The 51,750-nt window shown below is 32.3% G+C and overlaps 1 protein-coding gene and 1 long non-coding RNA gene across 3 annotated transcripts; one reads left to right on the forward strand and one right to left on the reverse strand.

Annotated features, from left to right (window-relative positions):
- Positions 1-493: 493 nt before the first annotated feature.
- LOC139979995 (uncharacterized) lies at positions 494-20,886 on the reverse strand. The gene is made up of 5 exons (XM_071991321.1): positions 19,555-20,886; positions 14,195-14,236; positions 5,083-5,306; positions 3,621-4,032; positions 494-3,081 (listed from the first exon to the last, which is right to left on the reverse strand). The coding sequence occupies exons 1-5, from the start codon at positions 19,820-19,822 to the stop codon at positions 2,840-2,842; spliced, it is 1,188 nt and encodes a 395-aa protein (XP_071847422.1). The 5' UTR covers positions 19,823-20,886; the 3' UTR covers positions 494-2,839.
- LOC139979996 (uncharacterized) lies at positions 11,382-48,574 on the forward strand. 2 transcript variants are annotated; one of them, XR_011797423.1, is made up of 3 exons: positions 11,382-11,606; positions 32,510-32,646; positions 47,300-48,574. It is a non-coding gene; the product is annotated as an uncharacterized lncRNA (long non-coding RNA). The 2 variants fall into 2 exon arrangements; XR_011797424.1 differs by lacking the exon at positions 11,382-11,606 and adding an exon at positions 27,591-27,772.
- Positions 48,575-51,750: the final 3,176 nt, after the last annotated feature.

The raw sequence follows: 51,750 nt of genomic DNA on the forward strand, positions 1-51,750 counted from the left end.
ATTGATGTATTCCTGTGGCACTCTCTTTTGTGGATGATTAATTGTTTATTGGGATATATACTCTATATTGTGACATAAACAAGATAAAAATTCGTCCTTGCAGTTCATCATTTTGCTTTGATCCAATGCTGGCACTGTAAATTGTTGAACCTGATGGTCTGTTTTTGGTTGGTAGGAGGATGGGGAGGAAGGGTGAATTGTATTTGAAACTGTTGTCTAGTAACATAGTTATAAGTAAGTATCCGAACTTGAATATTGAAATGGCTACTTAGCCCGGACGAAATAATGCATGTTTAAGAAGGATAGTATGACCAAATCGACGAAACCCCTCCCCTCCCCTCACCTCCCCCCACTGATCACCCCCGCCCGCCTCTGCCCTCGGCAGCCGCTCATATAAGTTACGGTTCTGTTTCAAGTTAAGTCTATCTAAAAAACGAAAAGTATGGACTTAAAACAAAACAAAAGAGAGACAAAAACTCCATATAAATTCTTTTAAATCTTTGGCGTTCTGTTTCTATCCAATGAACAATCACATGCCTATTAAACACAACCAAAGAAGTAGAAATGAATACAAATTATAAATCATGAAATTCAACAAAAATGTTCAGAAATTTGTGAACAAATTCACTTTACTGCAACCCAAAAACAAACTCAAGATTGTTTCTATGGAGATGACCGCGAAATAGATACTGCAAAACAATTGACCACGATTATCTATGACCTGCTGTCTGAATCGATCCAGCTTACTGACTATAGCATGTAACCGAACACTGCAGAAATCAAGGCAAGTTAATTTGTTTTCAATTTCAGATATTTATCACTGCTTTGTTATAGGTACAGCCATTAATCTACAGTACTGCTGTAATTATAAACACATTTCAAGTCAGGTAATAAAATTTGTCTGTAAATGTGAGCATAAAAATGTAAACTTACAGCCTATTCCTAATTTAGCGTGAAACCTTCTTCCTGTAGACGAATCCAAAATAGCAATGTAAATATTGATATTAATTTAACATTAAATGACCAAGCACTTAAGGAATATTCAATTCAAATAATTCTTAGAGAAGGAATAAGAAACACAATTCCCATTCCTGTTATTTTGATGCCCTTTTGATCTTCAGTACACAATGTTATTTTTCACACATTGAAGCTGTTACGTAATTGGTACAAACCTGCAAATTATATTAGGCGTATTTGTTTCTGACTTGTTCTATTGTATAACAATTAAGTTTACCCGATTTACTTCTTAGCATCTGTAAACTATAACAAAGAGAGTCCCGCTATTTCGTTCATGATACAAGTATAAATTGGCCGATATTTGAATTGATCAAAATTGTCGAAAAATGTCACAAACAGTCGCGCTTGTTACAATTCACATTGCGTGACATAAGAAAAATCCTGATGATTAATTTCAAATAACGGAAACCGTTGATGTTTTCTCACAACAGTGAGGGAAATCCAGTTCACACATTGAATTGGCAATTACCTTGTTATGATATATCTTAATGCATTTACACGTTAAAAAATATCTTATCGATATAGTTAAACGAGGAATTTTGATAGATAATTCTTTCATAGGTTTGATTGCAGCATATTTCGAAAGCGTTCCAAACCAATCTTAATGAAATCCAATTTTGCAGTTTACAAATATCCAAATAATATTTTGATCCTGAAATACCAAAATAAATGTACAAGAAAAAGAAAATGACCGTGCTTAATATTCACAAGTAACTTGCTGATAGATACATCAAACATGATCCTAAAACTGTACATATTTTAAATATACACCCTTGACTTTAATTCATAGCTTACAGTTAATATTATTATAAATACGATGATTATTAGTGTAATGTTTGTTAGCGGTTCACAAGGCATGACACACATAGAAAAAGAAAATCCTCTCAATCATTCGGCATTTATGAACGACAATGGATATTGATACTTAAAAAGGGCCTAGTGGAAATTAAATTTGTTGGTTAATGCAGCTAAGTAAGCAAGGTCCATTGACTAAATGAGTTCAAATTTTAGTCAGTGTTTGAGGGAACGATGTCCAAGGGGAGTGCCTTAAACTTGCTCGAATCCCGAAAATGCTATCACAAGGTGACACTTCAGAGGTTCTATTCAATTCAAACCCATCTTTATTACCGACACGATATCTTTATTCACGAAAGTGTACTTTTCTCTATTCAAGTTGTATTTTGAGAAACATCCTCATCCCCTACCCCTCCTCCTCACATCATATGATTGTTTTCTCCAATGGGTTATATATATTTCCTCATTTTATTTCCTTGAATAAGTATAAGAAGTGACAACGACTATTCCCAACCTTACTGAATTCTAATTTGTTTAAAGTTGCGTTCAGATAAAAAAAACGTATGAATTTACAACGCAAGAAAAGTGTTAAAGCATATCTAACAATTTATGCACCTCATATAATGAAATCTATATTTTCTTTGGTTCAGAAATGAATCATGTAGGTTCTTCTTCACCTAATTCATCAGTGTATTAGGCTCTTCGGTTATCCACTGCCAGTATATTTGAGATTCTTTGGTCACTTGCTCTCTGGGTATATTCAAGATTCGTTGGGGCAGAAGTTGGTGATCCAATGACACAACGGCTTCCTCGTAACTTTTTAGTCAACCTATCTCGCCGGCGGAAAAGCGAAGTTTTGACATACGCATGTATTCTTCCACGAAATATCATACGTCATGCGGACAGGGTTTCGAACGAGCTAATTTTGTTCGGGTCCTGAACTAAAGTGAACTTCACCTCACGGGGGTTGGGGGGGGGGTGTCATTCTTTGTCAGTGTGTCGAGTGCCATCATCGATCGTTATACATTCAGTAATTCAGGGGGAACATACTCGAGTGCGAACCGGATTTCATATGAGATGTTTTAATAGAGTGCATCACAGACGTAGGCGATGGGCTAGCATGTGGATGAGCAAGATGAGAGGCCCCGTGAAAGAGGGAGGAGTATGGGTTGTGATGAAGCGATTGCGAGGCCGAAGCGGTATTGATAGTTGACCAGGAGGGACTCATACTGTTTGCAGTGGTCAAAGGTGAGGAGACGTTTGCCGTCACTGTGGATAACAGGAAGAAAATATGACATTATCAAATGATGAAACATTCTGATACTTGCCGCTTATTTGAGGGATAAGGATCGTATGCTTAGAGACAGATCTTGTCAAACTATACTTGTATATTGTATGAAATACATAAAAGCCGAAAAAAGTAGCGTCGTCGTCGTCATCTTCTTCGTTGTCGGTGACGTCATCGTCATCGACACAATTGTCATTGTCATCGTCACAGTCAACTCTTCGACCTCGTCCTCGTCACCATTATCGTCACCGTCTTCGTCATCGTCATAGTCGTCGTCACTGTCGTCGTTATCATCTCTTCATCGACGTCATGACATTGTCGCCGTCGTCGTCAGCGTCATCAACGTCGTCGTCATCATCATCATCATTATTGACATTATCGTCATTATTACAATTATCATCATCATTATTAACATCATCGTCATCATCTATTATCAATTGTTAAACGGCATTTTCCTTTATTTCACTGAATGAACGTATATACTTATGGCTATCTTTAATAATTGAATAAAAAGACTCACTTCCTGTTAAGCCACTAGCGCTCCCTCCTGTAGCAGCGTGGATACCTGCATTATCTTCCACTTTTTTCTTTTTGCTGACTGTGTTAGTAACTGCTGTTGAATTTGACTCACTGCTGCTACCAGATGATGAATTCCCACCGCTGTTACCAGTCGTGTTTCCTTTTGGTGGTGGATGTGTACTACTTTGGTTAGGATTAGAGGGCGCAGTGCTTGAATTGTTTTGAGTGCTGCTATTGTTATTATTAGTCTCTGCTGCAGGCGTTGTGTCTTCCGTAACTCCGCTATCGTTAACAGATTTCTCGGCGCAGTTGGCCTTGCTGTCTCCTTCGTTATTATTGCTTGCTGTCGAATTGGCAAGAGCATTTGCTCGTTCTGTTTTACGGAATTTAGCACGACGGTTTTGAAACCATACCTGATGGAATAAAAGATGGCGTTATTAGTTAGTGTTTAAGAACGATCCCTCTCTTAAAAGGTATAGAGACTAGTAAGCAGCTTGTATAAAATAAAGAACGAACCAACAAATAACAAACAACAGCAGAAAAGCCAACTTAAAAAGAACTTTAAAGAAATTGTTTTGTAGATGGTTACGTCATGAAGTGTTCACTTTTCGAAACATTTATTATGAAATATGCAAATAATCATAGCGACAAGAAACATGGAACGCCGAATCGAAAGCTTAGACAATCCACAAAATTTAGCTGACATGGGAATACTGTTTGCGATATTAAACATCCACTCTTAAGTCATATTTACAAGCTTATAAACTTAAATTTATTGAGCTATTTTTAAAGTTGCAACTCATACACGAACATCTTTTCATTTCCACTTTTACCTTGGGTTTTAACTTTGCCCCATCTCGAACCAAAAACATAACCGGATAGTAACCCTCAATCAAACTAAGGAATCTCGGTATAGTCTAAGATGTTTGACCGCTTTTAATATTTCCGTTTTATAATCTAACACGGAATATTTGTATCTCAGAAAGTTTTGATTATGTTATTCGCAAATTTATGTTAAACTTGAATGTTGTTTGCTGTGGTTTTGGTGGAATAAAGCAATTACAGTTGATGTTCTAGCTTCCTATTTTTATTTATTTATTTTTTTTTTTTTTGATAAGTGTCAAGTTTGCTTTCGTGCACCAGACGGTAAACTTAGGGAAAAACAAAGATCGAGATGAGGAAACACTTAGTTCATTAAATGCAGATTAAAAAACTTCAGTGTTGTTTGCTGTGGTTTTGGTGGAATAAAGCAATTACAGTTGATGTTCTAACTTCCTATTTTTATTTTATTTTTTTTTCTATTTTTTTTTTTTTTGATAACTGTCAAGTTTGCTTTCGTGCACCAGACGGTAAACTTAGGGAAAAACAAAGATCGAGATGAGGAAACACTTAGTTCATTAAATGCAGATTAAAACAAAACAAACTTCAGATAAAGTACATTATTATAATTCTGTAATGCTTACCTGCACCCTTGCTTCAGTGAGGTCCGTTTTTAGGGCCAATTCCTCTCTCTTATAAATGTCAGGGTAATGTGTTTCTTGGAATGCCTTTTCTAATTCCTTCAGTTGTGCACTTGTGAAAGTAGTTCGTATTCTTCTCTGCTTCCTTTTTTCGTGTAGTCCGTTCGTCGTTGTTGACCCTTCGTGAAGTATGCGGTGCATGTAAGGGACGCCAGCCGTTGCAGATACTAGAGCGAAACAAAGAGAAGAAAAGGAGGAAAATAATAATGAGTTTTCAATTATCAAAGCCACTCTCCGCTCACTTGAACATATAAAATTAATAGAATTATGAAAATATGTTTATATATATATATATATATATCTATATATATATATATATATATATTTCTCGTTTCAATAATCATATTTCATAATGCACGTCTCGTTGAAACTCTACTTATAGGTTCACAGTATATAAGTCCGTGATCCAAGTCCCAATTCTCTTTAAATCGAATCAGAGTCACTAGACTATATTTTATCAGGCCTGAAGTCACGTTCACACCAGTTGGAACAAAGTATTAAGATCTACGATTATGAAATAAATTTAACATATCATTTTTTGTTTAATTCCATAAAATGATGACAAGCGGAGCTATAATAAATAATTCACAAAGATTAATATTCTTCAATAATAATTACATATGCTACGTTCATGTTATTAACTATTATAGCGAGAGAGGTTTTCACCAGTGGTTTTAACAATGAAAACCTTATATCCTAGAAAAAGCACGTACTATATTACTCAAAATTAAGAAAAATGAAATGCAATCAACAGGAACTATATGGACTGTATTAGAATAGTAAAGATTTCCCCCGCGAGGATCTAACGAAGATATTACCTTTCCATGTGTGGGGATATTTTATTATTATTACTATTATTGTCAATATTGTTATTATTCATGTTATTCTTTCTACATAATTTTATATTGGTTTTCTTCATGTCACGTCTTCGGTATAATATTTATACTTTAATATTCGATAGCACAAATAAATATTAGACATAAATTGCGCGGATACTGTATCATATAGTTAACGAATCTTTAATATAATTCTTTTCCCATAACTCTTTTGCCACCAACCGCGACAGATGGGGAACCGCCGTCCGTACCCGCAGCTTGACGAGCTATTTCTTCCCATTGATTTTCTGCCGAATTATTCTTTTCTCTATCTCCCTGTCTCTCTATCTCATTTCGTGGTTTCGCCACCTTTCCCCTATTCTCTCGTTGTCTGTGAGTCATTGACGCGAATAATTTTTACCGTACACCCATCGTCCATATCACTCCTTGTTTAAAAACTCGTATAACGCGAACTAGTTAACCGGAAACCAATTTAAGTAAGTGATTTTATAGTCAAGGAAAACTCACATGTTTAAAAGCCATGGTAACAAAAAAACAAAAAAAAATATGTAAAGAAAGAAACGTTTTAATATTTAAGTTTTTTTTCCCTCTATCTCTCTCTCTTCAAATAGACATATTTTCGTATGTCACACAGTTCCATTGATTCTACTTTAGTAGGATTGTAAAAAAGCGACCAGTTGTTGTTTTAAAGTAATTAGCTAATTGCTTTAAAACGGGGTGTCCTACTCAAAATGGAGTTTCATTACGAACTATTGTCAAGTTGCATTGTATTATAATTATTATTTAGTACTATTATTAATGTACAACGATATGTGTGGAAAACCCAACAGAGTCAGGGTTTGCATATATTAATACCACATTTAAAGATTAATGTCAAACCCAGTGCGTCCCTTCCTATTCGTAATATTGGTAATATGATCGTTATTGTTGACTGATAATCATTGTTTAATTATCATTATTATTATTATTATTAAACACAAAAGGGTTTTCATTTTTAAACTTGCATATTGTCTGCACGGTCATTATTTTGGGTTTGTTTTACTAATAAAAGGATGGTTTATAATGTTTGCTGTTTGTGATTATGTGGTTGTATAGGAATACTATTTGTACTCGTTGAAACAATTTAGTCCGACTGGGTGCAGTCATCAGGTACTGGTTTGCGGTCGTATTATGTAGAAATATAACTGGGTTTTAGACTATCGACAATAGTAAGTTTTTTAATTCATTACAAAACTGTGGTTTAAGGAAAATAATAACCAGTCGACACGCACTTCTTCCAAGTGCAGATAGATACGGTAAAAGTTTGGGGTTAAGAAAACTATTTAATACCAAAAAAATCAGATCACCAACACTATCATGTAATTAACAATGCAAACATATCACGTTAATTTCAAGAATTTCAACAACAAAAAGAAATTCTCCTTTTCTCTCTCGTTTCATATTTATTTAAAAGCTTCAATTAATTTTTTTATGGGTGATATGAGGTATATCTTTTTACCGTTGAATGACGTAATGAATCATATTGTTCAATCTAGCATTGCAAGTTTGCTTAACTGGTGACATCTAGTTATGTTATGTTATTGTACAACAACACGACTTGTAAATGTAAGGCTATTGTTTAGGCCTCAACCAAATGACCTCTTTTCCCCCTTTATATATACTTTTGCTGTAGCTTTGCAATTCACAGTTATAATGCCCTCAAAGTAATTAGTTTTGAAAAATATCATCTCCGCTATATATATCACTTTGTTTCAACGTTAGGATACTATGGAGTATTTTGCATCTAGTGAAAACTTAGGCCTATAAACCTACATGTAATTTTTGTACGAAGTGTGAGATGATGAGAAGTGTGAGATGTTTCCATAGTAACAAGGGAGTGAGGGTGCCGATCTACCTAGGGGAAGGAAACGGCATGAACTTAACTTGATCCTTAGATTTAATGGGACTAAAACCAAATCGCTGCAATAATATTAATTGTAAAACAATACACACATATATATATATATATATATATGCGTGTATATATATAAATATATAAATGTATTTATATATATATGTATATTTACGTATATGGTTATCCTCAACTTTGCTTCATTCTCGTAAAGTTCAAATGGGTATTTTCTATAAACAGGTGAGCCTTAGGTTAAGGATCGCCTGCACACCTCACATGTTATTTTCATTTTCCTCTCACAAGTTCTCCGCCAAGTGTAAAACTATGAAGAAAGTAGAAAGCCGCCATTCGCAAAGACAAACGTATCCAGCTCCGATTAATTTCTATCTGTCTTTTGGTTTGCTCCAAGCGACTAATTAGCGAGAGAGCCTTCTATGCTCGATCACCGGCCGCAACGTATCAAGTCAGCGTTTTCATCTTTCATGTCATACACATACCAAGCTTTTCCAATTCTACATTTTCTAGTTTTTCTTTTTCTTTTTTCTTTTTCCCTTTCTTGACTTTCAAGAATTGCTGCCAGCCCCCGAGGAGGTAAATTTAATCTTACCGTTCAAACACTTGTCCTATTTGCCGGTGCATCTCCCCTTAGCCTAACCACCAAAGAGCCCTAAAACTCACAACTTGGAAAATCCTTCTCAGTCATGTGAATGCAGTCACTTCGGGGTTAATTTTTGATCAAATCTACGAAGAAGGGAATCTTCTCTCTTTTTTTTATCTCGTCCAACTGATTCTGCTATATATTTCTTTCTCCGTGGAAGGTACATCAGTCGATGGGACTAACGATAGGCCGACACATGTCGCAACGGGGACACAGAGAAAATTTCCCGCGTAAATTTCCCGCGCAAATTGAAAGTGGAAAGTTTTTTCGAGCCTTTAAACCGCTACAGGGCCCGTATATTCTATGGAATCGTAAATTTGATTTATTCCAGCCAGCCTCAATGTATTTTATTTAATTTCAGTTCGTGAAGAATATAGACAGGGTGTCGGGGTGTCTCGGCAAAAGATAACAAATCGAATTTTAACGAGAGGAAGAGTTTTTATTTGCTGGTGAAACAGCAGGTATAAGAATAATAATACAGTTTGATACGTTCTAGAAACGTCGATTGGAATGATACGACCAACTTCAGTCCTGCCGACAAATAAAATCAGTTGTGTGCCCGTTGGGTGCGAATGTTATGATTAGGTTATGTCTTGAAAAATAGTGAACACTACGCAAGAAATAAACATAGCGAGCGAATGTCCTGCATAATTGAAAGGGTGACGCGAAAGCTGTTAAAACATTCGCTCAACTCGTTTGCATGCTAAACTATACACGCCCCCTCGGGATGATTCCCATCAGCCACCGCGCCAAACTCTCCCGCAAAAAGCAACATTATTCTCTCCCTTTTCAGGTCATTACGCTACTTGTTATAGATAACCATTTCCTTCCGCCGTGAATCATTTATAGAAACAAAAATTACGCACGAGAAAAAAAAAATCGAAGTCACGAGACCAAACATACAAATATTTGTTCATATGTCTGGCAATGATTTTTGTGTTTTTCTCGACATTCTTTCATTCATTCATCCATCCATTCATTCATGCATTCGTTCATTCATTCATGCATTCATCCATCCATTCATGCATTCATTCGTTTATTTATTAATATATATATATATATATATATATATATATATATATATATATATATATATATCATGAAACGTGGAGAAGTCTCCAATTATTATAACAGTCCTAAATGTATAGCTTTTAGTAGATTGGTTAGCAATGTTTTCCAACTTAACTAATATCTCTCAAATTAAAGTTGCATTTAATCTAACTGGGACAATCTCGTATGTATTATTTTCAATCACTGAAACTTAAAAGGCTAGTAATAAATTAATTTAATTTCAATCCTAAACATTTCTTCGATACCCGGACACCTTCACACAGCAGAAATAACAGATGTTATTTTACTTGGAAGAAGTGAAAAAAACAAATTCCACTTTTAATTAACTATTTGAATCTAACTCAACATGCTAACATTGGTATGGAGTTTTGCTTTCGCTGAGCATCAGAAAAGTTATCAAAATGAAGTTTTAAACAAGAAGCTAAATGAAAAATATATCTGTTTTAAGACATAGTTTACAGCATACTACAGATATTAACTCTAAAAGAATATTTCTAAAAATCTTGAATTGAAAGATTGGCAGCATATTGAAAAATAAATAATATATATAAAAAAGTGGAGACGCTTAAATCCGGTAACAGGTCAACAAGTGTCAGATTCGCTTTGCAAAAGATTTGGTAACCGCCTAAAAGAGGAGCAAATAATTAATAAAAATTATATCGCTTGCTTGTTATTTTCTAATTTAGGTTCGTCTTATTCTTTGTATTTTTAATTATTTAAATTGAAATTAGCAGAAATTGATGCATATTCGGTGTATCTTGTGGCTTGCATGTAATACTTTCTACGATTGGAATTCGTTTATCAAACAAGAGTAAAGGAACGTAAATACTCCGCAACTGCAGGCTTAAGCCGGGGAAAATCTTCCGCAATCGCACATCTTCAAAATAATAAAATTAATAATACTAATAATAATTAACTTACTTATTAACAATTGTTTTGTTAAATTTCTATCATTGCTGTAAATGAAAACACAGGCAGAACTTGAAAGCGGATACAACGAAAGACGACAACCGGATACGAAAATATTTGTTAATGTTTTCTATAAGAACAAAAAGGCATCAATTGTTTGAAGATGTTGTAAACATTTTACGGTCGGTGTATCGAAACATTAATGTTACCATATATGCAGGCCGACTGCAGCATTCACCTACAATATTGTTAAGTATGTTGCTATACATTTTTCACTTGGCGGCAATGCGATTGATAAACAAGAAGTTCTCGTTTATTCCCCGGTGGTCGCGATGCGACAGAAACACGCCATCAAACGGATCAATGAAAACTCGACACTTAAAATTGAAAATCAGTTTAGCTGTGGGCCCAGTTCTAGACTCCCAACAAATAAAAATGTTAAATAAATTTGCTTTTTTACTTCCTCTTTATCTCTCTCTCTCTCTCTCTTCGTTTTACTTGAAATTTATCCCCAATAACCCTCGTGTAGAGAGACTTGACGGTGAAGGAGTAAAGAAAGATAAAAAAAAAAAATGTTAAGTTGGTCGAGTTATACACCCGTCGATGGCGAAATGATATTATCCCCACCTTCCATAACCACATTACGAGAGAAATTCACGCGGTAAAATCAAATAAGGGGTAACGACAAATCACATAATGAACGATCATAGAGTACAGTTAAAGTACTCGAAAAACAAAACCAGTCTTGGTGATCAAATTAAGGGGCTCCACCGAACGACGAAGATTCCACTGATATGATTTGGAAAAGAGATAACTTTGTTTGGGAAGGTTTGTGCACGTTGAAGGTAAATATATAATTCCATAAGGATAGGCTAGAATGAAGTTAAGAAAGAAAAAAATGTATATATATATAAAGAGTTGAAGTCTTGCCCGATGAAACATTTAGCGAGATGTTCTTATCACTGCATACCGATTCAATTGGGATATTATAACGTTGGAAATATCTTGGTTATACTTATACTGGAGTCAATCATTTGCTTTATCAAATACTGGAGAAAATATATACATATTTCGTAAACCTGGAATGACAGCTACAAACCCGGTATAATATAACTTTTTTTCTTTTTGTCTTTTCTTGTTGTTATTATTATTATTATTATTATTGTTGTTGTTGATCCTCCTCTTCTTTCCTAATATCTAGAAAAAAAGTTACCTTGGCTTGCTGTAATTCTTTATATTTTTGTTTGGAATTAAAGTTGAATATTGTAATCAGTATAATTTGTTAGCTAGTAACACTCAGTTAACTTATTCATAGACAGAAATCTCTCTTGTGAAAAAGTGTCGTGATTTTTTTACTTTTTTTTTTTGCATTGTGCGTAACACGCGAGTCACTTGTCATAGACCACGCCCACCTTCGCGCTCGCAGACATGTCAATCAATTTAGTCAAGCTCTTCTACAGAGGCGCGTTGGAGTTGAAATGTTAAACTTTAGCTATTCTTCGGCCATTTTAACGATGACAATAATGTTAACTGTTTCCTCCTTTTTTTTGGGGGGGGGGGGGGTGAATGGCCAATTGTTCTAGTTTTTTGTTGTTGATATTAGTCTATCTGCAAGACAAAGTTTATAAAGATATATTGTATTGTATTTTACTGTATTGTTTTGTTTTCTATTGTATTGAAAAATTCACGCACGTAGTTCTAGGAATAATTAATAACTATGTATGTTATCGCCTTTTACACTTAGCCTACGTGTTCTGTTATTAATTTTTCCGATTTATTATACAACTTAAGAATTATGAAGCCATTGTTTTTTCTCTCAAAGATTTACCTTCCTCACTTCGTGCAATGAAAAGGAGCAGCAAAAGTTAAGGTATTTTTGCAACTTTTTGCGAGTTTGTTTTGCGATTTTTCTTGAAATTTTGCAGAGCCTTTCAAACAATGCTCAGCATAGAATTACAAAACATTTAAATTAAGACACCGATCAATACCATGTCTCAATAATACAATGTTAATTGCAGGTAATGAATCCAATTCAATATTTTATTTTTTTCACCCAGAAACTATTAATCAGATACAAGAACGGAAACCAGATATGTTCAAGTATTCTTGGCTATATTCAAAATAGCCTATGCTTGGTGGGTTGGTGGAACAGTATCATACCCAAAATGAACGCTAAAATGTAGAATAACTATATAACTATATATATATATATATATATATATATATATATATATATATATATATATATATATATATATATATATATATATATATATATATATATATAAATATTATATATATTAAATATATTAAATATATATATTAAAGGTTGTAGAGCAAAGATACATTCTTTGGGAAACCTTGGGAATGATGACGTCTTAATTCAGGTTCCAAATATAACAATAAAATAATAATTCGTTTAAAAGTCAAAAGGATCACAGATGAAAAATAATTTTTCATCATCTTGCAAGGCCCTCCTTGACCAGAAAACTGAAATATTTCTGAAAATTTGATAGTTCAATTCTTACCCACCCAAAAATCAGACGACAATCCAATTTTATAATTTTTAGCTTCCTTTTCTTCGAAACAAGGATTGCATTTATCGAATATAGAAAAATATCGCTTCAATTCATCAGTCAATTAATGAATTTACACTTCTCAGAACTCAGAACTACCTTTGTGTTCTAAACATGCATCATGGACTCTATGCATGTCTAACATATTTATATATATATATATATATATATATATATATATATATATATATATATATATATATATATATATATATATATATATATATATATATATATATATATATATGTATATGTATATATATATATATATATATATATATATATATATATATATATATATATATATATATATATATATATATATTATAGGCGTGTAAGCGTTGTATGCTTGTGTATGTCTAAGCGCGTTTCTAAGTTGCATAAAGGTATCAATGTGTTTTCAAATCACTAGCGATTAGAGTTAGACAATCTGTTCTCGTTTCGTTTGGGCAATAATTATAATCAGTACATTCGAAATTGTCACTTATGTTCCTTTATTGTTGTCTCGAGACCCCGCCTCTGTTGAAGATCCCGCCCATCTTAAAGACTCCGCCCATTAAATAGTTAAGATTGTTTTTATTCCAACAAACACAAACATTATAGGGATCATTCTCTTATTCTATTATGCTTATTTACATTCTACTTAGCATATTTCAGTAAGTGCCCAAACCGCACTAGAATTGACTTCTATATAGTTACCGCAGTGCATTGAAGCATACTGCAGTGACATATATACTTGTATTTTATTTATTTATTTTGTTACAGAAAAGTTTTTTAGTTTTATTTTAACTTGAACCGATGAAAGGTCAAACAATCAAAATATACTCTATAAAATTGTTATACTTATATGTGATTTCTCTTAAGCTTTTGGAAACTTACGATCGTCAACAATTTTGTTAAAAATACTGTTCCTTAGTTGAATTTGTTCTTAACGAACAAAATTGCTTCTTAAGTTCAATAAATGCGAATAATACACCCCTCAAAGAGAGAAAACAATATTTATATCTGTTGCTGCCCCTCAAATTTTTTTTTTGGGGGGGGGGGAATTCTATGGTTGACAAATATATATATTTGAATGATGTATTTGATTTTAAGAAAAGAGAGAGAAACTTACCATTGCGATGCCACACGTAATCTGTCTTTAGTTGAGAAATATCTGATGAGATAAAAAAGTAATGAATTAGTAAACTAAACGTTCAGGTTTGAAAATTGATAACCGAAGCTTCCATTACTGTATTATTTAAGTTTTTATTTTGCAAATGTATCATTTCTTGAGTCACATCAATCCCTTTTGTATGGATATAAAGTGTATAATTACAATTTAATCTTTGTGTTCTTTATTTCCGTTCGTTGCAAAAGAGAAGACAGAAACTTGTTGAAATATATAGCAAACATTTAGAAGAAAATAAGAATAAACTATACCAACAACAAATATCCACAAATAAGAAATAAATATAGTGATTAGGTACACGAACGCGATACCTTATAAGAGGGCGAAACATAAGTATACTTATTTGTTGTGCCATTTAATATTCGGTACAATGTGGGATGTATTAATGCATCTTGGTGTATATAAGTGCATCTTGGTGTATATTAATGCATTTTGGTGTATATTAGTGCATCTTGGTGTACCGTATATTGGGATATCGTGGTGTATATTGGGATAGAGTGGTGTATTATTGGTGTATCGTGGTGTAAATTAGTGCATCTTGGTCTATGCTAGTATATAAGCTGGAATAGTTTTGATTGATAATTGCGTGCATGTTAATCATAAAATCACAGGCACTACAAGTACAAGGGTTCGCTTCGAATGTTTGGAATGAGATGATTGAGAACGGTAGTGTAAACAAATTTTCATAATTATTCAACAACAAAGAAAGGTGTGAAATTTAGGAGAAAATCATTATTACCAACAGTGAAACATTAAATTACTAGTGTATCGTCCCGTAAATCTGGGTTAGTTTTCGATTAATGTGTGAAGAAAGATTCATGTTTGTTACGCATCCTAACAAGAAATCTTCGTTTCCTGCCATTTCGAAATGTTATTATTATTATCAAAATAGGAATTTAATTACCGGATGAGGATCATCATTCTTCTTCTATTAACGATGGAAAACCGACATAACTGAACGTTTATGCATTCCCTTGAAAGCTACCTATAATATCGCAAATTCAAGAAATTGTTAGACAATTTAGTTAACAATATTTATGAATGTTTCCTGTACTTTCTTGGCATTTAGGTTTTAGTTCTTAATTATAAAATGATTGATTACTTAGAGAGAGTAAGTGAATTTAACTTCATTAAGAATTTAATGGTGACATCTATCAAAAGTACACCGGCTGGTTTTTGTTTAATAAGATTACATTAATTTTATCTCGCAGCTTTATATAAATTACTATATATTATAATTAAACGATTAGGAAATCACACAATTTGTAGTGGTGAAAACTACCTATTTAGAGGTATACCAGCCGATCATTTTCTAACAAACTAGTTGAGATTTATTATAGAGTATTAACTTCTTTTCTTTAAAGTCTTCTTAATTTCAAGTAATAACAAGATGTGTTTTATACTTTAATAATATTTCTTTATACATTTCCTTGTATTGTTTTACATTTTGACTTTCGTTCTCTAGTACAATTGATGTCATATATATTTAGATTATTTGTTCGGACCTCATTCACCCCCCCCCCCCCCGGTCTCTCTCTCTCTCTCTTATTTTTTTTTTTGTTTATTGGCTCTCTACATTTTCTTCTACATTCTGATCGTTTTGGTCTCTTTTCTGCAGTATCACCGAGACAAATATGCGGCTTTAAATAAGGACATATGAAGGTTTATTTTTTGTTCATTATTGAAAATTTAAATTTTGAACGATATGAAATGATGAAAATGTGTCTATATTAATTAAAGAGAATTTGTGCTTTCCAGTAAATTCATTCAGAGCCGAACGGTCTGATGTAGTTCAATAACTCAAAAGACGTCAAAAAAATATAATTTAACGAAAAATTAGGGCGGGGTGGGAGGGGAATATCAGGCATTACGAACGAGGTAGCTAACGCAACCAGAATTATCCCATTGATAAACCGGTTCTCCCATCATGTGGTATATTTCATGGGAAACTAAATGATAGAACGTTAAATGATGTCAAGAAATTACGCACAGTATCATTCAGTTAACCTTAGCGCCATTTCTTTTTAAATAGTCAAATCATATGGAACATTTTTGAAACGTCTATAACTTTTGTGAATATTTCGTTTCTCAAAATATGTATATATATTTTAGGTAACAATTTTGTTGTTGTTGGAAGTTCCTTTTCTCTATTCTAATCAACACATATATTGAACCACTTTATCTCTGCTGCTAACAATATCATCCAATGCAGAGATTTCGCCTTGTAATACCGTTCATAGACGCGTAACCGTTCAAATAGAATACAGATAAGTTATATAGAATACTTAAACTATATAATAATACTTTTTATAAAATATTATAATAACTTATAAGTCTTGTTCTTTCCATTGGTTGTCTACTAATTGTTAAATACTTTGCTATATTCAGATTATGGTTTACTAGTTTGTGTGTGTGGGTGTATATATATATATATATATATATATATATATATATATATATATATATATAAATATATATATATATATATATATATATATATATATATATATATATATATATATATATATATATATATATATATATATATATATATATATATATATATATTATATATATATATATATTACATATATTAATCTTATAATAAATAATTAATGCTATGATCTGATTGAAATATTAAGTAGTCATGACTTTTATAGGTTTACAACATGCAGTATTTAATAGCGAAGTATAAAATTAATAGTAAATTTATAATGGTCTTAGTTAGATGTCAAGTATGGATTGCGTAGTTTGTATTGCAATCCATGGTCTCTCATTTCTCAGCCAGAAATATTTCAATAAGTGGGTCATAACGGACGTTAATAAATATCCAATTTAGCAAATTGAAAAATTCGAGTTAGTTAGCTCTGGAGAAAAGGGAAACCAACTTGCTACAGGCGAAGTTATCCTACTATTTACTCAAGTTTAAGATAGGGATTGGTTGAAATATTTCTAGAAGTAGGAGAGAAGATAAGAATAAAATTTACGATAAAACACCTCAAAACTGTACAATACAAAGTTTCCTCTGAAATGTATATGATTTGTTGTTGACGTATTATATAGAAGACTATTCTAATAAACATAAGTTTTATTATCATAAGAAAAGTAAGACACTTATAAACGACTGAAAACAGCCAGCTTTGATTTGATTTTACGTACGGCAAAGTAACGATTTTATACATTAAATTGGGTGGTTGCATTAAGTTGATACCATAAATATTTTTATCTTTATTTCTCTGCTACTACATTTGAATTTCAAAAAGATACAAGCCAACGGTCACTTAATATGATGATAATTCCAATATTTCTTAAGCCACTAGACAAAGGAACTTATTGGTCACGTTATTCAGAAATCGTTTTGGGAACTCGGAAACCACCCACAGTTGGTTAATAAAGGTGTGTATCAAATTTGATTTCAAACTTTTTTGTTATCTTCAATGAAGTGGGAAGTTCTTTCATCAAACACTTCAATAATTTTAAGTTCCAATATTTGTCAAGCTTTTGATACATTTACTCTACTTTAAAAAGTGATACAATAAAAAATAAGATAAAAATCATCTCACAAAAGAAACGAAAAACAAAACATGAACCAGATTAGAAGTTCAAATGTTAATATGAAATTTTGAAAAATCAAAATATGAAAAATAGTCTTCTTATTATTATACCTTTTCTTGTATTAATCTCACATCGATGAATTTTTTAATAGTTTCGATAATGCGACAAGGCTTCCGCGTGTGTTAATTGATTAATAATAAACAAAGACAATAGAAACAACCATAGCGATAAACTTGATAACTCTTAAAACGTATATGGATACATTTGCACTAACATATCAGTTAGCGGTAACAGAAATCTACCGTGTGGCAGAATTAAAGGCAAATTAAATTATTGATCAACATATAATCATATTTACAACAATTTGTTTCAATTACGTCATGTTTACATACCATCCATACTCCAGAGAGCAGTATGAAAGTGGAATAGTTACTCTACTGCTTCAAGTGTAATTATTTGTGATATTTTTTTCCCTTTCTCTGTTTATTTTCTTAAATGGCATTTCGAATAGTAATAATTAATATTTTGTTAATATTATTTTCTTATGTTTGTATGTTTCTTTAATAAATACCAATCTTCTTTGCGGTAAATAGAAACGTTTTGAGACTTAATGAAGGATGACCTGATAACTGAACGTTGAATAAAAAGTATTATAACTGTATTTTGCGTTGATTTCTACAATCCGATGGTATTCAAAGTGATTAGAAGCGAGGTAATATCTCTAAAAACGTTATATGTTAATTTAGCTCACCGAAACGACTATGCCAAGCAAATGATTTTCAAATGTTTGCTAATGAAAGAATTAAGCAATTTATAATATTGTGCGATCCAAAACGTTCTGTTTCTTTTATTAAAATCGTTAATAACTCGCTAATCAGTAGCGACGAGATGATGTTAATTCACATAATGTTCCTTCGTTATGGATTTGAAGGCTATTAAATTAAATGTGAATTCTACGTGGCTTGATTATATTAAACGAAATCGTTGCTTATATATATACATAGTAAGTCAATGTAATTAAAATAAACACTGTCTGGTAATTACGTATATGTAAATTTTATTCAAATTCTGTAATGACATTTAGTTTCCGCTATAACTAAATACCTTGTGTCATATAATAGCCGCAACTGATCGATAACCGGACAGTTTCTAAGACTTCAAAGAGCAAAAGAAAATGAAAACTCTAATAACTTTGAAACGATTCGATCGCATCTTCTTTGTTTTACATATATACAGTTATAACAAATGTACAAGTTGTTCAATACTTGGCAAGTATTTCACTTGAATTTTTCCCGTTTGGCAGTAGTGAATACTGTTAGAGAGGACAGTTCGTACACCATGGCACAGGAAAAATGCATAACGTTAGCAACACAATGACATTGTTTTACCCTATTCCGATTTTGTTATTGTTGATGTCAGGTCTGGGAATTAACTTTACGCTAACAATATTAGTACAATATTACTGCATGTTAAAGAGAATGTGTATTAATTGGAGTTACAATGAAAGTTTGTGTACCGTTATATTAACTTCATTTGCTATGAGAGATCTTAAATGTGGGGCAACAACTTACGATGCTTTTAAGTTGCGGGTTTCTAGGATTTGCAGTACATCGTTCTGTGCCTATTTCAGCCATTCCTGTACGCAGGGAGGCAGACGATATATAACCCGCCATACAAGAAAGCTTACTATAAGGGACAAGAGCAAACATTTAAAAACATTTATGAGAAAGAATGCTGATAGCACTTACCGCTTGAGTAAGGAGAACACTGTGGTACTTGTTGGTGGTCCATCATAGAGGCAAGGTTACAGGCACTGGCCATACCACTAGGGGAGCTTCCATACCCCATGGAGGAACGTAGGCCGCTGTATGGGTAACCCGGTTGACTTGGTTGGTGCGACCCTACCGCTGACGAAAACTCCCCGTAGCTGGTGGGGATCCCTAAGCTGCTCCCCTCCATACCGCCCAAACAAGAATCATAAGCGTTTTGGCTGAGATAGGATGAATAATCCATCATTTTACGAGATTTGGATAAGATTTGACTTATCTTCAACACCAGGAAATTAAAAAAGAAATTTGTTTACAGGCTTCTTCAGAAACGTTTGTAATATATAGTGTAGGTTGTATGAGTCGCCACGTGGACAACGGTCATTACTGTCAGCGATTCACGGTGAAAAAAAAAGTGAAAAAAGATCTCCAGCAGCACGCTTATTGAGAACGTCGGGTTAATGCGATAAAGTCTAATCAAGTAACGAAGGATTAATGGATTAGAAACTATGGTATTCGGTTTCTTTCGCTTTACCAATACACTCGTTTGCGAATAAGTTTTGTGTTAATCAAAGTGAAGAATCCTTGATGAATAACAAAAAGTTAAACATAAACAAATCTTGAATCTTCATAAAATAATTGCCTTGAGAAAGTTATCGAAAAGTCCTTCAAGATTCAATTTATTGTTTTAAATACTTCTAAATAATTCGCGGCTCTAGTCCCTCGACGAAGCAGCAATTATAAACGAATTTAATTACGTTAATCAGATTGTCTTTTACAGAATTTAATTTTCAGAGCCTCCACGATACCAAGAGGAAAAAAAAATGACAAGGATTGTTGACAAAGTGCCGATGGAGTAAAAGAAAAAAAATTGTCGAAATAGTTTTCCACTTCTTGAAACAAATAGGCAAAAAAATGGCTACTTTTGTTTCTCTGTTTTGACAATTTGGTCAGAGAAAACTTGTGTAAGCTAGAAATTACTTGAGATTATTTGCAAAAGGCAAGAAAAAAAGTTTGTAGAAAATTGTCTTTCTTCAAGAAATGCTTGTTCGAATTCAAGCCACTCGCGGTTCCCGCCAAACGACAAGTGAACTCACAAATCACATTAAGATGCCCACTATTGAGAATCAAATCCTATCCGACAAGTTCTTAAAAGAAGAAACACAGACTTGTAAATAATCGTACGTTATATGAAGTTTCTTCACTGCGTTCCTTTTACTGGTCCAATGAGTTTGCTACGTGCGGTCTACGTTGTTAGCATTGATCGTGACGAGGCAGCTTGGGTCTAATTTGATTGGTTGAAGTTACGCTCGCTTGTCGACCAATTCCGCGATGTTGGATTTTGCAGTTTGCTGTTTACGAACTGGGTTTGTCTTCGCTTCAGTGACCCCGGTCAGTCTAGTTTCTTTCTATACTCTAAAGGGTAGAACGAAAAGAAGGAAAAGAAGAAGAAGCCCATTTCATTTTGTCGAGATAGCTAATGAAGAGCCATTTACTGTTCTTCTTTTTTTTTTTACTGTACTCCCACTTTTAAAGCTAAGTATAGTTATCACCGCACGTGTAATCATGCTTTAATACACTTTTCTTTATCTAATTTGCTACGTAATTAGGAGATATTTGCCATTTTTAAGATTAAACTGCCAATAAGTCTATTCATCGAGCTGTTTCGAAGGGTGAAATTCGTTGATTAAGCCTCATAGTTGGTAACATATCTTTTCATTCTTTTTTATCTTTTAAAGTGGCGTTTCTTCAGATTCTCGTCCTTATACTTTTCTCTTTATTTCTCTCTTTCTTTATTCTCTCTCTCTCGCTCGAACACTTCAATTTCTTTAAAAAGTAGATCGAGTCGACCTGTTTCGTGGGGAAAAATTTCTTCGATGAATCGCTGGAAATTTGAGTCACAACACAGGTTGTGCTAACGAAGGTTCAAAAATAGTTTTCACCCCAAATTTATATGCATATATATATATATATATATATATATATATATATATATATATATATATATATATATATATATATATATATATATATATATATATATATATATATATATATATATATATATATATATATATATATATATATGCTGTATATAATATATAATGTTGTATAGTGGTTTGAATCAAAAACGAGTGTAGAAATTAACCGCTAGACTTACAATGTAGCTTTATATATCTCAAGGCCTATGCTTTCATCTCTCTTTTAGAATTTTAGTCATCGTTCACAGAACCTTTTTGGATAATTAAGACGTATGGAGTAAATAATAATAAAGTTATATCTGCCCACTGCGCGACTTAGTTCGGTCGCTTTTGTTAGTTCGCGTGTCCGACACACGCGGGGTGTGCGTCGTGGGACCGTTAATTGATTGCATGGGCGGGGCTTATTTGTGTATAGGACTGAGACTTAAGTCACTGCTATGTAAAGGGAAATCGGTACTTTGGCAAAAGTTATATTTTACGGGCGTTTTATGTCAGAAAATGTTCGTCGCACTTTTTTCTTTCTAGAGACAAAAAAAAAAAAAATCAGAATGTTATGTTATGGTATTTATAATTTTACATTGAGCAGACCAGAAATGATCAAATCGCGTACATACAGGAATGAATGTCAATGGGGGAGTTGAATATCTTCTAGATGACTGCATTTAAGAACATAGCCTTATGGCAGGAAGATATCGTATGTTAATATCATATGATATCATAACACGAGTTATCCCGACACTGGCTGATACGCAAGAGTATTGACACATGTCACATTACAGTGGTAGGACAGGTTAAGTAACTGTATAGTCGACATGTAGTCGGCCTGTAGTCAGCCTGTAGTCAGCATGTAGTCAACAATAACGAAATAAATAGCTCAACAGAATCTCAGCAGTACAGTAAATATGTTCTGTCTGTGCTAGAATTAATTCAATATATATGTACAAAATATAAACTTGTTAAAAGAAAAGGTGTCCACATTGACCCGTAAATAATGTCAAACTTGTGACTTTGGAGGCAACAATAGTAAATGCATAATTAATATATAAACAGAAAATATTCAATACACAATATTAAGGAAAGGGCAATAGATTTGTAAATAGCATATCATATTCAGGTTTGAATATTTACTTTCTATGAGACATGTAGGATAGGATTGCTCAATCTTTTTCGGCCAAAAAGACAAAAAGAATGCCCCCAACAAAAGACATTTCTGTCATTCAATATCTACACAAATTATCTAAACAATTTACTACAATAACAACGCAGCTGAACCAAAAAAGGTTATCAACAAGACAAGTGATAGCTGATGAAAACAAAAAATGTCGCCCTTAAGTGTACTACTAGAAAAATAATAAGAAAAAAAGATGACTCAATTCATGGCTCACCATAACAGTTTTATGTTAATAGGCCTATTTGGAAAATTAACTCATGTCTCCAGGTGCAATAAGTATCAATTTCATTTTGTAAAAGTTGTATTTTGATATGCTATAGGTGTTTAATGTTGTGCCCATATATCCCGTCAATAGCTGCAGTTTTTCTATACTCTCGGATAATGAGGATTGTTTTGTAAGACGAATATTTCAACGATTAAAGTGCTTTCACGATAGATTTGAACTTACTTAACTAATGTTGCGCCATGAACATTCTTTGAGTGGTGTGTGCGCATTATAAGTCTTATTATTATTATTATTATTATTATTATTATTATTATTATTATTATTATTATTATTATTATTATTATTATTATTATTATATTATTATTAATGTTTTTTTTTTTTGTATTTTGAGTAACCAATATTTTTCTTCATTCAACTTGTATCACATTTAAAAGCAATCCTGTATTACATTTTTACATTTTGTTTTCTTAAACTTACAACATGTTTATTCGTATATTATATATTATACAGTCGAAAAACGGTTGGCAAATATTTTACACAAAACCATGTGTATATAACCAATTTGGGTAAAAGTTTGACCGAAAACAAGTAAAGTGCATGCAGTCAACTTTGACCAATGTATCACCGTGTAAGTTAAGACATTATCTTGGTCAGATAACATGCACGATTTACGGTACAGGACACATTTGGTGTTTACTAAAAGATATTGTCGGCTCAGATTATCAAGTCTTAGTATATATCACACATATTGCACATTTATGTACATTAATTTCAGTTTTTATTCAGTTACAGTTTATCGATTCAGTGAAGTCAAACAAACAAACCAAGGACTCAATGTTAAAAATAGATGTAAAAAATCGTCAAATTTGGCCTAAATAATTACTTAGAAAGTACAATTTTTCTTGTTTGTAGTTTCCACCAACTTTACCTTACCATATATGGGCAGGGCTTCACTGAGCTCTTAAAAAAACTATTTTATCTCACATAATCGATAAAACACGGATTCAGTTTTCCTTGACCAAAAATGATATCGATCTTTCATTCGAAAGTTAACCATTTCTATTACCTTTTCACGTATACTTTCATAATGTAAGAAATGATTGCTCAACAGTTGTAACTCTAAAACTAAAAAAAAAACCACTTTAATTTAATCAAAAAGACTGCAATCCTTGCCTTTAAATAGCCACATCACGTTCAAGGAGACTGTTGACTTAAAAGTCGTGCAAATCATTAAGTTGATTAAAGTTTGTTTTTACATACGATTAAGATACGTCAGTACATTTACCGTCTATAAAATGAACCCTATATTTCTTCCAATTACTTGAAATTATACAAATAATACAATCAATTAGGTAATTGCAATTTGGCATGACGAATGAAAACCCACAAAAAAAGAAAACCAGATATGCACGTGGGGCAAAAAAAAATTGGAAGTTAAATTATAAACGTGATAAAAGGTGTGTTAAACATCATTGAAATATAACGCACAAACGATGCGACGCGTTAACAACGAAATTGAAAACGTGCGTACGTTGAAGAATAAATGTTTGCTTAAGAGAAATTTCTTAGAAGGAACATATGCAACTGCATTTTGAACGCATTGATCCTGACAGTAATGAGACGTGGAAAATCTGTTATGTCAGATAAAACAAATTTTTGGGACATTTGCACGGATTAAACAAACCTTTTTGGGTAAATAACTGGTTAATTTATATATCGGAAGCCTACAATAATCTGTTTTACTTTTCGACATCAATCTGTCTTTTTCTTCAAGTATATTAAGAAATTGCGGTAAGTGCAAACTGTCAATACTACTAGTCCATCATATTATAACGAATTCAGCCAATCACCAACCATCAGACCAACTACAACTAACTAATTAATGAAGTAACTAACTAATAAACTATAGCAATAGCAGCTAGTTAACTAACTAAACTAACTCGATGACTGACTGAATAAGTGTCTAAAAATATGAAAACTGAAAATAACTGATTTCTGAAGCAAGCTACGTATAGCTGAACAACCTAATTGTTAACTATACCTAGCTATCTAGTTAACTATTAAACTATACCTAGCTATCTAGTTAACTGATAAAATATACCTAGCTATCTAGTTAAAAGATAAACTATACCTAGTTATCTAGTTAAAAGATAAACTATACCTAGTTCTCTAGTTAACAGATAAACTATACGTAGCTATCTAGTTAAGTATTAAACTATACGTAGCTATCTAGTTAACTGTTTAACTATACCTAACTATTTAGTTAACTAATAAACTATGCCTAGCTATCTAGTTAACTATAAACTATACCTAGCTATCTTGTTAACTATTAAACTATATCTAACTATCTAGTTAACTGATAAACTATACCTAGCTATCTAGTTAACCAACTAACAAACACTAACTTACAAGCTAATCAACCAAACAACCAGCGAGCTAACTCACTTTTAATGAAACAAAGAGAAGTTCAAGACCGTCTAAGTTTGTTAACTTATTTTCTTTCCATTTTAACAAAACATTATAGATATCTATGTTCGAATGGAGATTTAACTCAGTACACTGCCTTAAATAGGTTCGCAGAGGGGGGTGATATCCACTGGTACACGGTGGTTGGTATGACTACTTTCTCTTTGCGTACGTCCTTGCAACAACAACAATAACAACAATAAAACAATACAGTATTTTCCATGGGATGAGATTCGGGATGAGGGAGAGGATTAAAAGTTATATCGAAATCAATTGCAATCGATTTGATTCTATTAAATCAACGATATCAATCACGGAATGATGAGGGAGAAAAATATATTCCCATCACCCTTGCGATCGCGGCAGAATATATTTCAACCTTTGACTTGAGAGAATTTTGGGACGAGACCCTCAAAATTCTTAAGGCTGAAGTCTGGAAACCCTGCAGCAAAACTCCATTTTTCTCTACTCAGAACGGGTAAATGGATGACTGCATTAATCATACAGTATGTAGAATGATATATCTCTTCTAAATTGTACAAAGATTGATGTTAATGACGGTGTATGCAAAATACCAAGGCTACAGCACAACTAGCTTACTACTCTTAGCTCAACTCGTTACGTATCGAATTGGTTCTTTGACGTTAGAAAATGAAAAAGGGGTTTTCAGTACCTTTCTTGTTTCAACAATATACTGTTCTTTCTCTGAAGCTTGTATTTCCTTGATGAGAATATGTCAATTCCATTTGTGATTACAGAAATATTTTACTTTAAAAGACATAACATTAAGACCAGAACTACATGAAAACACAACAGCATATAAAACAAATATTCATGTTATAAGAATGATTGTACAAGACAATTTCGTAATTAAGAAACTTCTTTTTAACTCGAAAAAGCGTAACTTCACTCTCAAAAAGTAAATCTTCAATTTTCACTTTTACTCAGTAACCCTACCACACGAGATTGAGAACCATGTGAACCAGTCCAGTGAATTGGCCCCCTCCCCCACCCCAGCTTCTCCTAAACCCCTCACCAACCTACTGTCTTGAACCATCTCAAACTTTTTGGATTACAAGTACACAGACGAACAAAGAAAATTGAAGATATTACTTTAACAACATGAATCATCCTAACTACAATTGTTGTGTAATAACATGGTTATTAAATAAAACATCACTTTAAATTCAATTCTGATATTTTCTACTTCCGCAATTCGGATATTTATTTCAAATAAACATTTTCTTAAAGACATTTCTTCAACATTTAATCACAGAGATATAACGCCTGTAAGTATCTCGAAGTTCTATTGAACGAAAGTAATTTTCCATGCATGTGGAGAGCTAATGAATGCAGTATATAGCTTTGGAAGAAGCAGAAGAAGAAAGAAGAAAAACAAATTCCGATATCCCTGATACACCGGTTATACGCGCTTTCCCTCCTGCACCACACAAAGTCTTAAAGTTATAAAATTAAACCCAAGTAATATTCGCTTTTGGTGGTTAATGAGGCTACTGGAACGTTCTCTTGTTTATACAGCCCATCCTGTGCTGAGCGAGAGGCATTCTTGGTTATCTTAAAAATCCCTGAGAATTTTCCGAATGAATTACCGAACACTTGTGCATAATTGTATTTCATTATCGCGTAATGGCCATAGTTAAAGCTCGATTTAACATGTCGGCGGGTACTTCTACACTATTCGCATCTTTAAGCCAACCGTGAACATCTCTCGAAACATGTCAAGGCTCCATACTTAATAAATAGGAGGGGAAAAAATATATCATCTCTCCCAAATTCTATAATATTTTCTAAACGAAAACAAAATATCTTTCAGTTAATATGTTTTTTTTTTAAATGATAAGGTCTCGAGTTTCATCTTTATGAAATTATCGTGTAGTGGGTTTCACCGCGTATATACGGAAAAGGTTCCGTTATAATTCGTCCTAACCACATTATACACGTGCACGGTGTGCTAATAGGATAGAATAGGGTGCAAATGGAATTTAGGGTACAGAAAATTTGATAAAAAAGTCGCTCGCGATCGAACGACTACTAGGTAACTGCTCATTATAACTTTTAAATTTAATTCTTGTTTAGTTAAAGGATCTGGGGCTGGGAAATAAGATCCACGAGAGTTTTTGAATTTGTCTATAATGTCAGTGTCCGACCGATCCTTGCGTAGTAAACATCTCATCTTGATTTGATAGGCAGGCAAGATAAACTTCTGGTTTGGATAGTGTATATTTCCTATATTTCTTTTCTCTTTTTGAGGAGAAATAGAAAAATAATGCTTCAAAAAAGGGTTGCTAAAATGGATTACTGTGCGTATCTAGTATTAAAAGATGTTCTAGTCAGGTAAGTCAAAACATTTAGGCTAATATTTAGTTGATAACAATTAGGTAAACATTTTGGACAAAAAAAAAAGACAAAGAGAACAGAGACATCTTAATTGATACAATTGTAATTATTCTCTCTTTGTTTATTATCCATTAATGATAGTTGTTTCTGTAATAGTAATAAGTCTCTCTTGTTGGTTATGCATATTCATCGTTCATTTTGAAAATCACTGCATTCATTATTTCATTATGTATATAAGGTATGTACACCAACTCGATTGAATTTAACCAGTAGTTAAATATTCATTGGATTCGCTTTAATCCTGTATACATATTCAAGTATCAATGCATGTATTAAGCACCATACTCGTGTATTTATTTTAGTATTGTTTCATGACAATGTTGTATATACATTTCAGACTTAATACATCAATCGATTCATAAGTTGATCTTCATATGTCAACCATGTATGCCTGTTGTGAAAAAAAAATATATTTGTGGGGGGGGAGCTACAAATTTGATATTCATAAGAGTTATGATCGCGCTAAAATACGGTAATTTAGGGGATTAAAATAATATCCTTCCCAAATTTTACTTAAAGGTATTTACCCGCCACACTTTGTAACAGATACAGAGTCTAATAACGGAGCGGAACTTTTTAAAGTGGTGGGGTGGGGTGGGGTAGTTGGGAGTAGGGGTGGAGGAGGGGTAATTGTTTTAAAATACGCGTATACAATACCTTTCTAAGTAATCTTTACGTTTATGTTTGTAACAAGGTGACGCATAGAAGTTTGTACATACACAGAAAAGTGTGACGTCACTCGTCTCGCGGTTCTTGAACACTTCATCAATGTTGTGTGTTTTTAGTCATTCTAAGAAGCGTAGCGGAGTTAACAACATGGCGTAGTATAAGAATTGAACTTAAAATGGGAGAATAAAGTTATTAATTAACTTATTTGTTTTATATTTATCATGTGTTCTGGAATCATTTCAGAGATATATTTTGCAAGTACTATTCAATAGTCGATTTAATTAAAATACACCTGTATTGATTTGCAACGATACTTACATGTTTATGTATCACGCCTGTACCATGCATGCGTAGGCCTATACAAAAACAAACTTGAATATACTTGTACATACTTCCATATACTTGTACATACTTGCATATACGTGCATATACTTGCATAAACTTGAACATACTTATTAATACGCAAATAGTACTAACATCAAAGTAATAGGTATGTAAGATTTCTTTGCACATATAAGAATGTTGTACTACCTTTTAAAATATGTATTTTCTTTGTTTGCCAGATTAAGATATAAAATAAAGGAGGATGTGCGGCCTATGGAAAAAATGAAAATTAAATGTTTATGATATTAGTTGGCTAGTAGGGCATAGTACTTTAAAAAAATATGTTAGTCAGAGCAATAACTACATATTATCAAGGATGGCTAAATTGCATTAATAATTATGATTGCTTTCATAAAGGGACGATCATGACAAAATATACTTTAACATTACTTAAATATATACTAATATAATACTTTAATATTACGAAAACATGGTTAGTTTGTATTTTCTAAATTGTTTTAATGTTGGAGCACTGGTATTTGAGTCTGCTTGAGGGGTTTCACCTTCTTAGATTCTTTTGCGCTTTACTTGCGGTGTTTGTACTGAGTGAAGAGGTGTCTTTTTTCACGTTTCATAGGTAACGGAAGTATTTATTTCCTTACTTTGGGATTCTTAATTCCATTCAGTCTCTGTGTTATTTTTAGAGCCAACTGTTGTTTAAATGATGAAAACAGTGATAAAAAAAACCCATGTCAACATAAGAAATCATGTATTCAAAATAAAATGAAAATGTGTAAAATTTCCCCGATTCAGTCATTCTTTACAGAAAGATGCTGTGACGACATTGAACTGTGATTACTTAATGCATCTCCTATAGGAATGATACCACGTGATCCTTATCTTACATTAGTGAAATGGTTAACGTATATATGAACTGAATAATTAGTTGTAAAGACTAATTCGAGAGCAGTAATATTTTTGATCGAAATATACCATAACACAGTGAAATTAAATAACAAGATTAGTCAAATTGTTATTTCGAATTTTGAATCTGTACAAGAGTTGTTAAATACACATCTGATTCGTCTATTTACTAATTATCTACTTGCTTGTAAACGTTCATTCCGTTACATAAAAATCAGGAAAAATCTATGCTTAAGTTTGGAACATTATTAATATGAGTTGTAATTGATGGGTTTGTAAATTTGTTGAAACCAAAGTCTAAGCAACAAAAAGCTGCTTGAAAGGATTACTTTAAAACACAAAATTCATTCAAATTTGACAACTTTGAGTAAAATGGTTAATATTTCAACGACCTATACCCTAAAACTTTACAAGTGGCAAGTAGATCTAAAGAAGTGCGTAAAATCTTGCAGTTAATGTAACATAAAATAATATTTTTAAACGTCCACTCAAAAACAATACCGCAGGCCTTTCCTGTGGCTTCATCAACACAATGACAACTGATGACGTAATGAAAGGTCAAATTTGACGTGTTTGTTTGTTCATTTATTATGAGTTATTATGTATGAAAAATGAAGGTCAAGTCGAATGAGGACGAGATAAAGTATACGAAATACGAATAATTGATAATACTGTCAGTGATAACATTATAATCAGTTTGTTTCAGTTAAACGCGGAATAAAACAGTAATACAGAAACTAAGACACGAGACATATATTGTTCATAAAATATAGACCCTTATAATCCACTATGTTTCGAATGGTTGCATTAACCTCTTTCTACTACGACTAATTGCTTCCTTTGAGCATACCGGATCTATCCTATAAATTAAAAAAAAAACACACTAACAGTTAAAGTCATTTCTCAATCAACTTTTTTACAGACACGTATGTACATGTTTGCATGTATGTTCATGTATGCATGTATGTTTGTATGTGTATATATATATATATATATATATATATATATACCGGTATATATATATATATATATATATATATATATACCGGTATATATATATATATATACCGGTATATATATATATATATACCGGTATATATATAGTATATATATATATATATATATATATATATATATATATACCGGTATATATATATATATATATATACCGGTATATATATATATATATACCGGTATATATATATATATATGAGTTGTCTGAAGATCGCTATAAAGCGTGAAACTCCGAGTTACAACTACTAGTGTTCCACTAGTCTCATCTAGTATCAACATATATTCCGCTCTGTCCAATGGACATAGAGCACTCTGCGCCAAGATAGACGCCAACCTACTCTATATATTTATATATATATATATATATATATATACCGGTATATATATAAATATATACCGGTATATATATATATATATGTATATATATATATATATATATATGTATATATATATATATACATATATATATATATATATATAATTATATATATATTTATATATATGAATAAACATTTATATAGATAGATATACATATAGATATATATATATATCTATATATACAGATATATATATATATATATAGATATAGATATATATATATATATATTTCCAGTGACTTGATTGCCAAACATAATAAAGTTTAGGTCACAGATACTGCTTGATAAAGCCTGAAGATAGCTGATTTGTTGGAGATAATGTATCACTTATGATCCTTAATATGAATTAAAATGGTGAAATTAGAAGTTGCTTTCCACAGTTGCTGAAAAGATTCGAAAGATATTGCTTATAATGGCCCGCTCAATTTTCCGCCTTGTGCGTGACAAAACTCTCGAGATGAAAATGCCGCCAGCTTTTTGGGATCTTTCAGCGTTTGTAAAAAAATAAATTGAGACTACAAATTTCAGAATAAGCACGATTTTAATGACAAAAGTCCCTTTTTCTTCTCCTCATCTACAATACATTACGACGAGGTACACACGATTTTGAAATCTCGTCTCCAAGTGTATCTACCACAAAACAAGATGTTTCTGACGAAGTACAGTATGAAATAAAGAAAGAAAGATTGTACGCCCAGACTTCAAATTTAATTTTCGGCCTTTTTTGACATTCTTTTGGCTGCAGTCAATTTCATTAGTCGATGTGAAAACACGTCCTTTTACTGCCGTTTTACATGGCGCTTCGCATCTAAAGATTTGGAGAAATATAACGAAAGCAAAAAGAAAGAAAGAACCGAAGGCTTACAAGGAACTCTACCCAACCAACTTATCTCTTGAGTCACGGTGAAAAAGAAGGCCTTTCGTGCGGACTTCATCTTACCTAATTCAATTAGTATTTCTTTCGTTTTTTTGGCAAAAACCTTTAGTAGCATGTGCAAGACGTTTTGGGCTTGTAAGAAGAAGAAGAAGTAGAAGAGAAAAAAAAGGCAAACTGAAAAACGGAGAGATGCATAAAATGAAAAGCAAGTATGGGTCTTTGGGTTTGTAAAAGCGTCAAACTGGTTAGGACTGAGTGCTTGCTTGCTTTAATTCGATATAATGAAATAACAGTCGAAGAGGTGTTCGCGCAGAAGTACATATAGAGCTATACGAAACGTAACCGGTAGAAACTATATTTTTCCCCTGTTCTTTGCAATACAATACGAAGTTTAATTTAGCGTGAACCTCACAAAGTGAGGCTTGGTTCAGGAAATACTAAAAAAAATTTTTTCTTCTTCTTCTTCTCCTTCCTTTTCCACTTCTTTAGATACAGAAGTAAAGAAAAATATAAAAGAGTTCGTAAGGTCATATCACCACACCCAGATCAAGTATTGAAGAACTGCATAAGCTAGTGACTCGCCTTTGGAGTGGAGGAGAATGAAAATACATTTTACCACAAGACAAGTAAGTTATTAGAAATATTCTCAAAGTTAACATTGACTCTTAAAAGATTAAACGGTTGAGTGAAACAAACTTATTAATCAATATTAATTAATTAAATTCCATTGGTTCAAATGAGTGCCGCAGCGCATAACTGAGGATGCCTACCTGCTCTATAGAATACAATTGTGTGTCAATATAAATATAAATAAATACACAGAAAAAGACTTGAAGCATTTGAATTTGAATTAGGAGCCACAGAAAGTGCACTTTGCTCTCTACATTCTGTTTCTAAGGCCAGTTTGAGTGATAGAACCGAAATTGCTGTCACGTAACGTGTAGCATCTTTCATCCATTTTTCTCTTCTAGACAAAATATAATCATGAAAGATGATTTGTTTACACTATCCAAGTAGATTGGCAGCAAATAACTTTCATATAGTGTTAAGACTGATATTTTACCATTTTAAAATGACGTTTAGTGTCTCATGAGTTACCATGTTTGATGTGGTTTTATATATTTATATCGTGACGTATATAATGTAAAAACGTCGCTTTCTTTGAAGGAAAACAACCCCCCAAAAAAGAGAGAAGGATGGACAGATTAAATAAACACTGTACTACATGCACGGGAAACAATTTCTACAAAAAACAACGAGTTGATTGTAGGGTCTTCTACTTCTGTTAAGTTGCAACTGTGAAACTTACACTTTACAGTCTTAAAACATTATTCCTTATAAATACCCAATTATCTAGTGGCTAAAATATTATCTCATGGATATTCTTAAGTATAGTAAAGTTCCTCAAATTTACCTTTGCTTGAGAAATAAGGGCCTTCAATATAGTTTCCTCTTGCTCTGCTCAAAAGCCTCTTTCCTGAAGCTCTATCTCAGTTTGTTTTTTATGTACAGTTTCCAGCCGATAGCATATACCCTATCTGGGTTGCTATGAGCAAACACGAGGGACGCACAATGGTAAACAAATTCACCATTATGAACCAATGCCATACCCAACGGTATACACCGGAATGACCTTCCATAGAAATAGCGTAATATTTTTGACTGGATCATTAATAACATGTTAGGATGGTTTTATTGCATTATTTTCTCCAAGATTAAACCCAAATTTCCTTGATTGTAAGTTATCTCGTCCGTGTTAAACGAAATTGAATCGAATTTGCAGAAGATGTTGACATTTTCCGCACGATTTAATTTGAAAATTAAATAGTCTGCGAATGTCAATGTAATGTGATGTAACACAGAGCAATTTGGATGTCTTTCAATGTGCAGGTGTATAGGGCTTTCTCAACGGCATAGGCAGTCTGCACTACACATAATGAGTGTATAACAATCGTCTGGGAGTAACCAAAGAAACCAAATCCATTACTTGGTATTTACGACATGCTATTTATAAGTCATACATCACATGACTAAATTTGGCAGTAATATATATATATATATATATATATATATATATATATATATATATATATATATATATATATATATATATATATATATATATATATATATATATATATATATATATATACCGTAGGAACCCATTACATCTTGTGACCCACAGTTCTTGATAAGTGTAGTTAAGATGAAGTTTGGGATCAATTAATACTCATGTGATGTGTTTTAATACATTGATAGGTTGGTTGTAAGCAAATTAAAAGTTTCTCAAGGATAGTTGACATATGTATTGCTTATATTATTAAAATTACTGCATATTTGAACAACTTTCATTAAAATTTCATATTTATAATTTTTTTACCTAAAACAATACATAGCAACATATTTCAAAGCTTAGGTGATTGAATCCCATACTTTTGTTTCTTCCATTCACGGGTTAAGGCATTGTAAACATTAACAATGCCATACGCGGTAGGCTGATATAGCTTTGTATTATTCTTTGATAAATTTCACAGGCCATATTAATTCACTATAATACATAATACTTACTTACGAATGGAACCAAAAGAAGAAGATAGAAAAACAAAACAATGCTGCACTCAAAGATTATTTTCATCTTAAATTGCGAATTGTTGGATTTAAATGTTAGCATTTCGTGACTTATCTGTCTATGTAATGGTCAATGGACACACATAAAATTTGATCTATAACTGTTCATTTCAACTTTATACACAAGTGCAGCGCCGCCGCAGAGCTTTACCCCCTGCAGCAGTTGACCTTAACATCCCCTATAGTTTCAAGTTCAAGGTGATGGGTCTAGATGCCTGCAGCACTTTGAACTAAAACAGAAACACCTCACATGGGAAGGCGAAACTTTCTGCAGGCGAAGTGTAAATATTATTTAGCAATCACTCGAGAGTACAGTCCAAGTACGCGGATATTAATTTGATTGAAAGACTAAACATTTTAAATTGGTAAAGAAACACAATGGGCCGCACCAAAGTGTTTTGATCAACTTTTATATATAGGAGTAAGACAAAATCCTGCACTGCCTCATATAATACAATTATGATATACAGTAAATCTGGAGTATTCAAAAAGTAGACCTTCGGTTGTTAAAATTTAGCGTTTCAATAACAAAGTCACTTTAATCCTAATTTAAACATAATTGTTGTTGTTGTTTTTTGGTCTTTCTGAAGTTATTCTAAAATCGTGTCTGAAATTTAAAAGATTTGTTTTTCTTACAAAGCGCTGAACGATAAATGGTCAATCCAAATTGTATTTGAAATCTTTTTAATCTAGATTACTTTTAATACCGCGATCGGTTGCTCTCATGTGTCGCCTTGATGTAAGTTGCATTGTGCAGTTCCTATGTACCAGATCCGCTACTACTTCACCCAAGAGACTGAAATACGATGTAGTGAAATACTAGAACTTCTTCTCGTCCAAAATGGTATCAGCCATCATGCTTGTTGTCCGCTTAAACTTGTCCCTTGAATAACGACATGGGTCTCAGGTCGTATAATGCACCTGTTCATTTAGCCTATAGTCTTGCCGGTTAGACCTAACTAAGTATATACTACTCTGTATGATTTAGGCCTATAGCCTACTGTGGAAAGCATTGTCAAGGGCTTTAACTTAAGGAGGGATGTCTTGTTTTAGAAACTCACACACATGCTACACACACTGCATATATATATATATATATATATATATATATATATATATATATATATATATATATATATATATATATATATATATATATATATAAAGCATTCAACTTACAATATAGCCAATAAGTTTCTATTTTGCTCAGGCCATACTTTCACCTCGATGAGTAGAGCATACAACGAAGAAATGTTGTTGACAAATTATAATAACTTTACAGCTCCGGGGAAACTATCGATGATTTGTTTTCATTGTTCAAAGAGGAACATAGTTAAATATCTGAAGACAATACAGATAATAGTAAAGCATACCGGCAATGACTTTGGAAAATTACACAATGTATCAAATCATATCGTTTGAACTTATTACGGGTAAAATTTGATTTGAAGATAAAAACAAACTCGCACAAAAAGAGTTTATGATGAGATCGTCTCAATGTTATTGCACAAAACGGTTTTCCAATAAATAATTTATAAATGAAGATACTTCTTTCATTTCATAATGTGGTACAAAATTTAGAAGAAAAAATGTTATACAACGGTCGAAAACTTTCTGCGACTTTTGTAACTAAGTCATACACTCAAAGATTTTCAGTTAAGAAAAATTTACAAAGAGGAAAAAAAAATATAGAGAAGGTTCATATCATTATCCTGCTCGGAATAACATAATATTGCACGTATCACAACTTCCACTTAAGTGAATCAATTTCGTCTTTCATATCTTAGCAACAGTTCAAGCTTTGAAGTCTATTAAACTGAACTAGAAACTTTTTTTCTGTTTACGTTTTAGTACTAAATAGTTTTTAACTTCTGAATTATTATCCATCGGAAAATAAATTAAACTAAGTGTACTTTATTGAACAACATGACCTTCAATGTTGACAGTGTAGAAATTGCACATCGTGTGATTAACGTTGAACTAAGTTTTTATACAATAATTACTTTAAACTAGTGTAATTTCACTATTTTTCGATCAGACATGTTCTTTTTTTTTTTTAGTTTGTTGTTTTTGTTACTGGATGACTTTTTTAAAAGAAGAATCATTCTCTCTAACCAACTATGTATAGATATATATAAGTAACCTGGCGTGTAGCGTGCTAGACAACTATGTTTGGAGATTTAATCTTTAACAGTTGTTAATGATTTGCTTCACGATCAAATGCATGGCTGGTAGTCCAACTCATCAAGATTTTGGTGATGGTCTGCCACTTTTAATCAATTTCTAGTACCGACCGATATCCATCTTTGTCAGAGTAAATGAGTGGTAAGGTGTTGTATGAACTGAAAAACACTAAAGGACCTCATAATTGAAACTATACTCTTAAAGTCCTTTAGCAATTAACGATATTTTCAATCACATTAAAGCCTTCCTTCTCACTTAAACACTACAAAAAGTCAATCCTGAATTGACGGTATATAAGTCGATGAAAATCATTGAACACGATACAAACCAAGGAAAAAGTCCATGGCCTTGTGTTAGTATTTCCAATTGGCCACGCTTGTACACGGCTTGAACAAATTTGTACTTCCAATAAAAAAAAGAAGGGGGGATAGCATTTTGAGATTTGAGAATGAAGCATTTCATGACAAATCTTTCCCAAGTTACGTCTTCGTGGGTGTAGCAATAAGGGTTATGTTAAAAATTGATTCGCCCAAAAAGGAAAAAGACCTATCATTTTATGTCGACAAACAATTTGTTAAAACTAGTAGTTAACGAACGCTGCGTGTAAGAAACTTAATTGGGTTAAGTGGCGGCGCTTTCACATACAGCGCACCTTTTTAAATATATATATATGTATATCTATATATATATATCTGCATATACGATGTTGTCATTCTACACGCAGTGCGTCGGGGCGAACTTAATACGCCTTTTCCAGAGAGGCAGTAACGCAACTTCGAAGGACAAATTTCCGTAATGGCAAGAATGAGACAACGACGTTTGTGGTCGTACATTTGATTGATTAATTTGTTGGACTTATGAATGCAAAATCTGGGCTGTACCCTACGGGCGGGCTGTTGGGGTTTGCTTATATCGCAGCAGAGAGAGAGAGAGAGAAGTAAAAATGATTACGGGAACATGAAAAATGATCAGTTAATAGCAACAGGAGCAATTAATTAAGGAACAATAGTGTGGAATTTGATGCACAAATTCCAATGCTTTGTCAATTTAGCTAAGTGATAGCGGCGCAGAAGGATAGCGTATGTGGGTGACTTTGGAATGGTGTCCGTGTCTGCTTGATTTGCGCTGGTATACCGCTCTGGACGTAACCCTAATACACAAAAAGCTTAAAGCAATACGATCAAATCTCCCGGAAATCAGTCACCATATTCTAAGTTATACCCTTTTTTTCCCCCTTTGAAGTTAAGAAAGAGAAAAAAAAAGAAGAAAAAAGGAGAATTCCCCAATTTAAAAAATTAAGTTTTACCGGTGGGGTGTTGTTCCAAAGAAAAACTTCATATATGAGAAAAGGGAGATGTCTTACAATTTACGAAAGTACTTCTTTCGTCGAATTTTGGAAATATTTTTAATCCTATTGCATGCATGTATACATTACTAGCAATAACATAAATAGTTCATCTGGACTTTGGAAATAGGTCATGAAGAAATAATTTCCTTCAAAGTTCACTCAAGCAACGTCGAAGAGGGAAAAGGGAAACAGGGGAGGAGGGGAGGGGTGGCTCCAGGATAAAGGTGGCGGAGGAGTGGTGTTTACTTGAAATATCACAATTTTTAAAGTTTTTTTTCCAGTAATGTTATGTGATAAATCCAACGTGTTTTACTTTGTGTTAATATATATATATATATATATATATATATATATATATATATATATATATATATATATATATATATATATATATATATATATATATATATATATATATATATATATATTTATATATATATATATATATATATATATATATATTTATATGTATATATATATATTTATTTATATATATATATATATATATATATATATTTATATATATGGATATTATTATTATTATTAACAATATTAACAATAATAATAATAACATCATACCGGTACCTATCACGAATCTTAGTACAAGATATTAATAAAGGAAGCCCGCTATGTGAATTCTTTGCTCAAAGGCCACTCGTTCAGTAATATATATATATATATATATATATATATATATATATATATATATATATATATATATATATATATATATCTTATTATTAATTATTACGCGGTGTTAATGAGTTTGGTTTTCGAAAAAAAAAATATTTAGTTCTTTCAGTGTACAGCCATCCATCAAAACGTCCTATGTATTTTTACGGGCGATTGGTGTGTCTTTGAAGAAGGTAGGGATTTCCTAAAACGTTTAGTCTTCCGTTCCCAGGAAGTTTATGTGACATTAATAATATTTTCATGCACAATGACTTGCAACGACATCTCAAGGCGAGACGGAAATAAACAAAACTACATAATTTGATAATTGCAAGCTATGCCACGGGCGGAATAGTTCCAACAAATATACCATCCGCCATGGAGTGTTAAGTAAACGTCACTGCGAATAGAATAAAATAGATGATTGAAATTATAACTACAGTACATCCCATTCATTTTGATTCCAAAGTGTTTAACGCAAACGATTCATTACTTATATTCACAACTATAAAAGTCACCACACACACAAGAAGATATTGGTGCAAATTTCAACAAAGAAAGAGACACAGAAGACATTTTTGTTGTGGTCACGTTGCCAGACGAGGTTACCTATATATATTCTTAATAATTTCATAAATCTGTTAAAGCATTTAAACTGTTTAATATTTGTTATTATAATGTTATTATTAAATCTTTATTGGAAGATAACTCGTTTACAACCGTAGCAAAATCTTCCCTGAGGCTCATTAAACGAAGGAAGTGATGATTCGCTTGATTAGAATATACCTTTTGTTGACATGTAAATATGAAATTATTTTAGAAATATTTCAAGAGAGAATATTTCTCTTTTTGAAACATTAAATATATATACTTAAAAAAGGAAACCTTATCATAATTACCAATGAATACGCATTTTAGTAAATATCAATTATCCAATCTATTTCAAACCGCAAATTTATGGAAAAGTGGTTTTGATGTTTACTGCCGGTTGGGCTATATCTTAGCATTACTGTGATCAAGGTTAATATTGAAGAAAACTATTTGTATATGGTTACTATTATCTTTAATTCTAATTAAATTAAGAAATTTGCAGTTTAGTGCACAACAGAAAATTCTGTATACCCACAAATTTAAAGTACACGTTTTGTTGTTGCATTTGCAAACCTTTGAAGTTTCATGATTCCTGGTGATTTTTGTTGGTAGCTTAGTTTTACCAACTTTACCAATGTTACCACGTAACATAAGCTTCTAGCTGATCTATTAAACTGAACTTAAAAATACTTTTTCATCAAATGAAGGACAGTGAGGAAGAGAGAAAAGTATTAATAAATAGTATCCAACTCCTAAATTTCGTCATACAGGCAATTTTGAAAGTTAGTATTGATCATGCGCAAAAAATAATAGGTTCAAAAAATTATCGTTTAAGGTTTTTTTTTATCTGAAATACAGCGTTTCTTGTCAAATTAATGAAATACCCTTGCCATGTGACTTTTGTGTTTCGAACAACATCAAAATTTCTCAACGCAAAATGCTGGTGTTTTAACAGTGAAATAAAATATACAAATAGATTGATGAAATAATCAACCCCAAATACAGCTAAATTTGTTGGTTTATTGTATTTGTATACTGTTTCGGATTATTTAATCTAGGCTAAGTTACGCCGTTGAGATTTATGGTAACAGCTAAAGGGTCATACTTAAGACCACTTCAAATTCTACATAATAGATTAATTCAGATACTTACTCATAAAACCCTGTCGTTATCCTATTATTGCCGCCTGTACAAGCAGAGTAATTAGCTCATGGTCAGAGAGATTCCTTCTTACTGCATTCAGTGTGGCATGCTTTATTTACCACTATTGTAACAATAAGTTACCTAATGTCCTTTCTGAAGCTGTGAACCATTCCAGTGGTTACCAATTACTCCATCAATGTTTTTTTTTTTTTTTTTACAGTAACCCAATACAATACACAGCATGGTAAAAATAACTGCATTGGCTATACAACAGCATGGCACCTACTACAATAGCATGGTACCCAATAAAACAGCATGGCACCCAATACAACAGCATGGTACCCAATACAACCGCATGACACCCAGTACAACAGCATGGCATATATTACAACAGCATGGCACCCAATACAACAGCATGTCACCAAATACAACAACCTGGTACCCAATACAACAGCATGGCACCCAATACAACAGCATGGTAAATATCTCTTCAACAGCTACTTCTTCACCGTCTGTCATATCCCTTCGTCTTCTGTTAAAACTGCTGAGTCAATTAATTATGTTAAAAGGAATTTGAAGACAGATCTTGTAAGCACTCATTTGTAAGGTACTTATACATTCCTATCCTTCTCATGTTAATCTGAGTTTTTTTCCTCATTTTAATCTGTTCTTTCTCGTGTTAATCCGTTCTTTCTCATGGTAATCTGTAGATTTTCTCATATTAATCTGTTCTTTCTCATGTAAATCTGTTCTGCTCACTTAGCCAGTCAATAGTATTTCTGTTCTACGCTGTCCTTCATATTATACTATTTTCTACTGTGTTGTATATGTTCTGTTTTATTCTGTACGATAATACGAGGACAACAAAATTGAAATTGAATTGAACTGAAAATAGTAAAAATGATCGTAAATATTTTGGAAAAGTAGATGAAAAAAGGAGGATTACTGATGACTTTTTAAGTAGGCCTATACTTGAAACAGTATGTATTCTTCCTATAGGAAGAAGACGTAGCCTAATGTATACTATGTAATGGTAGTAAACAACATTACTATTACTGATAACAAAATTCCAAAATTGCGTCCCACTTTCAAGCTTTCGATGTCGTAAAGTTGAAAATTATCTAGTTTGCTTCACAACCGGCGGTCAAAGAAGAAAGTTGTGGATGTAAAGCTGTTGCAATAATTTATACGTTATTTTTGTAATTAACACAAGTGCTTCAACTTGACCTTGTGGTGCCCAAGGCCACTTTGGAGCCAATTTACAAAGTTTTTCGTGAAAATATTTTGGCTAGCTGCATGTATAATGATCAGGCATTCATACCCCCTCTAAGCTCATATTCGCAGAAAACTACGATATAAACCGACTCCATAAAGATAACCCCCCCAAAAAACAAAATCGTTTAAAAAATGCTGTTAATACGTTTATTGTTTTTGACTCTGGCCCTGTCGTAACAGCCGAACAGGCACCTTACACACATGCGCCAGGCATCGCCGTCGGGGGCACTCAACAAGAGTAACACCTTTTTCACGCCTGTGTGACTCAATTACTGACACGAGTTGTACCCTTCGGGCGATTTGAAGTGTGTTGCAGGAAACAAAAAGTATAGGACTTTAATCCAGTTACGTTAGGTTCAGATTGTCACAACTATAGCCTATAACCCCTAAAAACAGAATTCTGTCTCATAAAGGTAATTGGTGGTTTTAACAAGGCATGTGGTCTATAAAAGCGGCGAAAGTTGATACGACGTTTTCGACGAGGTCCCATCTTATCTATTTAACAAATAACTTTTATTAAATCACATGGTCACTAAGATATGCAAATTTCTTTGATGCACATATTTCAATGTATACTTTCTTACACAATATATAGAATAGAATTGTAAAGTTTTTCTTTTTACCAGACAGCCAGCTTGTTTAATGTTGATTGGTCACAGATAATATTATGACAACGAGAAATGTAGATATACTTTTCATCGGTTTTTGGTAGCCTCTGGCAATCAGTCGCATTTATTGCCTAAATTAAACAGTTATAGCTTGAACTGATTTTGTATCAATTTTTTGGGACGGTTTCAAAGGACCCGATAGACGTTATATAGTTGCTTCAATTAGAAGAAGCTTGTCGGCAAAATTATCTAAAATTCGCCTCGCATCTTGCAACAATTACTTGTATCCGGTTAAATTGATTTCATTACTTTAATGTATTTATGGTGATAGTTTTGATTACCTCAAACAATTGAAGGAAATATGGTATACTCCAAGTTCTAGCATGGTTTAAAATTTGACTATTTTCGGAGTGAAGGCAACTAATTTCATATTGCATATTCTTATAGTTTTGCTGTAAGGCTTGCAACGCTTTCATATTTTGGATTTCATGTATATTGAATACCAGCTATGGTATTAAAGTTTTTTCGGTATTTTTCATTCATATTATTATTTTCATATTTAATAATTACTTTGCATTGTTTTGTTGTTTGACAATAGAACTTCAATATTATCAGTAAACGAAGAACTGCTTAAGGCGACTCTTGTCATAATTCGTTACTTACTAATATCTTTATTTTAAATTCACCATATTTCTTTATTCATTAATTACATAGGGAGATGCATAACTTCGATTTAGAATATAGTTTTTATTTGATTTGAATTATCATACAATATCAATTTTTTTACATGAAAATGTACAAATATATAGCCTTAATATTTACATTTCAACATATGTTTGGAAAGGAAATAAGGGTCCATTTGATTATCTACCTTCTAAGCAAGAAAGTGCAGTCTTTGAATGTCATAAATACCGTTACGGTCATTAAGTTACTCTGCAATTGTAAGACTTGTTTTACTTTCATAGATCTCTAAGAAATGTGCTATCATAGTTCTAATAGAAATATCTATGTTCAGAATATTGAATATTCTGAATAATAGGTTATTCAAAGTTATTCAGAATATTCAATATTCTGAACAACTTTGACATTCGTATTTCACAACAAATAAGAAACAAGTTAACTTCTGATATGCAAATAGTTCAAAAGTAGCTGCAAAGAAGCATAGGTTCACTAACCCTCTGTTATCCAAAACAAGGGGAGCAAAATGTGTCAGGCATAAAACTTGAAATTCAATTTGTAAGATTAAATTTTACACCTTACATCAAAGACAAGGCTCGACGCCGTTTTATTTCAGACATCCATATGATTTAAGTGCCGACAACAGTCAGCAACTTCTTCAAAACTTAGCGTTAATACACAAACGTAATAAAATCTACTCGGCTCATCCCTAAGAATATTTTTTAGACACAGCTACGATACAAAGCCCTAGTTCTATCGATTAACATCTGTCTAAAGGCGGAACGACTTGATTTTTTTCCCCGGGAAGTTCGGCTTAATCGATCGTCAAAGAACAGGTATAACACGACGGGCAGAAATTGATACAAAGGGCTACATTATCACGTTTACGTTTCATGCCTACCTTAGATTTGTGTAAGCGTATATATTTATTTCAAGGAAAAAGAAACATTATTGCAAGTATTTCTTTTATAAACTGTCACCAGCTCCGAAGGCTCGTCTCATATCATTTATAAAAGCAGTATAAATATAATAGTACGGTGTTTTGATCATTTTAATACAACATATACACTGAATGTTGGCAACAATTTAATCAAAACATTGAAACTTACAAAAAATGAGTAGAAGAGGATGAATGTTCTCCTTCTGTCATTGTTTTGAAAATAGGTCAACATTGCTAACTGTTTGTTTTTGTGGCAAAATGAACAGAAAATAAAGAAACGAATTCATTCACACTACATATGTGTGCAATAGAACTACCGGTATAAATTACCATTCATTGTAAACGTCTCTGAAGTGATCACATCCATTAAGCACACACGTGGTTTTACTTGGTCTTGTTAAAAAGCACTTCTCTTCAATTACTTTCAAGTTATGCTCCCCTTTTCCAGCATTATTTAAATTTATTGCTCTATAGTTCCAAGGGGCAATGAATTTCTCATTCGTTGAAGATGAAGAGAACTTTGAGACCTTTACATTAAATCGTTCTAAAGTTGTGCGTTGAACATATTTATTATTCGTATTATATGATTTAAAAGGAAACGGCTATACAGATATCAGAATGTTTTACAGACTAGTTTTCTGAAAGTAATACCTGAACATCGGTTTATTGGGAAACTTCTTCCGTAAAGGAACCAACAAAGAAATATTTTAAAATGATTACTAGAAATTACAAGAAAAGATAAATCACAGATTCAAAGCAGAACCTTTGTCTTAAATCTGTATTTTGTTCAAGCAGCTATGCTGTTATGATGCGGTTCATTACTTTATTAAGTTTTTCAAATATTATTTTAAATCATCATAAGAAACATTTAATATTGTTCTTTTTCATGGTGTATAGTATGTGGTTAGTATGCGATTGCATGTGATTATTAATATGTTAAACAAAGTGTGTGGGCGACAAATTATATTCAAAGGGAAATTTGCCAAAATGATACCACAACACTGCCTCTTTATTAAGCAGGCTTCTCTAATAACCTTTTCAATATCAATTTTTCTCAATGCGTTCCTATAGGCGTTATCCACTTATATGACTATACATTAAGATATCATATATTTTTGCTATTTTAATTTATTCATTGGCATGGTATGGTAATTTTTCAGGTATATTTTGCTATTTTTATTTATTCATTGGTATGTATTTAAAGTTTCGTGTCTACGAATTTTGCAGGTATATTTTTGCACAGGTAATGCAATATGTGTGTTTATTCTTCTTCTACGGATGAAAGAAATAAGCCATTTTTGAAAACGTATCAAAGAAGGTATAACATTTTAAGGGGGCAAAAGTTACTTGCACTATTCTGTTCAAGTGAAAATGTATAGATTTTGTCGACAAAAATGTGGAATACAGCAACAACAACTTTTGAACTAATTGACCCCTATATACTAGTGACTTCAAGTGCATGGGCCTACATAAGACAATATTCATCTGCAGGACTAATTCATTTCGTTTTCAACATGCAGTTACGAAGGGGGGGGGGGCAGTGGATGTCTTTAAAACAAAATATCTTGAATAGGAGAATAGATGATAATGTTTCAAACCCACCAGCATTTTAGCATTCCTCATTCCCATGAACAATTTTCCAATCTTTTTAATTGCTCTAAATGGAATGAAGAAGTATAGATCTTTCTTCTTCTTCTTCTTCTTCTTCTTCTTTTTTCTGCTTCTTTTTCTTTCTACAAGTATAAAGTGAGACAAGTATCTGTCCTTGAATGGCGCAGGAAACGCTTGTTTATAAGTCTTTTCTCTATCCACATATAAAAATCAATAAAATCTCGCGAGAACGCGGTATAGCAGAAAATCTTGACAATCAAATTCGGAATCATTGTAGCGTGTATGGCTTCTTGACGGGTTGTGTAGGAATACATAAGGATGCCAACGAAAGTAACTGAAAGTATATAATGGGTCAAAAGCAGGAGGAATTGTGAAACTTGAAATAAATAACAAGAAAACGGAAGAAAAAATAATAATAATCATCAACAGAAAAATGGGTCTGAATGTAGGATACATTGTAAAGAAAGGTGCGTAAGTTGTATCATTCTTTAGGCAGCTGGTTTTGTTACCGACAAAACGTTTTTCCTGTCAATCAAATACACTTCAATACATATTAGATTGGTTTATAATATTGCTTTTCGCGTTACTGTGTAAAGACGATCATTATGCTAAAGTCTCGGGAAAGTATACTGTTTGCCGAAGAAAATGTATTCCAAAGCTATAGCCTCGTCATGGCCGATAAGACTTTCAAAATATAGATGTTAATAATTCAGAAATAACCTCCCTTTGCAAATGAGATCAGACAGAAATATATCGTTACTGAGTCATCCATAGCATATTTATACCTAGCCTATTTGCGACCAGCTTGGAATGCCGAAAGCTGGAATATATCCCAGCTAGATAATCATGTAATAAAGGAATTATTAGCCAAAACAAGAGTAACTACATTTACTACTCTGAGCGCATTGTTCACGTTTCATTATTTCCTTCCTGTGTCTATATCTATTTGTCTTTTCTGTGAAATTACAATGACAAGTTTGCAAACTTGTTGCAGTTTCCAAAGCGAGTCTCAAATGTCTAGTTTCTTATCACATTTCTCTTGTATTTAACCTCCCCCTCCCCACTTCTTCCCCTCCCCTTCGTAAGTTCCATCGGTGTTACGTTGAAATTACCATCCAAATATCCAATGCAAGAGTACGAAAAGAAATGCATGATAACTATAAAGGTATCATAGACTGGCACCTTACCGTTGTGAAAAAAAATGTGCGGAGAAGTATTTACTGCTAAACTAATTTATTTTGATTCAAAAGCACGAGGGAACTATCTGTCACAACATGTTCCAATCTGGTTCTCCCTGTTAGTATTTGAAAATGAAAACTACGAGAAAATATTAACACAGAAGACAAAAGGCCAACCATATTTCGTCATGTATTCTTCAAAGTCTACTTGTTGCATTCGCTCATTGTTCTCTAAACAAAGCCTTACACAAACAGAAGACAATAGCTTGACCCAAAATAACAATGGCTGTCTTTTTACATGCTGGAATGTGAAGAATATAAAGCAAAGCAAAGGATAGGATAGGGGGAAAAAACTGTTTAACAAGATTTGAAAGAAATTTTACTCTTCTTTAATTCATTTTGTAAAAAAATTATATCTTTCAGATAATTCCCGGGTGATGAACAAACGAATTGGTTTCCGTGACTTGCGGTCTTCACTGAAGCGTCCCGAATGAATATAGTTGCGTCGACTCGATGACAGTTTCGTACAATAGTTATTTAGGGTTTGTTCCATATTTATCAGAGATCGGGAACCCCGTGGGATGGAACTACTCTCGCCAGTTAGCCGTGACATATTTATCACAATAACATTTACACGCCGTTGTTCCACTTATTACAATAACTCTTATTTGACAGGTATATTATAAGGGCTAGGCTGTTACTTGGATTTCTTCCCTTCTTCTTCTTTTCTTATGTTTTTGTAGTTTTTCGTCTACTGTTTTTTTTCTCTTTTTTTTTAGGCATTTTCTTCTTCTTCTTTTTCATAAATGTACCGTCTAACTAAGATAGTGATGGCTTGAGTGACAGATCGTGTATACTTATCGTTCTTTAATCTCCATCGGTTGCCCGCTGCCGATGTGACGGTAACCACCGGGGAATAAAATGCTCACAATTCGTCTCCATGGAAATCAGCGGAATTCGCGCCAAAAAGTATGTCCTCGGGTTACATAGAATTAATTGCCTTACGTCGAGAGTCTAATCAAACCGCTACACTCCCTTTGCTGGTTACGTTACTGGAGCTCACTCTAAGTCCTATGTTTCCCACCATAATCCATTTAAATTTCAATCAGTATAAATGGTTAATCTATTTAGAGTCAAGCTAATCAACGAAATTGCCATGATTATCTTGATGCCGTATAACCTTTGATGCCCAGTCGTTTGTTGTATTCTTCTCAGTAGGTTTTGAATATAGCTCTATAGATGTTTTTACTAGATTATGTTACTGACAGTCCGCCATGGAATGTCCTTTATACAATATGTTATACAGTAAATTAGTCTGAGGAGAAGCAATTTAATATGAGACGCTGTATCAATTCTTAACCAAGAAAAATCACCGAAACAGTATATGAAACCGTTCGCTTCAATACGACCTAACGTAGATGGTATATCGACATTCCTAATTTGTTCTGACGTGTGCACACTTTGCAGCTGTTATTTCAACAATCTAGTCTACATTTCTGATATTTAATTTACACAGTCCAGCTATAGTAGTTCCTATACCTGAACACAGATTATGTACACAATTAGCTCATGCATCATAAGAACATGCCTTGACCTATGTTAGCATCGTTTCCTATTTACTCTCAGTACGTTAAAACACTATCTATAATTTCATGTACTTTCATTACATTGATCACTTCCATCACTTTGCCATCACTATCACCACTTTATATAAATAAATAATTTATATATATATATATATATATATATATATATATATATATATATATATATATATATATATATATATATATATATATATATATATATATATATATATATATATATATATATATATATATATATATATATATATATATATATATATATATATATATATATATATATATATATATATATATAGTAGGAACCCATTACATCTTGTGACCCACAGTTCTTGATAAGTGTAGTTAAGATGAAGTTTGGGATCAATTAATACTCATGTGATATATATATATATATATATATATATATATAAATTAAAATCGTAATGAATCGTAATGAAAATCTTAATATATATCTTAATATATATATAATATATATATATAATATATATATATATATATATATATATATATATATATATATATATAATATATATATATATATATGTATATATATATATATGTATATATATATATATATATTTATATATATATATATATATAAATTAAAATCGTAATGAATCGTAATGAAAATCTTAATATATATCTTAATATATATATAATATATATATAATATATATATATATATATATATATATATATATATATATTAATCACTCTTTGCCGGAGTTGTCGTACACCTTCAAACCGTTGTGTTCAATGAGTTATGTTGCAACTTTCTATATTTTGCTCTTTCATATTCATCATAGTTTTTGTAAAATTCAATATCAAGGGCTTAAGTCGATTCCAGTATATGTTTATATTAGGAATACTTATACATTTAGCAATAACATGTGGAAACATTTTCTAAATGAATTTTTAACTTAATGAAAGAAAATGCGCCGATTAATGAATGAAGGAAGCATTAAAAAACAAGAAATGTAATTGTTCGGTGATGTTGTTATATTTTAGACTTGCTCAAGTCGTGAACTTCTCATATCATAAGTTGAAATAAATATAAAAATAAACTTTGTTTACTTGTGTTACTCAATGGTTAAACCTAAATACAACATCATATCAAATTAAATGATAACTGCAAAACCGGCTTGTGTAAATTTCTGGCATATTATAGTTAACGGACATTGGTCTTCACAGTCAAACTTATATATCTGCACAATATTAAATAAGTTATAAATGTTTCATGTTATGTATGTATGATGTTTTCCACTCTTATATTTGGTAGTAACATATGCTACACTTACAGATTTAAAGAAGTTTACATTTTCAACAACAAAAAATTGTTATCATAGAGCTAGTAAAAGAAACATAATGGTCCATCAGCCACATTGATAGTTCGTTCCGTTGTTAATATATACAAACAGTGGAACTTATTCATTTTATTCAGATAAATACATTGTGCAAATATTTGTGATGTCATACACGGACAGCCCCTTTAACTGTCTTTGTTTTTCGTTGTTTTTCCACTGATGCAATGTGAACCTTTACAAATTTGAAATTACTGTCTATAGTTGATCAGACATTATCAACATGAAATAACATTATTTCATATCATTGAAATTATTTCTATCATCATTTCAACTTTAAAGACAAACCCAACCCAATTGTTAGTGTAGCCAGTGAATGACATCACAGGTTACTATGCAATGGATCATCAATAGATGAATGGGATAAACTGTAATATTTTACATCTCAACAACGGAACAAACCATTATGAACATGGCAGAGTTGGATCAGTGTGTGTTTCGTTTCACAAACTTCTGTGTTATATTTTTAAACTCATGTTAGCCTCATGTGAGCAACCAAGACTATACCATTACTCAACTATGCAAATTTATTTGAACTGGTGAAAATTGATTCGGAAATAAATGTAAATCAATTTATTTTTATAGCGTTGCAAAACTTAGAAGGAAGAAATATGTTGCCAATGAAATTCTTCGTTTCTTTAGGAAGTTGAACATATGTAATTAACATGTTATATATCATCTAGATCGGTTTGTTACCTTCTTCACTTTGCTTAAATATTTTCATCTTCTTTCATCTTTTTCTGCTTTTTTTATTATTTTTATATTTATATTTTTGTATTTCGCTTCAAAATGTGATATATCTGGAATATTTCTCAACGTCAATTTACTCTAAAATTTTAAGATGTATTGCAATGCCACTTCCTTAAAATGTTATTTTCCTTGCAGATGAAATGATTGATACATTATAATCTAAAAGCGAGAAAGTAAGGAAAAGAGTCATTTTCAGCTTAATATCTCCGTGATCAATTGTTATCACGATATCTTCATCCATCGAATGGTGCAGAAAACTGTTAAATTGAAATCAAATGTCACATAATGTTAACCAATAAATTATAAAAATTCACGGTTTAGTTAATTCGAGTGTTCTCTGTTTCGATTCTCTGTATGTCTATGCATAGTGTTTTTATTGCTCCTTATGTTCATATATGGGTATACATCAGAGAGTTTCAACACCACTGCAAAACTGCCGAAGCCGACCAAACGAAATGCTATGGAAAGTTGAGATAAGATATCGATGAGTTTGATGAACTATACATAAATACTATCATATTTAAACAGAAGTATGGTATTTTCCTCTTAATTTATTCATTTCTCTTTTCTTTTTTACTCCCCTTGGGGTGGGGGAGGTTCGCGTATAATGACAAAGATATACTCTCTGTCACGGAAATACCTCAATTCGATGCAAGACGTAATCTATACATTACAATTTTAATGGGACTTTCTGCACGTGTAATGTGAAACCTTGTATAACCTGTTGTCTACTGGTGATAAAAGTATGCCTCCTTACTACAATATCCTAAAACACTATGGTTTTTATCTGTTTCCTTTCTTTCCTTCAATTCTCTTCTGGTGATTTTACTCGTATTCCTTCGTTCAAATTCATCCTAATATATATTTTCTACCTATAAATGGTGGAAATTACTTGAAATACTTAAAAGGAATTATCATCAATTTGATATCTCCACCCCCGTTAGCTTCCGTTCCGGTTTATTTTTGTTTTGCCTCATCCCTTAAACCAGCTAGTAAAACCTGTAACCAGAACGAGGCAGATATCCAATCCCTTCCTACCATCCCGCTTTCCGATCGACCCATGTCAACTAAACCCTACACGGAGTCACCAAGCGTTTTGTTATCTTATATCTCTAGTGTATCTTTACCAAGACTTATAAAACACTGCGTACGTTAC

This window comes from Apostichopus japonicus, chromosome 14, assembly GCF_037975245.1.
Source record: "Apostichopus japonicus isolate 1M-3 chromosome 14, ASM3797524v1, whole genome shotgun sequence".
NCBI lineage: Eukaryota > Metazoa > Echinodermata > Holothuroidea > Aspidochirotida > Stichopodidae > Apostichopus > Apostichopus japonicus.

Bases quoted from the DNA above. Each gene is read 5' to 3' on its own strand.
- LOC139979995 (XM_071991321.1), bottom strand. From the start codon at position 19,822: ATGATGGATTATTCATCCTATCTCAGCCAAAACGCTTATGATTCTTGT. The intron at 14,237-19,554 runs GTAAGTGCTATC...TTATCTCATCAG, and splicing joins GTGTTCTCCTTACTCAAGCG to ATATTTCTCAACTAAAGACA. The intron at 5,307-14,194 runs GTAAGTTTCTCT...GTTTCGCTCTAG, and splicing joins TTACGTGTGGCATCGCAATG to TATCTGCAACGGCTGGCGTC.